The sequence below is a fragment of the Geotrypetes seraphini genome, chromosome 1 (genome assembly GCF_902459505.1).
Source record: "Geotrypetes seraphini chromosome 1, aGeoSer1.1, whole genome shotgun sequence".
Classification (NCBI taxonomy): domain Eukaryota; kingdom Metazoa; phylum Chordata; class Amphibia; order Gymnophiona; family Dermophiidae; genus Geotrypetes; species Geotrypetes seraphini.
Window position 1 is genome coordinate 91,244,620 of NC_047084.1, and position 72,089 is coordinate 91,316,708.

The window sequence follows — 72,089 nt, forward strand, 5'->3', positions numbered from 1 at the left end:
GGTATTACCCCTGTTTTCAGGGATAGGTTACAAATCTGCTGCAGTAACTCCGCTATTTTGTTTCTAAGTTCTCTTAGTATTCTTGGGTGAATTCCGTCCGGGCCCGGCGATTTGTCAGTTTTTAGCCTATCTATCTGTTTGAGTACGTCTTCGAGGCTTACCTCCATGCACGATAATTTTTCCTCTTGGTCCCCCTTGAAGAATTTTTCAGGTTCCGGAACATTGGATGTGTCCTCTTTTGTGAAGACCGACGAGAAGAACGTGTTTAATCTGTCCGCCACTTCCTTTTCCTCCTTTACCACTCCTTTCCTATCCCCCTCATCCAGGGGTCCCACCTCCTCCCTCGCCGGCTGTTTCCCTTTCACATATCGAAAGAAAGGTTTAAAGTTTCATGCCTCCTTTGCAAGTTTCTCTTCATATTCTCTCTTTGCTGTTCTGACTACGCAGTGGCATTCTTTTTGGTGCTTCCTGTGCTTTTTCCAATTTTCCTCAGTTTTATCCTTTTTCCATGTCCTGAAGGATTTTTTCTTATCTCCTACCACCTTCTTAACTTCTCTTGTTAACCATGCTGGGTCCTTTGCTTGATTCTTTCTGCCCCCTTTTCTAAATCTGGGTATATACCGGCTTTGCGCCTCGTTCACCGTGTCCTTAAAAAAGGTCCAGGCTTGGTCCACCGTCAGTGCCTTTCTGGTGCTGTTCTTGAGTTTTCTCTTTACTATGTGTATCATGGCATCATAGTTCCCTTTCTTGAAGTTGAACGTTGTTACAGTGGTTCTCCTCCCCTTTGGCATACTTAGTTCCACTTTGAATTGGATCGTGTTGTGGTCACTGTTCCCTAAAGGTCCTGCTACTTCCACTTCTTGGGCAGGTCCTCTCAGCCCATTGAGGATTAAATCCAGAATAGCTGCCCCTCTCGTTGGTTCTTTGACGAGCTGTTCCAAGTAACAGTCCCCTACAGCCTCTAGGAACTCCAATTCCTTTGAACAATTGGAAACTTCATGGCTCCAGTCTATCCCTGGGTAGTTGAAATCTCCCATAACTATGGTGTTTGCGTTTTTACATTCTCGCCTCAACTCAGCTCTCAGTTCTTCATCTATTGCTTCTGTTTGCCCGGGCGGGCGGTAGTACAGCCCCATCTTTATCTCGGTTCCCTTTCTTCCTGATATTTTAACCCATATTGATTCCAGTTGGCCATTAATTGTTGGTGTGTCCACTCCGATCGATTGAATTGTATCCGTTACATAAAGTGCTATTCCTCCTCCTTTCTGATGTGTCCTGTCTCTTCGGTAGAGCTTGTACCCTGGTAGTGCTGTGTCCCATTTGTTGTCCTCGTTCCACCATGTTTCCATGATTGCTATGATGTCTAGGTTCTCATCTTTGGCCCTGATTTCTAGTTCCCCCATTTTGTTCGTCAGGCTTCTTGCATTAGTGTACATACAGTTTAAGTCTCGATGGATTTGTTTTCTTGTTGGTTTCCCTTGCGATCCATTATCCTTTCCGTCCCCTTCTCGTTCTGCAGACTTTTGTTTATTGTCTCTCTTGTCTTCCTCCTGTGGGGCGTGGTGTGTTTCTTCATTACGTTCATTTTCTTCTTCTTGCCCCTTATTGACTTCCCCATGTAGTAGATTCCTCCTATCCCTTTCCTGATTTGTCTGGCTCCGCCGGTATTCCATTGCTTGTTTGACATTGTTGGTGTCTTCCCTGCACTTTCCCCACTCAGTAAAGGATTGTAGCTTTTACAGACCCTGAAGCAGGGGCTTTTTACTGATTTACTTGTTTGCTGTCTAATCTGCATCTTGTGGATTGGTTGCCTGTTGACGACTGACAAGTGTTACAGATATAGTTGATCAAACAATAAGTATTTTCACTGACTCCCCAGAATAACCACGAGCACAGTTTAACCTAATGATTTAAAAGAGAAGGGGATCTGAGAGAATTTGAAATGCTTGGGAGTTAATTAAGAAAAGAAAGTTAAAATTAATCATTAAGGGGACCTTTAACTAAGCTGTGACAAAAAAATAGGCCTTAGCGCATCCTTATTGATGACAAACAACAAGAACAGCAAAGCTCAGTATAAAAACTCACAGCAAGTGCAACAGAAGAGAACAGAATATATAACTGAGGTTCAGTCATCAACCAATTTTTAAAGAAGTATACGTCCTCCTCCATTTAAGAATCCCCCCATTCCCGCTACCTACCAACAATGGAATCCCCCCAAGGCTATCCCCCTACTCCCCCTCTTCCGGTAACCCCCCACCCCGTTCCCTAGACAACCAGACTATGTAGAGGCCCACAATAAGGAAGTATATCCTAACTAGAAAAGCAAACAACAGGCCTCTCAGAGCTGACAAAGTGGAGGAAGAAGCCTCCCTAATACCTAACCTCCCCCCCCCCATCTCTAAGACAAGAAGAAAATGCAGCATAGATACCCATCAGAAAGTTGTACTCTGATACTCTCCAACAGCCAGCGATCATCCTGCCCTCTCCCCCCCCAAGACACAGACAAAAAAGAAAATAAAAAATAGCCCCCCCATTCAACAGCCATTCACTTCCATACAAACCACAGCCATACACCCCCCCCCAACAAACATACCTGGGTGAGTACCACAAAGCCAAGAAGGAAGGAAAAGAAAACCCCCCCAAATTAGAAAGAATTCAAGACCAAACTCCGAGCCCTAAGAGACAAAAACTGTGGGCTCCTTTTACTAAGATGCGCTAGCGTTTTTAGCGCACGCAGGTAATTACCGTGCACTACACCGTGTGCTACGCTTCTAGAACTAACGCCAGCTCAATGCTGGCGTTAAGGTCTAGAAGCGCGCAGCAATGTAGCACGCGCTATTCCGCGCGTTAAAGCCCTAACGCGGCTTCGTAAAAGGAGCCCTGTACATAAGCATCCGAGATCTGCAGGAAAGCGCGTTTCCGCTTGAGCGCGATACGGGCGTGCCTTTGTTCCAGGGCCATTCAGCCCACGAAAACGATTGCGCCAGGCCCAGAAAGCAGGTGAGGTCGATTGCATCCAAACAGAGAGAATTATCTTCTTGCCAGCACTGCCACCCTCTGCATCAGCAGCCGATGTCCCCTGTTGGATATACGAAAGTACTAATCCACATTTAAAAAAAAAAAAAAAACAACCCACTAGCACAGTGTTTTTCAACCTTTTACACCTATGGACCGGCAGAAATAAAATAATTATTCTGTGGACCGGCATCGGTCCGTGGACCGGCGGTTGAAGAACACTGGGCTAAGTCGTGGGCCGGACCCGCCCATCTCTACCCAATCTCCACCCCAGACCCCGCCTCCTTAATAGTACTAATTGCACCTTGCACATCCCTCATCTGGAAACCTTCCCTCTGACGTTGCAACGTCAGAGAGAAGGCTTCCGGTTCAGGCGCAGGATGCCCGTAGGCGCCACTGCCCGTGGCTTTGTACATAAGTACATAAGTACATAAGTAGTCGCCTCCGCCGGGGCAGACCAGAGGTCCATCCTGCCCAGCGGTCCGCTCACGCAGCGGCCCATCAGGCATATTGCCTGAGCAGCAGTCCCTGACTAATTTTATGCCTACCTCTACACTTATCTCTAAACCTTCCACTGCTCTTATCTGTACCCCTCAATCCCTTTGTCCTCCAGGAACCTATCCAAGTCTTCCTTGAATCCCTGTACTGTGCTATTTCCTATCACGGCTTCAGGAAGGGTGTTCCATGTGTCCACCACCCTCTGTGTGAAAAGAATTTCCTTGCGTTTGTTCTAAACCTGTCCCCCTTCAATTTCATCGAGTGACCCCTTGTTCTTGTGGTTTCTTTCAAATTGAAAAATCTGTCCATGTCAACCTTTTCGATGCCCCTCAGGATCTTGAAGGTCTCTATCATATCTCCTCTGAGTCTCCGCTTTTCCAGGGAGAACAGCCCCAGCTTCTTCAGTCTGTCAGTGTATGTAAGGTTTTCCATACCCTTAATCAGTTTAGTTGCTCTTCTCTGGACTCCCTCAAGCATTGCCATGTCCTTTTTGAGGTACGGTGACCAGTACTGTACACAGTATTCCAGATGCGGGTGCACCATAGCCCGGTGCGGGCGCACCATAGCACTGAATTCAGTGCACTGAATCAGTTAGGAAGAGGGAGCTGGCTCGAAGATAACGCCGCATCGATCGCACCAAGAACCAGCGGTTGAAGAACACTGTTTTGGGCCTGATGCACGTGCTGGCCCTGTGGACCGGACAGGAAATTTCTGTGGACCCGACCGGTGGTTTGAACACTGCACTAGCGCATACATTTTCAACATGTGTTGTACATGCAGTGAATCAATAACCCTACGTTTTTTTTTATTTGTTATTATGTTTTTATTATGATGCTCCTCGACGATCATTTAGAATGAATTTTTGAATAGTTTTCTTAATTTGTTTCGTTCTCTGTTGTAGCACAGGCAGTGCAGCCCTCCAGGAATTGCCTGCAGTAGCACAATATTATCCGAGCGCGTCTCCTGGTTTTCTTACTGGATACTTATAATTTAAGCTTTATTGAGTTGTAAAATGAATAACAATTAAAGAACCGTTTATTGATCCAGGTGCAATACACAAATACATTTCAAACCTTCATTGCTCAATGACCTCACTCCCCGATAACGGGCTAAATAGGTCTGATTGTTGTCTTTATTTTCATCATGTGAATAACGCACAATATGAACATTTTATTATGAAACGTATTCACTGTACTCCCACTATCTTAGAGCAGCAGCGGATCAGTTGGTAAGCTGTCATTCCTAGCACAGTGTTTAATAATGTTTGGCTAATTTTTACGATAGGAATTTTTAACTAAATAACTCCCCCCCCCCTTTTACAAAACCGTAACGCCATTTTTAGCACAGGTTGTGGCAGTAACAGCTCCCGGTGCTCATAGAATTCCTATGAGCGTCGGCGCTGTTACTACTACTACTACTATTAAATGTATTTCTATAGCTCTACCAGACGCACGCAGCACTGCACAGAGTCTACAAAGAAGAAGAAAACAGTCCCTGATTGAAAGAGCTTACAATCTAAACAGGCAAGGACAGACGAACAGGATGCCATGGATACAGTTAAGGGGAACGGTTAATCTGCTGGCTGGGTTTGGAGGTCAGAGGGGAGTACAGGACAATCAAGCCATTGTGACATCACTGATGAGGTTGGCTCATATTGGTGGAATGAGGCATTATGACATCACAAGCTCAGCTCTGCTTTTCAAAGACAAACAGGATGTCATGGATACAGTTTAAGCTGGCTGGGTTGGAGGGCAGAGGAGTAGGGTTAAGGATTGAAAGCTATATCAAAAAGGTGGGTTTTTCAGTCTGCTTTTAAACACTGGAAGGGAAGGGGCTTGACGGACAAACATGGATAATTTATTCCAGGCATAGGGGGGCAGCTAGATGAAAGGAATGAAGTCTGGAATTGGCAGTGGAGGAGAGGGGTAACGCTAAGAGTGACTTAACTGAGGAACGGAGCTCTCTGGGAGGTGTATAAGGAGAGAGAAGTGAGGAGAGATATTGAGGGGTAGAAGAATGAACACACTTGTAGGTCAGCAATAAGATCTTGAACTGTATGCAATGGCAGATAGGGAGCCAGTGAAGTGACTTAAGGAGAGGGGTGACATGAGCGTAGCGAGGTTGGTAGAAGATGAGTCGCGCAGCAGAGATTTGCACAGATTGCAAGGGGGGAGAGGCGACACAGAGAGACCGCTGCACGTTGGCGCTAAAAACCGTGCTATGGTTTTGTAATAAGGGGGAGGGGGGAGAGTGTAAAAATAGGATGAAAAAGTGTAGTTAGTGTAGTTACTTACCTGTAACATAGGTTCTCCGTGGACAGCAGGATAGTCAGCCACATATGGGTGTTGTCCCAACAGCTCCCAATTTACGGATAAGCTCTCCAATAGCTCAGAGAGATTTTTTTTTTTTTTTTCTCTGAGCACGTGCAGTGCCCGGGCACCACTGGGCATGCCCGAGCCCTACCCATTTCCCCCTAATCCCCAGGATGTTCCTAGCTGTGGCCGGGTCGGCCATATGGGGAGGCGGGTGGGTTGTGTGGGCTGACTATCCTGCTGTCCACGGAGAACCTACGTTACAGGTAAGTAACTACACTTTCTCCTAGGACAAACAGGATGAGTCAGCCACATATGGGTGACCTCCCTTAGCCGAGGGATGTACCGAATGGACCTGCGATTTAGTCGCTCTGTGCATCCCTCGCCTGGCTGTGGAGGCCGAGCCGGGCAGGGGTAATCAGGCAAAGCAGGCTCAGTTGTGCAAACAGGTTTACTTAAATAAAGTGCTGTGTTAACTGGGCAATAATACTCGCCGAACAGTGCAACTGGTCAATAACCGTCAAGGGAACAGTGGAGAAAAAGTAACTGGTCAACAGTAACAAATTCGTAATAGCATGTAAACGGTAACAATTCAGTAATTGCGTGTAACAATTAGTACTTGCATATTGAACCTCTAGTCTAGACATGTAGTACTGGCTGGCACTTAATCAGTATCTGTGCCCCCCTACTTGATCAGTGCTTGTCAAGGCAGTGGTAGTGGTTGGTGTCCCTCCCGGGAGGGGAGGGCCGCTTGCAAGACTGTTTGGCCGAATGCATTCGGGGCGTGGAATGCTATGTCGAGGCAGTAGTGCTTGGTAAAGGTATGCAAGGAGGACCAAGTGGCTGCATTTCAGATGTCCTCTATTGGTGTATGGTGTAGATGAGCCAGAGTGGTGGCTACGGCTCTGAGCTGGTGGGCGTGGGCTCCCACTGGCGGTTCACACTGCGCTCTTCTATAGGTGAAAGAGATGCACTGGGATATCCAGCGCGAGAGCGTGCGTTTGGTGACCGGCCGTCCTGGCCTGTTATGGTCGTAGGAGAACGAACAGATTGTGAGGCTTGTCTGGTCTGTTGTGTCCTGTTAATGTAGGTGGTCAGGGTCCGCACACTAGTCCAAAGGGTGTCGCTGTAGTGGCTGCGAGCCCCCCTGTGGGTGAATGTAGAGTGCGGGGAGGATGATAGACATGGTTGATGTGGAACGCTTGACGCCACCATTCGGCAAGAACTGGGGGTGGGTTCTGAGCACCACCCTGTCCTCATGGAGCAGTGTGTAGGGGGGGTGATGGACCAGGGCCTGGATCTCGCTGATACGTCTGGCCGATGCAATGGCGGTCAAGAAGAGGGTTTTCCAAGCCAGGAATATGGGGTCTGCCTCCCCCAAGGGTTCGAAGGGATCGAGGGTGGAGCTGATGCAGCACCAAGTTCAGGTCCCATCCAGGCGGTGGTGGTCTGACCGGTGGGGTGCAGATTGGACAGTCCCCTTCATGAATCTTGCGAATACCGGGTGTCCCAACACCGGTGTGAGTTGTCCAAGCCAGCGTGGTACGCCGCGATACGCGCTTAGGTGGACCTTGATGGAAGTAGGTTTTAGGCCCATCTGAGATAGGCTCAGTAGGTACTGCAGGGATGTCCGGTATGGGGCAGTTGTAAGGGTCCTCGCTGTGTGTTCGTGCACCACAGTGGCGGAACCTTCTCCATTTCAATCCGTAGCATTTTCGGGTTGAAGGTCTTCTGGCTGCCATGAGAATGTGCTCCACTTCTTGTGGTAGGGTTCATCCTCTCAACATCCATGCGGTCAGGGCTAGGGAGCGCAGGTTGTGATGGAGGGTGGCGCTCCCGTGTTGTGTTATGAGATCTGCGCTGATCGGGAGGCGGAGAGGTGGGTGAACCGCTATCCATTGCAGGAACGGGAACCATGGTTGCCGGGGCCAGAACGGGGCAATCATGATCACCGTTGCTCTGTCCTGGAGGATCTTCTGCAGGACTTTGGGTATGAGAGGTGTTGGTGGATAGGCGTATAGAGTCCGTGGTTCCTAACTCAGGGACAGGCCGTCGGGACTGAGACGGCGCTGGGTCGGTCTCTTTGAGCAAAAGATCGTGAATTTTGTGTTCAGTTCTGTCGCAAACAGGTCGATGCTCGGTGTGCCCCAGGTGCTGAAGATCTTCTTCGTCACCGCTGGATTGAGAGATCACTCGTAGGGGTCCAGCTGGTGGCTGAGACTGTCGGCCAGGTCGTTCTGCTCCCCCGGGAGGTAGGTTGCCTGGATGGGGCACTGAATGGCGATGGCGAACTCCCAAATGTGGCAGGCTTCCTTGCAGAGCGAGGCTGACCCTGTGCCCCCCCTGCTTGTTTGATGTAGTACATGGCCACCTGGTTGTCTGTTTGGATGAGGACTGTCCTGCCTGTCACCCATTGATTGAAGTTCGAGGGCATTCCCTATGGCCCTGAGCTCCAGTAGGTTGATATGGAGTGAGGACACCTGGGCAGACATGTGTCTCCTGTGCGAAGATGGAGAAGTGTGCCCCCCATCCATGTTTGGAGGCATCCGTGGTGACCACCAGCTGTGGGGTGGTGGTCTGAATGGTTTCCCCTTCGCTAAATTTTCTCGGGACATCCAACCACTGCAGCGTCTTGTGTATGGGTCGGTCGAATGGGAATCTTGGTGGTCAGTGGTTGGTATGCTGGTTCCAGTGATGTCTGAGGTGCCATTGCAGGGGTCTCATGTGTAGTTTGGTGTGTTGGACAACAAAGACTGTGGCCGCCATGTGGCCCAGGAGACGCAGAAAGGAGCGTGCTGATGATGAGCTGCTGGCAGAGATGCGCTGGGCCAGGGATGTCAAGGTGTCAATCCAGCCGTCCGGTAGAAAGGCCTTGGTCTGTGTGGTATCGATGACTGCCCCGATGAATGATATCCTCTGGGTGGGTATCAGGTGGGATTTTTTGTAGTTGATGAGGAACCCCAGTTCTTGGAGGAGGGTTATGGTGGTTGTCAGGGCTGCATGGGCCTCCCCTGGTGAGCGGGCCTCTATCAGCCAGTCGTCGAGATAGGGAAGGACGCATATTCCCTGCAGGCGAAGATGTGCCGCTGCCACGGCCACGCACTTTGTGAACACTCTTGGGCTGTCGAGAGTCCAAAGGGTAGGGCTTTGTACTGGAAGTGTCTCTCTTTGATCTTGAAGCGAAGATACTTCCTGTGAGCTGGATGGATAGGCACATGAGTGTAGGCGTCCTGTAAGTCCAGCGAGGCTAGCCAATCGTTTGGGCTGTATCAGGGGCAGGGACTGTGCCCAGGGAGTGCATCCGGAAGCGTTCTTTGTGTATGCACTTGTTGAGATGACGGAGGTCCAGGATTGGGCGTTTTGCCCTTGTCCTTCTTTGGCACGAGAAAATAGCCTGGAGTAAAACCTATGTTGATCTCCTCTGGTGGGTCCGCCTTCTATTGCATCTGCCTGAAAGCAGGTCCTCTGCTAGTCGCAGGGAGAACAGGCTCGTCTGAAGTTGGGTGCCCCGCCCGCTGCGGTGGTTTTTCTGGAGGGCGGGAGTCGAACCGTATGCGGTATCCCCCGTTTGATGATGTTTGAGGACCCACTGGTCGGTGGTGATTCTGGACCAGGCACTCACAGAACAATCTGATTCCTGCCCCCCACTGGCCCCTGCTGGTTCGGGGGGTAGTCAAAGATTCTGCTTTTGCTTGGGGGGGCAGTCTGCCTTTGATTGCCCCTGTCCCTTGGGCGACGCTTGTCCACGTAGGAGTTTCTATATGGCTGGGAGCGTAGGTTCCCAGATTGCTGCCAGCGTGGTGCTGCGGAGTGGCGTCTGTTGGCAGTGAAGGGCTTGCGATTCCTTTGCTGTCTTCGTGGAGGGGGCCCAACGTTCTAGGCCATCAGAAGCGAGGGTTTTGAAGGGTGGTGCAGTCGTTTTTAATGCTGTCAACTGTCTCTTTGACCTTGTCGCCAAACAGGTGTTCTCCTGTGCATGGGGCATCCGCCAGGGGCTCGTGGAGGTCCTCGCGGAGCGCCGATGCACAGATCCAGGCCAAGCGCCGTGCTAGGATAGCCGTTCCCCCGAAGCGGCTGGATGTCTCGAAGATGTCAAAAACTGCCTTGAAGAGGTGCTTGTTGCATTCCCTTTGTCATGGAGGAGGGATGAGAGAGAGTCCTGTACTGGCTGGGAGGCGAGCTGTAGAGCCTGTTTATCTTTTTTTGTATGGCCATCCTGGTACAGCATCATCTGGAACTGGTGTGCGGCGATTCATGCGTTAAGCATCACGCCCTCGAAGGTCTTTTCTCCCCATGGAATCTAGGGTTTCAGGTCCTTCACAGGCCAGACCGTTAGAGGCTCTTGAGCGCTGAGGCTACCACGATTGGAGTTGTGTGGCAGCTGCGGTTTGTCAAATCCTGGGACCGGGAGGACCTGGTACTTCGCGCTCAGTTTCTTAGATGTGGGAGGCCCTGAGGAGGGGGTCCGCCAAATCTTGTCTCTGTAGTCAAGGAGGTTCGTATGAACTGGGATCGCTACTGGCTGTTTGGGATAGTCCAGTGATTGCAGGAAGCCGTCATCCTCTGGCGTGGGTTCTGGTGGTCACCCCACATGGATCCCAAGGAGGGCAGCGAGTTTCTGGATAAACTTGGGATAGGCTAGGTCCTCCGGTGCTTCTGCCGGGGGCTTCGCTGTCGTCTGTGTTTGCGATGGCGCAGGGGATCGGTCCAAGTTGTAGGCGCTCAAGAAGCTGTCGTCGGATTCGTCCCCCGTGTCGATGTCAGCGGCTCTGTTAACTTGTAGAGCTTGGGCGCTGCTCATCTGGATGCTGGGCTGCTGCGGTGTCTGGGGGGGTCCCCTGCTGAGTGAGAAGCTGGGTCAGAAGCTGGACCAGTTGTTGATGGTCAACCCCTTGGCCGGTCGTCTGACGCTCAACCCCCTGGCCGGTCGTCTGACGCTCCAGGTGGGGCATTCCCTCAGTGCAGTCCTTGCGTTCACTTGGTCGGTGGTGAGGATGCAGAAGGGCTGGAGGGAGATGGTGTGCTGTATGTTCGCCTGCTGCCTCTCCCTCTGGATCTGTGTCCTGCAGGGGAGTGGTGATTGTGCCTTCTGTCACCCCTGCTGCGGCTGTGCTGGTGGTGGTGGCGGCGATAGGACTCCCCCCGGGGAGATCGGGAAGCATCCCGATGCCGAGTGTGCTGGTGGGGGGGAGGTGCCGATTCCTCTCCCTGCAGCGTGCCTCGTTGTGCCCCGTTCTCAGGCTGCTTGTAGCTGAGCCGGCATCCTGAGTTGATCGGGAGGCGTGCCCCTGCAATCTCTCTGCCTGCTGATGTCAGGAGGGGTTCCCCGACGAGTTCTCTCTTCGGGGAGGCGGGTCTGGCTGCTGGTTGGCTGGTTGTGCAGGAGGGGCGGACCTGGGCGGCGATCTTCTGCTGCTTGGAGGCGTGGCCGAATCGGGGATTGGCTCCTCCGTTGCTAGTGGGCGTGTTAGGCCAGTAGCTGGCTGCTCCTCCATTGGTGGGAGGCGTGGCTGCCTGCAGGCTGGTTTCTCCCCGAGCTCCCTTTCCTTCTGCTGCTCCCTCGTATGCTGGGGGGCGTGGCTTCACGCTGGATCGGGCTGTGGAGGAGCAAGGAGATGGCTTCTCTTCCGGTCCACACGTGGGGGTAAGTGCGAGACCCGGGAGGCACCCCCAGCGATGTGCCCGCTTGGGCAGAGGCCGATGGTGCTCCCCGATGACTTCGGGAGGGGGGGGCCAGAGGGCAAACCCGATCGGCTTCCTGCAGGGGCTGGTGGCTAGCGACAGCATGCAGGACCTCCGGGAGAGATTTCTCGACCGGGGCAAGTTGCAGTCAGGTGGGGTTGACTGAGCCAGGACGTCCTGGAGGGCTCCTCACCGGATTCCTCTGTGGATCCCCCGCTGCTACGCTCCGATGAGGATGGCTGCTGGAGGAAGATTCTCGGGCCTCACTTCTCTTCAAGAAGTCTCTCAGTGCCCTCTTCCTTAGCTTGCGGGCCCGTGGAGACAGACGGACGCAGTGCATGCAACACTGTTCCTCGTGCGCTGTGCCCAAGCAGCGAACGCACAGGTCGTGAGGGTCCAGTGTGCTCATCCTTTTCCTGCATGCCCGGACCATTTCTTTGAATGTTTCTGGCATCTTCAAGATGGTAAGTAGAACAAGTTTTGATTGTAGAAAAATGGAGAGCTGTGGAAAAATCCGACCGACGGGAACGGGCGGAAACTAAAGACTGGGGATTAGGGGGGATGCAGGGGAGAATATGGGTAGGGCTTGGGCATGCCCAGTGGTGCCCCGGGCACTGCACTTGCTCAGAGAAAAAAAAAAAAAAAAAAAAATCATCTCTCTGAGCTATTGGAGAGCTTATCCGTAAATTGGGAGCTGTTGGGACAACACCCATATGTGGCTGACTCATCCTGCTTGTCCTAGGAGAATAAAAGCTACAGTTGAACTGTGGTTGCTTTCTCAGATCCTTCTCTAAGCTGTCTCTTATTATAATAAAGCAAGTCAGAGAGTGCTTAGTGAACCTTACATCACACAATGTTTAGCTTCCTCTCCAACAGCTAAAAGGTGTCCACATATCTTATGATAGGGTAGGTTCTATTTGGTTTTAATTTTTACAGGTTGTTTTATATTTTGTTTATAGGTCGCTTTAAATTTTGGAATGGAAAAGCGTGTAATCAAATATGAATAAATAAATATATTGATGTCATCAAGGTACAGGAAAAAAAAGAGGAAGGAGACAGCTGATACCAAAATGATTAAGGGGATTGAACGACTCGTGAGAAAAGGCTAGGGAGGCTGGGACTTTTCAGCTTGGAGAAGAGATGCCTGAGGGAAGAAATCATGGAGGTTATAAAATTTGGACTGGATTGGAACAGACAATGACCGTTTACTTTTTTTTTTTTGTAAAAAGTATAAGACTAGGGACTCACCTGAAACTTGTTGCTGGAGAATGTGGTAAAAGCAGATCACGTAGCAAGGTTTAAAAAGGTCTGGACAGATTCCTGGCAGAAAAGTCCATAAACTACCTAGAGAAAACCTCTGCGAATCTCTGGGAGCACATATCATGGAATGTTGCTACTTTTTGGGATTCTACCATAAGAACATAAAGAAGAGCCTTACTGGGTCAGACCAATGGTCCATCTAGCCCAGTATCCTGTTTTCGTGGTGGTCAATCCAAGACACAAGTACCTGGCCAAAAACCCAAATAGTAGCAGCATTCCATTCTACCGTCTCATATCTGTCTCAACAGCAGTCTATGGACTTTTCCTCCAGAAACTTGTCCAAACCTTTTTTAAAACGAGCTACATTAACCGCTCTTACCACATCCTCTGGCAATGCATTTCAGAGCTTAACTGTGGCTACACGGATGTGCAGGGAGATGGGATTTTGGATTCCTGAACCATGGAGAGGCACTGCAGGATTTCAGGGACCAGACGGACTCGATCTAACCAACAGGGGTAATGTAATGTAATTTATTTCTTATATACCGCTACATCCGTTAGGTTCTAAGCGGTTTACAGAAAATATACATTAAGATTAGAAATAAGAAAGGTAACTTGGAAAATTCCCTTACTGTCCCGAAGGCTCACGTCTTCGGACACCGACTGGCCCGCCTGCTTCGTAGGGCTTTTAAACTAGGTAAGTTAGAGGAGGGGTACTGGTGCAGTAGGTAACTATCCTGTGAAGAGAGTCGCAGCTCCACTTCTGAGTCTGAGTTAAGTACCCACATTGCTAACAATTCTCCAGGAGCCTCACTATCTCAGATGGGAAACTCCCCACAGGGTCCCAGCAAGGTATGGAGGGCTATATAATGATAATGCACACCGTTTAGGCAATAAAATTCTAGAACTGGAGACACGAAATAATGAATGCTTACTTAGATGTGGTGGCACTTTCAGAGACTTGGTTTCACGGACTCTCATGGGTGGGATATGGCTATACTGGATTACAACTTACTTCGTCTTGACCGAGAGGGCAAGTTAGGAGGAGGGGTAGCACTATACACTAAAGAAGACATCAAAACTACAAGAATTCACAGATTGTCAAGTACCACCGGGGAATCCCCTCTGGGTAAACCTAGAAAGAGGCAAAGAAAATTGTCTGTATCTCGGTGTAATATATAGACCTCCAAGACACTGGAAAACAAAGACATAGAATTAATCAAAGACATAGATGAATATCACCTTAAGGGGGACACTGTACTGCTAGGGGACGTCAACATGCCCAATGCAGATTGGAACACGCTCTCGGCAACAATCAGCGGCAGCAAAAGGCTAATATCCTCCATAAAGGGATACTGGACCTGGTACTCACCAACGGAGACAGGCATCTCGGAGGTCTCGGTAGCGATAAACTGGCCTCCAGCGACCACAAACATGGTATGGTTCAACCTCAGAAAAGGTTTCGCTAGAACAAGCACGACAAAAAAAATACTTAACTTTCGAGGCACTGACTTCAAACGCATGGGAGATTCGTCCATCAGGCACTGCAAAACCAAGCTGTGACCGACAATGTGGAGGCTATGTGGTCAACCTTGAAATCTACCCTACAGGTAGCAACAAACCGCTACATAAAATCGGTAAGCAAACGGCGAAGAAACAATAGACCCCAATGGCCCACCACAGAGATCTCAGACCTCGTTAAAGGTAAGAAATGAGCATTCATCTCCTACAATACATTCAGAGACAAGGGAGGCTAAAATAGAATACATGGCCAAATCTACAGCTGTCAAAGCGGCAGTCAGAGAGGCCAAGCACCGAGTTGAAGTAAACCTAGCACAAAACATCAAGAAGGGGGACAAATCATTCTTCAGGTACATTAGTGACAGAAAAAGAAACACTGATGGGATAATACGTCTAAGGAAACCAGACGGAATTACGCAGAATCTGATTCAGATAAAAGCCGAACTACTAAATAAATACTTCTGCTCGGTCTTCACCCGTGAGGCACTAGGGTCCGGCCCACAGTTACAGGCAAAGCAATGTTCAGAAGACCTGTTTTGAAATTTCAAGTTTGCACCTGGTGACGTCTACGAGAAACTATCAAGACTCGAGGTGAACAAAGCCATGTGACCAGACAATCTACACCCCAGAGTGCTCAGAGAGCTGTGTGATGTCCTAGCGGAACCGATAGCCGCACTCTTCAATCTGTTCCTGAGTGCGGGTAGAGTCCCCTTGGACTGGAAATCAGCTAATGTCGTTCCTCTGCACAAAAAGGATTGCAGAGCAGAAGCTGCAAATTATAGACCGGTGAGTCTCACATCGATAGTGAGTAAACTCATGAAAAAACTAATCAAACGAAAATTGGACACGATTCTGGACGAGGAGAATCTACGCGATCCCCACCAACACAGATTCACCAAGGGTAGGTCCTGCCAATCCAATCTTATCAGCTTCTTTGACTGAGTAACAAGAAAACTGGATTTGGGGAGAGTCCCTGGACATCGTGTACTTGGATTTCAGTAAAGCTTTTGATAGTGTCCCCCACCGCAGGTTATTGAATAAGATGAAATCGTTGGGATTAGGTGAAACACTAACAGCATGGGTCAGCGATTGGCTGAATGGTAGACCTCAGAGGGTGGTGGTTAATGGTACCCTCTCTAAAATGTCGGAGGTGACCAGTGGTGTGCCGCAGGGCTCAGTCATGGGCCCAATCCTTTTCAACATATTCATAGGAGATCTGACTCAAGGGCTTCAAGGAAAAATAATGTTATTCGCTGATGATGCCAAACTCTGTAACATTGTAAGCAACAGCAACAGCAAATTGTCCGATTGTATGACGCAGGACCTACTTTTATTGGAACATTGGTCCTCGATCTGGCAGCTAAGCTTCAAACGCTAAAAAAATGCAAGGTCATGCACCTTGGCAACAATAATCCAAGCAGAACGTACACATTAAATGGAGAAACCCTGCTAGGACTGCAGTGGAACGTGATTTAGGGGTGATCATTAGTGAAGACATGAAAACTGCCAATCAAGTGGAGAAGGTTTCACCAAAGGCTAGGCAAATGCTGGGTTGTATCCGCAGGAGCTTTGTAAGTCAGAAGCCCGACGTCCTAATGCTACTGTACAGAACCATGGTGAGGCCTCACCTGGAGTACTGTGTGCAATTCTGGAGACCACATTACCGTAAAGATGTACTGAGAGTTGAGTCGGTTCAGCGAATGGCCACCAGGATGGTCTCCGGGCTCAAGGATCTCTCGGATGGAGAAAGGCTTAATAAATTGCGATTATACTCTCTCAAAGAACGTAGGGAGAGGGGGGAGACATGATTGAGACATTTAAGTATATCACTGGTCGTATCGAGGTGGAAGAGGATATGTTCTCTCTATAGGGGGACCCTCGACCACAAGAGGGCATCCGCTATAAATCAGGGGCGGGAAGTTTCATGGTGACACCAGGAAGTATTTCTTCACCGAAAGAGTGGTTGACAATTGGAATGAGCTTCCAGTGCAGGTGATCGAGGCCAGCAGCGAGTCAGATTTAAAAACAGATGGGATGCCCAGGTCGGATCTCTAGGAGGGTAGAGTTAAGGGGATGGGTCATCAGAGCACGATATCTCAAAGGGTAGCTAGGAGGGAGGGTCAATAGAGTGGGCAGACTTGATGGGCCTTGGCCCTTTTCTGCTGTCACTTTTCTATGTTTCTATTCTCTGTGTGAAAAATATATTTCCTCCTATTGGTTTTAAAAGTATTACTCTGAAACTTCGAGTGTCCCCTAGTCTTGATGCAGTAAAAAAAAAAAAATTGATTCACTTGTACCCATTCTATACCACTCAAGATTGTGTAGACTTCAATCAAATCTCCTTTAGCCCTCTCTTTTCCAAGCTGAGAAGCCCTAACCTCTCTAGTCTTTCCTCATAGAAGAAGAGGAGTTCCATCCCCTTTATCATCTTGGTCGATCTTCTTTGAAACTTTTCTAGTGCCGCTATATCTTTTTTGAGATAAGGAGACCACAACTGAATGCAATACTCAAGGTGAGGTTGCAACATTGAGCGATACAGAGGCATTATCACATTCTTGGTCTTGTTAACCATCCCTTTTCAAATAATTCCTAGCATCCCCTTTGCCCTCTTGACTGCCGACGCCGCACATCAGGCGGAAGGCTTCAGTGTATTGTCTATGATGACATCCAGATTCTTTTCTTGGGCGCTAACCCCCAAGGTAGGCCCTATCATCCAGTAACTATAATTTGGATTATTCTTCCCAATGTGCATCGCTTTGCATTTGTCCACATTAAATTTCATCTACCATTTGGATGTCCAGTCTTCCAATTTCCTAATTTTTACCCAATACTTATGATCTGGATGGGTCACTGCTGGAAACAGGACTCCGGTCTGACATATTAGGGTTACCTCTTTCTCGTTCTTTCAGTATCTAGCAATCTTCTTATCTTGATACATCTGTCTAAGAATGTATTGCAGCCTATTGTTCTGCACTTCTAAGATCCTTAAAAGCTTGAGGCCTGGCCTTCTTCCCCTCAACTTAAAAGCTTACCCTCAATTTAAAAGCTTGGCCAGCTTCCCTCAACTTAGCATCCCTTGGTCCCTCACTTTCTTTCCACTTCCTTACTCTGCCTGTAGTCACTCTCTCTCGTCCTCCTTCATCCCCCCCCCCCCATCTTTCCCCCACCTCTTGCTTTTCCACCCCCTTCATTTTATTTTTTAAACCTCTGTGCTCTGCACAGTCACTAATGGAATTATGTCAAGCTCATGTAATAAGTAAATAAATATTATTTAGATGCAATGAGAAGCCTACTAATCTCAACCTTTATTATAAATAAAGGGGAAGAGAAAACATACAATTTAAAGCAGGGGTTCAGCACAGAAGCAACTAGGGAATTCCAGTTGATATGCAGTCATATCAAAATAGGTACCCTGCCAGTGCTGCTTCCCCTCCCCCCTTCCTTTTTACAAAATTGCAGAAGCGTTTATTAGTACAGGCCGGCACGCTGAATGCTCTGTGCTGCTCCAGATGCTCATAGGAACTCTATGAGCGTCAGGAGCAGCGCAGAGCATCCGGCGTGCCAGGCAGCGCTAGAAACTGCTTTCACAGTTTTGTAAAAGGGGGGGGGGAGGGGGAAGAAGGTCTGACTGCCAGTCTCCTGCTTGTAGAATCCTTAAACGTCCTTTGAGAGAGAGGTTGAGCAGCCTAGGTCACTACATCAAGAGACAACTGCAAAGGCCCTCTTTCGCCCCACAGGAAAAACCGTCACACCTGTTACACTGGGCAAAACCAAATCAGCAGCCTCTGCCAGCTCATCTTAAAAATAATGTTTTGCTGGGGATTTTTTTGTAAATCTTTATTAATTTTAAAATATAATTAATGCAATACAATGAATTTAAACATAAACAAATCAAGAAAACGCACTTTAAATATGCAAATAATTCAAAAAACACTCATTTCTCCCTCCCTCCCCCCTTATCTAATAAAAGTAGATGTACATTTATAATTTCCATACAATAAATAAAATAGGAATAACAAGCAATAATACATTTCCCACCACCCTCCCTCTCACCCTGGATGTGTAAGGAGGTCAGATATAAAAAGAAAAGGTACATGACATCTATTGTGACTCAATAAATGATGCCAATGGGCTCCACACCATGTTAATATAGTTTTACTATAAACCTAAAATTTCAGCGTTCATTCTTTCATATTTATAACTAGAACACAAGTTTGCCCACCGTAAAGCATAATTAAGTTGATCATAACATTTCCAATTGCGTGTTATCGTTTGAATGGCTACTCCTGTCATTATTAAGAAAAAATTGGCTTTTACAACGATCCAAAGAAGGTTTGACATGTAATAAAGTACCACAAATTATAGCTTCATAAGTTAGTGGTATCGATGACCCAAGTACAACATCGATTTGTCCCCACAGTTGCTGAGATAACAGACAGCAGTGGGGGTCTCTGTATGAGAACTGCTCAGTCTCCGAGATGGAAATGACCTGGCTATCTAAGGTTAACAAGGCTGGAGAAAATGAAGAGAGTACACGGTCAGGTGCTTCATTTGACTGACCAGAGCCAGCAGTCAGGAGGAGATGTGGCCCAAGTATACCTCCTGTGAGTGTTGATACAGTGTCTCTGGGCCCGAGACTGCAAAGCTAGCGGTCCAGTTACAACATTAGATACAGATGTGCAGCAGTTCGGATCTGGTTTTGTGCTGTGGTGTGGCATCTGAATTTCAAACATGGGCGGAAGGGGTTGTTTTTTAAAATTTTCTTTAGTTGTTTTTGTTTGGTTTCGTTTATTTTTTTCAAATTATTGCCACTACCTTGGCAAGAACATCTATCAAAAGCTGGGGTCAAAGGAAAAAAAGATGGTGGTAGAAAACAGGATATAGCATTGGCTACTCACCTAAATAAGGTGTGGAGGTGTATTTTTGATATAATGTCCAAATCCGAGTTTGGACGTTTTGCGTTACACACACCAAAAATCTCGTAGCGAACGTGACCATTTTTGAAAAATGAAAAATGTTTTATCTTTTTGGTTTAAAAAATGACCATTTCTCAGATACGCTTGTCCTCCCTGCGTCTATCTTTTTGAACCATTTTTGGAAAACCAACAACACGTCCGAAAGAAAAACGCACAAAGCAAGCCGTTGGGATGTAGGAGGGGGCCAGCATTTGTAGCAGACTGGCCACACAGACATCCCAGCAGAACAACAGGGCATCTCAGGGGGGCACTGCAATAAACTTTGCATAAAAAGTCCCAGATACATATCTCACCATAACCTCCCTTTACTGTACAGTGAGCCCTCTAAAACCCATCCAAAACCTACAGTAATCCTGGGCCCAATCTGTACAAATGAAGCTGAATGAGTCCAAAACAAAATTACTTTGGCTCGGCCCAATATTAGATCATGTACCCACCTCCATCCCACTATCTTCCGGCCCCACTCTTCAGCTTGAGTTCTCAAGCAAAGTCCTGGGCATCATCATAGACTCCTCTCTCTCCTTCAATGACCACCTCAACTCCTTGGTAAAAAAAATGCTTCTTTAGCCTTCATATGCTGAGGAAAGCGAGATCCTGCTTTCATCATTCTCACTTCGCCGTCCTTGTTCAATCCACCATCCTCTCTAGACTGGATTATTGCAACTCCATCTATATAAGCCTAAACTAAGAAAAATCTCCATAGACTCCAGTTAATTTAGAATGCTGCGGCTAAGCTTATTTTCCCAAAATGCAAGTTCGACCAACGTCTCCCCACTCCTGCCCAAGCTTCACTGGCTTCCAGTACACTCCAGAGTCCTCTTTAAATGTGCCTGCTTAGCCTTCAAGATCCTACATTGGCATCCTTCCTCCCGTTATCCTACTCTTTTGGAACTCCTCAAACCCTAACTCCACCAGACCCTCCCAAAAACTGAACCTATCATTCCCCTCTACAAAAGGTATATCCCGCGCAGGAAACCTAGGAACATCCCTCCCCTTTAGAATCACAGAACTCTGGAACAACCTCACATCCCCACTCAGAAATTCAAGCTCCCTCCAATCCTTCCGCAAACACCTGAAAACTTGGCTCTTTTCAAAAACCTAACACCTCCCGCTCTCTAGTACCCTTGTCCCTCTCTATCTTCTTAGTTCCTTTCCTATAACCCCTCATTGTAGTTCCTTTCTATTCTAACTCTGTAAACCGTGCCGAGCTCTACGTTCGCGGAGATGGCGCGGTATACAAACCTAAGGTTTAGTTTAGTTTAGTTACAGTACCCAACTATACACCACACAAATCATCCTTATGCCTGTAGGCATTACCTATATGTAGTTACAGTAGGATTTGGGTGAGTTTTGGAAGGCTCACATAGTCCACCAAAAGTGTAATAGTTAGAGTGGGATATGGCCTGAGTCCCCATCTCTTTAGTTGACTACACCGCCAACTAGGCTACTCCAGGAAGCTGTTTACTAGGACTGGCTATAACATCTGAAGCTATCATACAGGTAGATCTATAACTGCTTCATTCTTCATTCTATATTGCTTATGTTCTTATGTTCTTATTCACATCTTTGGGGGGTGGGAGGGAGTCAGTGATCACTGGGGGAGCCTGGGCGGGTCATGCCTTCATCCCTCCAGTGGTCATGTAGTCAGTTTGGGCCTTTTGGCACTTATTTTTTTTGTTAAGAAAGGTTAGCCCCAAACGTCCAAACTATGCACTGGGCATTTTCTAAAATGTTTGATTATTGCAAAATAACATCCAAATCATTAGCCTGCCATAGTCCTGCCCAAATCATGCCTCTAACCCCCCCCCCCCTTCAGATTCAGACACACTAAAGACAACCACCAAATAAATCTGCTAGATAACGAGTTTAGAAAATAGCAAATTGGAAGGATTTGGCAAAACAAAGTCCATCTGCCCTTTTCCCTTTTATGCCACTTTTGGTAGGTTTTCTTTTTCAAAAATGAGCCCCTTAATCATCCCAATCCATTACCTGAAGCTATTTATATCCCAGCGGTGGGCAGAACAAATTGAGATATTTTTGGACGATGGCCTTTTTACATCATGTTTTTAATAGATGCAGTGCGTTGAGTGTTTCATTTCATTGCTTGTCATTAAGGACCTTATTTTACAACCCCTACTCGTCTTTGAGACGTGCATAAGCCGCACTTTAAATATTTATCTGGCATAAACTTCTACCTCTCCGTTTTACAAAGCTGGGATAGGCATCTCTTAAACCTAAATGCATGCAAATGGCAAGAGGGCATAGTCTGGGTTTTTTTTGGAAGGGACAAGGTGTTTGGCAAGTTTATTCCTCGTTTCAGAAGGTTGACGGTCGACATTAGGAATTACATCTGCTATCAAGCATGTCTAAGGATTTGATAAGCAGCTGCTACTGAGCAACACTTCACTGAAGCGTCTGGGGTAGGTTGCCAAGTTCCTAGTTTATTCAGATCATAGGGATCCTTTTACAAAGGTGCGCTAGCGGTTTTAGCACGTGCTAAAATGCCGCGTGCGCTAGCTGCTACCGCCTCCTTTTAAGCAGGCGGTAGTTTTTTGGCTAGCGCGCTATAGCACACGCTAATCTTGTGCGTGCGCTAAAAACGCTAGCACACCTTCGTAAAAGGAGCCCTTACTATCCCGCTCCAAGGGTCTAGACCAGACATGGGCAACTCTGGTCCTCAAATGCCGGAATCCAGTCGGGTTTACAGGATTTCCCCAATGAATATACAAGAGATATGGGGAAATCCTGAAAACCCGATTGGATTCCAGCCCCTTGCCCATGGCTGGTCTAAACCTTTTGGGTGGCTTACAATCTAAGATCCTAACTAAAAATTAGTTACATAAAATCACTTATTACTTAAAATAAAATTAGAAAAATACAATTGTTAAAAATTTTAAAATTAGTATATACCTAAAATCAAGTCTTGTGTCCAACAAGAGTCTCTCAAGTGCCGAATTGTCACTATTTATTTTCATGGGTGTCGGAAAAAAAGAAATGTTTTTAATTCAGTTTTAAACTTATCAAGGGCTCCTTTTACAAAGGCGTGCTAGCGGTTTAACGCGTGTAATAGCGTGCGCTAAACCATGGGCCGCGCTAGCCGCTACTGCCTCCTTTTGAGCAGGTAGTAGTTTTCGGCCAGCGCGGGGGTTAGCGCGTGATTAAAAGGCGCGCGGGGCGCTAAAACCACTAGCGCGTCTTGGTAAAAAGAGCCCCAGGTGTTCCTGTTAATCAAAACACTAATGGTATAGAGTTCCAAAGTTTGGGGCCCTTTACAGGAAAAATAGCAGCCTTAGTACACTTATCCCTCGTTATTCGCGGGGGATAGGGGCAGAACTGGACCGCGAATGGCAAAAAAAACGCGAATATCCAGCTCTGACCCACCCTGCCTCCCTTCCGCCTTCCCCTGGCATCCTGGCCTTACCTGGTGGTCTAGCTGGTTTTTGGGGCAGGAGCGATCTTCCTACGCTCCTGCCCCATGCAGTTAGCCATTAAGAAATAGCTGTGGGGAGTTCCCGTAGTCTCTCAAGAGACTACGGGAACTCCCCACAGCCATTTCCTAATAGTTTTCTGCATGGGGCAGGAGCGTAGGAAGATCGCTCCGGCCCCAAAAAACAGCTAGATCACCAGGTAGGGCTGGGATGCCAGGGGAAGGTAGAAGGGAGGCGGGGTGGGTCAGAGCCGGATATTCGCGGTTTTTTGCCATTCGCGGTCCAGTTCTGCCCTTATCCCCCGCGAATAACGAGGGAGAAGTGTACTAAGATGCCGGGGGGAAGACAAAAATATGGGGGGGTTTCTCCCTCCTCTCCCCCCCCAAAGAAAATCACGATTATGTGAAATCGCAAGTAGGGAAACCGCGAATGGGGAGGGGGATGTGTATGCTTATGGACTAATTCTCAATAAGATGGAACTATATGACGTTTCTGATTTTCCGATCTGAGCGTTCTCGATGGTACATATAGATTTTTTTTTTTTTTTTTGGAAACATGCCAAATAAAGAGGGTCGTTTATTGTTCCCTTAATACCCAGGAGTTTTTCTTCTCCTCCTCCCATCCCCACGTGACAGGCTGGTAAGAGAAACTAGTCTCTGTGACAGTGTCAAGGATACTACACGTTTATTTTTCAAAAATGGCAAAGATAGTATATGCCGGCACAAATACATTTATGATCTCGTTTTCAGCTCTATGAAACGTTCAACCATTTTTTTTTTCTAAAATAGATATTTATACTGCCTGCACTTGGGGGTCCTAGTAAGGCACGCTAACCGAATTAGCGCATGCTAAATGCTAAGGCATCCATTATATTTTATGGGCATCTTAGCATTTAGCATGCGCTAAATCGGTTAGCGCACCTTAATAAAAGGACCCCTTGGTGCATAAACATCCACTTCTCCTGTATTTGAGATCAGCCACTAAGGGCCCCTTTACCAAAGCTGCAATAGCAAGTTTCGGTGCGGCAAATGCAACATAGTCCATAGGAATTGAATGGGCTGCGTTGCATTTGCTGTGTGGGAATTGCTACTGCGACTTTATTAGCAGATTATGTTCTAAAATACTAGTTAAAATTGAGACAGCCTGACTTGGATGTCTCGATTCTGACTTCTATGTCCTTTCTAAAATGGGGATGCCCATTTTGCACAGGAATTTGAGGGTGAATACATTTGAGGGTGGCATAAAGATAAGTAGACAGAGACAGGTCATCTGTTTGCTTGTTACAGGTTTCTCGCTGCGTCTTTGTCAGGTAGAAACCGACGTTTCAGCCACCATGCTGTGGCTTTCTCCAGGGTATGCTCTGAAGTCTGCAGGGTGACTTTGTAAATAATGGGCTCACTGCCCTGATTGGGAACAGGGCAGTCCACCAATTGGAATTTTGGCGGGAAAGTCAGTTGGTCAGAAATTTGAATTTTGTTGTGGAAGTCCATAAAATGGAAAAGTCTCTGGTAGGTTTAAAGCGTGGAGCTGGGTTAGATGTTCTCGCAGGGTTTCCTCAGCTGGCATTGTACTGGTTGCAGGTTTCTGGGTCTCGCTGCGTCATTGTCAGGTAGAAACCGATGTTTCAGTCACCATGCTCTGGCTTTCTTTAGGGTATGCTGGGAAATCTGCAGTGTGACTTTGTAAATAGTGGGTTCACTGACCTGATTTGGAACAGGGCACCCCACCAATTGGAATTTTAGCGGGAAAGTCAGTTGGTCAGAAATTTGAATTGTGTTGTGGAAGTCCATAGAATGGAAAAGTCTCTGGTAGGTTTAAAGATGTTCTCCCCATGGAGCTGGTTTAGATGTTCTCTCAGGGTTTCCGCAGCTGGCACTGTGCTTGTTGCAGGTTTCTGGGTCTCGCTGCGTCATTGTCAGGTAGAAACCGACGTTTCAGTCACCATGCTCTGGCTTTCTTTAGGGTATGCTGGGAAGTCTGCAGTGTGACTTTGTAAATAGTGGGTTCACTGACCTGATTGGGAACAGGGCACTCCACCAATTGGAATTTTAGCAGGAAAGTCAGTTGGTCAGAAATTTGAATTTTGTTGTGAAAGTCCATTGAATGGAAAAGTCTCTGGTGGGTTTAAAGATTTTCTCCCCGTGGAGCTGGGTTAGATGTTTATCTTTATGCAGGAGATTTTCTCTAATTTACATTTTTACAAAATTGTTCCCATTTATAATGAAAACCAATCTCCTTATAGCACTACTGGCAGAACAAGTTCACATTTTTTTCCCACTTGAAATGTTGGTAAGTAAAATCTCATCTTACGCATCCTTTATTTGTTTATATGGCAAAGAAATATCAGCACTTCATCCTCCCTAAAAAAAAAAAAAAAAAAAAAAAGTAATCAATATCAGTTCCTCCATTGTTTGTAATTAAGCTCTTCTTTGGTTTGGAAACTTGGAGAGCCTCTCTCAAGAGATAGAGAGCATTTTACCCAGCAGATGTGAGGTTTTCCCTCCTCCCCTCTCTCTCCGTCTCTCATTGTTCTAGTTGAGACAGTCAATTCAGCATTAATGTAAAGTTTATCTCAGCCAATGGTCGCTGGAATCAAACCACAGGCAGCATGCTTACATGAAGTAATAACCCCAGCTAGGAGTTTCATTTATTAATTTACAAGAATGCACTTACCACTATAACTAATTCAAGTTAACTTAAGCTGAGTGTTGTTTAAGCAAAATTCAGATGAAAACCTTGGCCCACCATAGCATGGGCAACATTCCAAGAAATGCATTTCAGCCAGAAATATGGACTGCTCAGGCTCCCTGGAGGACAAGTTCAAAAGAGCACGGCAGAGACAGTATGCCGAGATCAGAGCAGAGAAGATTGATTAACAGTGAGAATTTTTGATGTGCAAAAATATCATTGTGACAAGTAAAACATTTTGTTAAAGCAATCATAGTACAGTATCCCTGGCAGTTAGCTCTTACCTTCCTCCTTCATACATTAATGGAAGAATCTAGAATATACCATAGCATAGATGGATACATGCATACTTAAGCTTTATGCATATGTAATGAACACTGAGATCAATTCACGCATTTAGAGGCTAGTAAGAAGATCATGGTGAAAAAGGAATGGGTAAATATCTCAAATGTTTTTCTTAAGTTTTAAAAGAGAATCCCTGGGAGATTAAACGGACAAATACATTACATCACATCAGTGATTTCTATTCCGCCATTACCTTGCGGTTCAAGGTGGATTACATATGATATGTCAGGACATTAGAAGTACATACGGACATTAGATATACATAAGGAGTAGTTTGTACATTTTTTTAAGTTGCTAAGGATTAGAGAGTGTAGCGGGTGATGCTTGGGACAGTTCTGACTGTGTTAGATCGGTTTTATGTGTTTTTTTTTTAATAGAAGGGTTTTTATTTCTTTTTTGAAGGTTTTGTAGTTTGTGGTCGTGGTCAATAGATTGTAGCTCGAGTGGTCCAGTGTTGCAGCTCGAGTGGCTAGGAGGTTGTCGTATAGTTTTTTTCATTTGACATTTTTGGTTGGAGGGTGTGTGAATGGTGTGTGGGTTCTCCTGTGTCTGGTTGAGGTGGATTGAATTAGTCGATTGTTCTAATAGGCTGGGCTGTCTCCGTTTATGGCTTTAAATAGTAAGCAGTAGAATTTGAAGAGCACAGAAGACCAATTTTGGTTTTATTACACACTGCATGAATGCATTTTTTTTTAAATTATTATTACAGCGGGCAGGAAATACAGTATTCATAATTCAAATTCATTTGAGTTTAAATATGTAGTTACTATCATGACATTAGGTGCATTTGGACTTGGGCAACACAATTGCAGAGATTGGGCCCAAGCAGGGATCTCAGTGAGCAATTCGACAACTAAGAGCACCTCTGTTTTAGTGCCCAAAGGACACCTGGTGGGATCCTGTTCTCCAACAACACCTTGGTACCCAGATTCCATTACAGAATGCTAGCATAACTCACTATTGGCATGCTCAATATTTACATACTTTCAGTTACAGCAGCCATAAACCTGGTATAACTGTGACTGCGTATATGCCTCTGTATTGAAGAGGCCTGGTTTGGCGCACAGTACGCAGAAGCATTAGCAGGGCGTGACAGAGATCTCCCTAGTTCTGATCAGAGGGTCTTATATACATGCAAACACATTTAAAGCTTTGAGAAGGCAAGTTAATTAACAAAAGACCAGGAAATCGATGTGTAGCGTAGGAAAATGGGACATTTCATATTTATGTGAATTGTTCGGTGAAGCAAGACCATAAGAGAAATCAGAACACTTCTAGAGGTATTAAACTGCCTCCATGTTTCTTTCTCTCTGTCTTTGTTCGTTTCCCGCTTTGAGCCTCGTGGTTCTAATTGATAACAGATGTGCTTGAGCTGGTTAGGAGCATATTAGATTATGTATCCCAAAATGGGTCTTGTATTAAGTATGAATGCAATATATCATGTTGGATGTGTGAATGGGGCCCCGAATGAATGATGTATGAATGATGTGTGAAGGTACACTAAACATGAGTGGGTTTTGAAAATCATATTTTATATATTTTAAACCTAAAGAAACTTAAAGGGAGCCTAAGAGGCAACATCTGGAAATGGTTAGGTTAAAGCCAGGAACACTGTTACCATGGAAACCCTCTAAAGGCCTGGTCAGTGAGGTTGACCTCCAGCATAGGAAGGGATCTGGGTCTTCTGTGTGTGTGTGTGTGTCAGTGAAACTTGAAACTGTCAGTTTATGCAAAGCTCAGAGTAGAGGGAATAGCCCCTCCTCCTCCTTTTCTTTGCTGACAGGGACATAAACTTTTCAGCACTTTTCAACAAATGTAGGTTCTCTTGAAATACCTTTTTGAGAATGACAAAAAGGGTATTGGATATGTTATAATATGTTTATGCATATCCAAAAATTAAGGTAAACAAAAATATGACTTTAAAAACTATGTCTTTGAGTTTGAAAAAACTTGTAAAGGAATTTCCTTTGTCCAAAGCTAAGGACAGCCTCTGTTAGTGGATTGGCTGACAAGTAATGATGTCATGCAGGACAAAAGGTACATATTGAGGAGCAACAAATAAAGGGGTTGAGATCTTTGTCAGGAAGGCCAGCGTTTAGCATCTGTAAAGATCAACCGGTGACGTAATAATCTTTTGAGAATTAATATGAATAATTAATAAACAATAATGTTTTGGAACCTTTTATGTCATGTGCCATTTGTCATTCTTTTTACCCACCTATGAGCAAACCTGGCTGCTCAGTATTGCTCCATGGTGCAACCTTACCTTGAGTATTGTATTCAATTCTGGTCACCGTATTTAAAAAAAGACATAGGGAAATTAGAAGTGGATCCATTTTTCATTCCATCAAAAATTACAAGGACTAGGGCACACTCACTGAATTACAGGGAAATACTTTTAAAACCAATAGGAGGAAATGCATTGCCAGAGGCTGTGGTAAGAGTGGATAGGGTAGCTTGTTTTAAGAAAGGTTTGGACAATTTCCTGGAGGAAAAGTCCATAGTCTGTTATTAAGAAAGACATAGGGAAGCCACTGTTTGCTTGGGGCCCGTTTGCAGCTTTTATTGCATCTATATAATCGATATCTCTCTTTAATATAGATTGTTTTCCACGCACATCCAGGATGGGTGGGGGGTGGGGGGGTGGTATTTCATAGTACTATAAATAACTATGTTTACATCATTGATTAGTAAAAGGGATGGGTGGAAAATGGTGACTTTAATTTTTGTAAGTTAAAAGGTGCTTCTTTCTGTTTTTTTATTTATTCAGATATATATATATGTACTAGCTGAAGCCCCGGCGTTGCACGGGTATTTAATTATAGCAATAACACTGTAAATGGATTCAAATAAAGATACTTTATAGTGGTGAATGAAATTATTTTTTACAGCTTTATAAAAAGTACAATATTCAAATTATAATGTGAAATATTTGACAAAATGAATACAATACAACTAACACAAAACTTGATTATAAACAACATTTTTAGTTTCACCTCCAGGAGCAAGAACATATAAATTCTTGGGTGAAGAGACCCCCAGAACATATCACCCCAGTTAGTGAGGGATCTGCATACTAAGTTTCGTTCAAATCGGTCAAGCCGTTTTAGATTTACTGTGAGAATGGCAGCTGTTTACATTTTTTCCATTGACATGAATGGGTGAAATCTGATGTTCTGTTTGTAGCTCCGCCCACATGTGCAGGTGGGCCGCGAGACCCCCAGGACATATCACCCCAGGTATTTGGAATTACTGTGAGAATAGCAGCTTTTTGCATTTTTTCCATTGACATGAATGGGTGAAATCTGATTTTCTGTTTGTAGCTCCACCCACGTGTGCAGGTGGGCCGCGAGACCCCCAGAACATATCACCCCAGGTAGTGAGGGATCTGCATACCAAGTTTCGTTCAAATCGGGCAAGCCGTTTTTGCGTTGGCAGCTTTTTACATTTTTTCCATTGACATGAATGGGTGAAATCTGATTTTCTGTTTGTAGCTCCGCCCACGTGTGCAGGTGGGCCGCGAGACCCCCAGAACATATCATCCCAGGTAGTGAGGGATCTGCATACCAAGTTTCGTTCAAATCGGTCAAGCCGTTTTTGCGTGATCGCGGCACATACACACACACATACATACATACACACATACATACCTCCGATTTTATATATATAGATTGCACTGTTTGTACTTGAAAATTAATAAAGATTAAAAAAAAAAAAAGTAGCATGGAATATTGCTACTCCTTGGGTTCTGGCCAGGTACTAGTGACCTGGATTGACCACCATGAGAATGGGTTACTGGGCTTGATGGACCATTGGTCTGACCCAGTAAGGCTATTCTTATGTTCTTAGAATAGGTTCAAGGATGAGCAACCAAGATGATAAAGGTGATGGAACTCCTCTCATACAAGGAAAGCTAGAGGTTTGGGCTCTTCAACATGGAAAAGATAGCTGAGAGGGGGTACGATTGAGGTCTACAAAATCCAACGTGATGTAGAACAGGTACAACTGAATTGATTTTTTTGACTCTATCAAAATTTACAAAGACTAGGAGACACTCAATGAAGTTACATGGAAATACCTTTAAAACAACTAGGAGGGCATATTTTTTTTTTTTTTTTCATTCAATGATTAGTTTAGATCTGGAACTCATTGTCAGAGAAAGTGGTAATAGCAGTTAGCATAGCTAGGTTTAAAAAAAGGTTTTGACAAGTTTCTGAAGGAAAAGTACATAGTCTGCTTTTGAGACAGACATGGGAAGCCACTGCTTGCTCTGCATCGGTAGCATGGAATGTTGCTTCTATTCGGGTTTCTGCCAGGTACTTGTCACCTGGATTGGCCATTGTTGGAAACAAGAAACTGGGCTAGACCATCGGTCTATGGCTATTCTTACGTTCTTATATTCAAATCTATTTTATTAAGCAACAGTAAATACAACAGCAATGACAACCATGGTATACATTTTCATCAAACACCCGCGGAGGACTGGACTCTTATGTCCTCCCCGGACCCATCATACCCCCACCCCCCCGGCAATGAAGCCCCTACCCCCCACCCACCCCTCCCCATCCCCCCACATCTACAGAAAAACTCGTAAGCAGGGAACAGCAGAGACACCTAGAAGCACAGTTTCAGAGGTGGAGTCTATTCAAGATCCGGCTACGACTCTCAGGAGTCAAAATGTTCAAATATGGAGTCCAAGTGTGAACAAAGTCTCTGCTCCGGTGTCGAGAAGAATGAGCCAAACGGGCCTCCCATCCTCTTACGTTCTTAAATACAGCAGATTTCACACATAGCTTACAGTATTCTCTGTTACTCATACGAGAGCCTCACCCATGTTTTGCCCATTTATACACCCCTTTGTATTTACATTCTACATAAGTTAACAAATACTATTGTAGAAAAGCACTCCAGTGTCCCACTGACACTTTTACAAGTAACTGTGCACTTACACACGTATGCACTAGTATTCTAAATCATAAAAACACCAGTCCAACACAATGCTGGCCCCTCCCATGCCCAAAAGGTCTCGTTCTGGGCGTTTGGGACTTGGATGAATTTTTGGTTGAGAATGTGGTATAAATATAGACATAATGGCAGTCTGGATGGTCAAACATCTCGATGTACAAATAGACGATTTTCAGGAAAAAAAATAAAATTTTGGACATACTTTTCAAGAATGGACCTTTTGCCGCTGCCGACCTTGGGCGACTAGCACCCTATGTCCAAATCGGACTTAGACGTATCTTTTGATTATGCCCCTCCATGTGTTTAAAAAACTTTAACCATTTATTTTATTTAATTTTCTATAGCATTCTCCCCAGGGAGCTCAGAGCGCTTTACATGCATTTATTCAGGTTCTCAAGCAGTTTTCCCTCCCTGTCCCGGCGGGCTCACAATCTATCTAACGTACCTGGGGCAATGGGGGGATTAAGTGACTGGCCCAGGGTCACAAGGAGCAGCATGGGTTTGAACCCATAATCTCAGGTGCTGAGGCTGTAGCTTTAACCACTGCGCCACACTCTCCCATCATGAGTTAAATATCACTCAAAATGCTTTAAGTATTACCTTAGTTTCTAGAGTATGTTAATGACATTATGGTACTGTATATTTTACATTCTCAAGCTCAAAGCAGACTTGTTTTAGCCAAATAACAAAAATCTGTCAGTAAAATGTTTCAAGCTGAAGTGCTGTGCCAGATCACAAATATCTTTTCTTAACTCACTATGGTATCCTTCAGTTTTATAAATAGTTCTAGCAAAACACTCCTTGACCGATGTCCTTTATTTAAAAATAAATAAATAAAAAACAATTCATTCAGTTCTAAATGTCAATGAAACTTCAACAGGGACCCCTGAGGTGCACATGACATGTCATTTACAAAAATGATGTGATCCACTTGAAGGCTGCCAAACCACCCTTACAGCAAATCTGAGACATTAACTCTGACTTTGCCCACGCATCTCAGGCAGAATTAGATAGGTTTTGTGATATAAGGGAATTTTGTGGGGACCTTTTACTAAAATGAGGTAAAGTACTGCACTTAACAAGTAGTAATTTGACCACTTACCGTAGTGCAGTGGTCTCAAACTCGCAACCTGGGGGCCACATGCGGCCCGCCAGGTACTATTTTGAGGCCCTCAGTATGTTTATCATAATCACAAAAGTAAAATAAAACAGTTTCTTGATCATGTGTCTCTTTAGCTATAAATGACAATATTATTATTAAGACTTAGCCAAAAGGAAAGATTTATAAACTATAAAGAGTTTTAATTCATGCAAAATTGTCATTTCTTTAATAAGACATTAACTATTTTTTTCTGCAGCCCTCCAAGTACCGACAAATCCAAAATGTGGCCCTGCAAAGGGTTTGAGTTTGAGACCACTGGCCTATAAGAAGAGGAGATGCAAATGTTAAGAGCCTTAGCCAATAGGGAGAGGAGGAGGTAGTGGATGCTGTGGATGGGCCATTTGGCCTTTATCTGCCATCATGTTACTATGTTTCTATAATCAGAAAGTTCTATGACATTACATTACATTACATTACATTACTGATTTCTATTCCGCCATTATTTTGCGGTTCAAGGCGGATTACATAAGCATTGTCATATTGCTAAATAAATAAGGCAGATAACATATGAGTTGTCATAATATTTGGAAATACATAAGGAGTAGATTAAACTTTTTTTTTTTTTTTTTTTTGCTGAGATAATCTGGTTGTGTTATATAGGTTTTATGTATTTTTTGAAGAGTAGGGTTTTTGTTTCTTTTTTGAAGGTTTTGTAGTCTGTGGTCGATGACAGCAGATTGGTGAGTTGTCTGTCCAGTTTCGCTGCTCTGGTGGCCAGTAGGTTGTCATACAGTTTTCTTCGTTTGACATTTTTGGTTGGCGGGTGTGTGAATAGTGTGTGGGTTCTCCTGTGTTTGGTTGATGTGGATTGAGTTAGTTGGTTGTTCCAGTAGGTTGGGCTGTCTCCATTTATAGCTTTAAATAGAAGGCAATGGAATTTGAAGTGTATTCTTGCTTGTATTGGGAGCCAGTGTGAGTCGTGGTATGCTTCTGTGATGTGGTCGTATTTTTTTCAACGAGTAGATGAGTCTTAGGGCTGTGTTTTGTATTGTTTATAGTTGTTTTATCGTGGTTGCTGGGCAGGGGAGATATAGTATGTTGCAGTAGTCTATTAGGCCTAGGATTGGAGATTGTACCAAAAGTTGGAATTGTTTTCTGTCGAAGAATTTTTGAACTTGTCTTAGGTTTGTCATAGTTGTGAATGATGTTTTTATTATTTTGTTGATTTGTGGTTGTATGGTGCAGCCTCTGTCAATCAGTACTCCTAGGAGTTTTAGCGGGAGTTGTATGGGGTATGAGATCAAGTTTATTACTAGGCTTGTTAAGGTTGGGGTTATGCTGTTTTCTAGGAGGATAAAGTTTGTTTTGTCCGGGTTAAGTTTTAGTTTGTAACATAGTAACATAGTAGATGACGGCAGATAAAGACCCGAATGGTCCATCCAGTCTGCCCAACCTGATTCAATTTAAATTTTTTTTTTCTTCTTAGCTATTTCTGGGCGAGAATCCAAAACTTTACCCGGTACTGTGCTTGGGTTCCAACTGCTGAAATCTCTGTTAAGACTTACTCCAGCCCATCTACACCCTCCCAGCCATTGAAGCCCTCCCCTGCCCATCCTCCACCAAACGGCCATACACAGACACGGACCGTGCAAGTCTGCCCAGTACTGGCCTTAGTTCAATCTTTAATATTATTTTCTGATTCTAAATCTTCTGTGTTCATCCCACGCTTCTTTGAACTCAGTCACAGTTTTACTCTCCACCACCTCTCTCGGGAGCGCATTCCAGGCATCCACCACCCTCTCCGTAAAGTAGAATTTCCTAACATTGCCCCTGAATCTACCACCCCTCAACCTTAAATTATGTCCTCTGGTTTTACCATTTTCCTTTCTCTGGAAAAGGTTTTGTTCTACGTTAATACCCTTTAAGTATTTGAACGTCTGAATCATATCTCCCCTGTCTCTCCTTTCCTCTAGGGTATACATATTCAGGGCTTCCAGTCTCTCCTCATACGTCTTCTGGCGCAAGCCTCCTATCATTTTCGTCGCCCTCCTCTGGACCGCCTCAAGTCTTCTTACGGCTTTCGCCAGATATGGTCTCCAAAACTGAACACAATACTCCAAGTGGGGCCTCACCAATGACCTGTACAGGGGCATCAACACCTTCTTCCTTCTACTGACTACGCCTCTCTTTATACAGCCCAGAATCCTTCTGGCAGCAGCCACTGCCTTGTCACACTGTTTTTTCGCCTTTAGATCTTCGGACACTATCACCCCAGAGGTCCCTCTCCCCGTCCATTTTGCTACTGTTTCAAGCATTCTATTTATTGTGCCTATTATGGTGGGCACTGGTTGGTCGAATGGGAGGAAAATGGTGATGTCATCTGTGTAGCTATAGGAAGTTAGGCCTTGTTTGTCTAGGCAGAAGCCGAGGGAAGCAATGTACAGGTTGAAGAGTACGGACGACAGAGGTGATCCTTGGGGCACTCCGCAGAGGTTGGACCATGGTTCTGATTTTTCTTTGTTTGTTTTAACTCTGTAAGTTCTGACATCACGATGCAGGTGTAAAGAGCCTTAGCCTATAGCAGTGGTCTCAAACTCGCGGCCCGCCAGGTCCTATTTTGAGGCCCTCGGTATGTTTATCATAATCACAAAAGTAAAATATAAGTTTCTTGATCATATGTCTCTTTAGCTATAAATGACAATATTATTATTTAGACTTAGCCAAAAGGAAAGATTTATAAACTATTTCTTTAATAAGACATTCACTATTTTTTCTGAGGCCCTCCAAGTACCGACAAATCCAAAATGTGGCCCTGCAAAGGGGTTGAATTGGAGATCACTGGTCTATAGGAAGAGGAAATGCAAATGTTAAGAGTCTTGGCCAATAGGGAGAGGAGGAGATAATGGATGCTGTGGATGGCCATCCTGTTACTATGTTTCCATAACCATAAAGTTCTATGACATCACAATGCAGGTGTAAAGAGCCTTAGCCTATAGCAGTGGTCTCAAACTCACGGCCCACCAGGTCCTATTTTGAGGCCCTCGGTATGTTTATCATAATCACAAAAGTAAAATAAAACAGTTTCTTGATCAACTGTCTCTTTAGCTATAAATGACAATATTATTATTAAGACTTAGGCAAAAGGAAAGATTTATAAACTATAAAGAGTTATAATTCATGCAAAATTGTCATTTCTTTAATAAGACATTCACTATTTTTTTTCTGCGGCCCTCCCAAGTACCGACAAATCCAAAATGTGGCCCTGCAAAGGGTTTGAGTTGGAGACCACTGCCGTAGTGTAATTATAAAATGGTAAGATTTCCATATAGTTACCACAAAGCCACAAAGAAAAACTCTAACATGCAGCAAGGATACTGACAGTGCAGATCTACTGTACCTACAAGCAGAGCCCGACCAAAACCAGAATCTTTGGATTCTACAGAAACTGAATCTGCGACCAAAACTGGCTGCTCAATTTTGGAAGAAACTGAAAGCAAAACTGAAACTTCCTTCTAATAGCACCCTGACAGTAGCCTCTTTACTGAGTCACCATCCTGAGGGTAGCCTCCCACCTAAATCAGGGGCGGGAAACTGCACGGGGACACGAGGAAATTCTTTTTCACTGAAAGGGTGGTTGATCACTGGAATAGTCTTCCATTTTAGGTGATTGAGGCCAGCAGCGTGCCTGATTTTAAGGCCAAATGGGATAGACACATGGGATCTATTCACAGAGAAAGGTAGGGGAGGGTCATTGGGGTGGGCAGACTAGATGGGCCATGGCCCTTATCTGCCGTCTATTTCTATGTTTCTATACACACACACACCTTGTCATTGGTGGGTAGCGGGCACTGGAGTATCCTGCACATGGCTGGTTCCAGGTCAAAATGGCTTGTGAAACTTCCAAGGGCAGTGTTGAATCTGAAACTGAAACCTAAATTCAATCAGCTTCCACAATAGGAACCAGATTTTGAAAATGATTGGGGGTGCTCAACTCATAACTCATAGGCGTTGGAATGGGGGGGACAACAGGGCAAAAAAAATATATAACCCTTTGGATAATAGCCAATACTATCCAAGAAATAATAATGATGAAATCCAATTCAACAATTGGCTAAACACTCTTAATCCCTTGGATGGGAAGTCTGAACAGGGAAAAAAAAATAAATAAAATAGAAAAAGTTCTTTAAATAATGGACATCAGTATGAGCCCTTGATGGATGAACAGGAAGTTATGGCTCGGGCTGTGTCTCAGCACCAGACCACAGTCCTAAATGAGAACTGCCCCATACATCATTTAGCCCATTATAAAGTTGTCACTCCCAGAAAAATTTTTTTGGGTGTATCTAATATAATAAAACGCTAAGCCGCGCATGCGCACTCCCACCTGCGTGCGTCCGTTTTCTGTGAGATGTAGGGCACCTGAGGTAGGAGTACGCATGCGCGCGAATCTCTCTCTCTATCCGGTCGTCGACGTCGTCTTCGTTCCTCTCCCCGGCACACCCAAACCCCTGTTCAGCCTCCCATCCGACCCTACCTTCGGCTCCCTTAGTTCCTTGCCGCCGCTCCTCTTCTCTTCCCACCCCGCGGTCCCAACAAACGTCCTTACTCCAGCAGGGGCCGCAGCACTCTAAACACGCTGCTTCGCGGCCTGCTACTGCCCTGATTTGCTCTGCCCGTGTCGGGCAACACCTTCCCGTGTCGGGCAGAGCAAATCAGGGCAGTAGCAGGCCGCGAAGCAGCGTGTTTAGAGTGCTGCGGCCCCTGCTGGAGTAAGGACGTTTGTTGGGACCGCTGGAAGGGGGCGGCAAGGGACTAAGTTGGCCGGTAGTGCTGTTTTTCCGTGATGGAGGAACACGCGAAAAGAAAACAAAAGAAAATAAAGAAAATGTTGGCCCCCGCCGAAGAAGCGGAAGGTGGAGGAGGGGCGTGAGGAGCTGTATGTAAGTGTGTGTGTGCGTGTGTATAGCCGAGGAGGAAGTGCAGCAGGAGCAAGGAGGTGGGGAGAGTGGATTTCCCCTACTTGGATGTCAGGCATCAAGAGGATTGGAGTAAAAGCTTTGGTCCTGTGATCCTCACTCTTTTCCTGGGGCTATTGCTGGACAGGGGGGGGGTAGCAGGACGTAAAGGAGAAGAGCTACTGCTGGACAGGGGGAGGAGGGAATGGGAGGGGTGCTGCTGGACAGGGGGAGATAAAAGGAGAAGGGCTACTGCTATATGGGGGGAGCAGGGAAAGGGGGGGGAGGTGTTGCTGGACAGGGAGGAGGTAAAAATAAGGGAGAAGGGCTGCTAGCACCCGTTAATGTAACGGGCTAAACAACTAGTATATGTATATTTTTTTGTGTACATATGTATATCAGACTTATAAACCAAGGGAAAAAGGTGGGAAAGGCATAATAAATACTTACACTCCCTAGAAACCAACCCAATAATAATATAAAGTGCAAAGTGATGAATAACAATATAATAAAATCTAAATCTAATATACAGTTCAAAATAATAAATTGAAATGTACTATAAAGTGTAAAGTGCAAGTGCTCACTAGCAATTCAAGTTATTCTGAGAGGAGGGACTGACTTAATAAAGACCCACTAACTAACAGTGAGATAATACAATTAATAAATAAGCTCAACCCTAATTCATAAAGTAGGCCAGGAAAGATTGCTAATTCTGTGAACAAACCATACATTCTAACAATAGTTCATGAAGACACTTAAGAGTTCTATATAGAATACAATATCCAGACAGTAATTCATAAAATTACTTAGAAAGGAAAAAAAAAACATTTAAGGAAGCATTAAAAAAAATCTAAAAATGATCTTTTTGTTGCTTATTCTCATTTTATTTCTTCCTAGACTCGCCCTTCCTGCCACTTCCATCCCTTTCTTCAGCCCTTAGGCCTAGATTCACCACCCTGGCTGAGTCAGTCCGCTCCATGTCCGATCCGATCCAGGCCGACTGATTCAAACGGAGGTGATCGGAGAAATGCCCCCTCCCCCCCCCACCAATCTCATGGATCGCTCTCCATCATAACTATTTGAGGCTTGTGCGGATGGGATCAGATGGTTTGCGGGGCCGAGCTCAGGGGACAGGGCGGAGATGGGTTTTTTTTATTTCAGTCTTAGTAGTTTGCCAGACCACAAAATAATTATTTTATTTTCGCCGGTCCATAAGTGTAAAAAGGTTGAAGAACACTGCTCTAGCCCCCACAGAGCTGGCACCTATGGCTTCCACTTACCAAGCTACCTGCAACGGTGACAGCGAATAGGAAGTGACCGTGTGCTAACTATAACACAGTGTCCGTATCCATTCCTTATCCATAATCCACCTATTTCTAGGGTTACCATATTTGTGAAGACAAAAAAAGAGGACACATGGCCTGGCCCCACCCCTCTCCCAGGTGGCTGCCAGCTGTATGCCGTCAGAGCCCTAGCAAGCTTTAATTGCGCCCTGTGCGACTTGCCCTCCATGGCATCCCCATCCTTACGCTGTCTAGCCATCTAATTTTTCTGGTGACGGGTCAAAAGCGCGCGAGGACAAAGGCGCGCCAACAACCCAGCACAGACAACTGAGCGCAGGGCTTGATCGCACCGAAGAAAACCCGTATTTTAAAAGGGTTCTGATGGGAAGGGATGTGGGGGGGGAACCCCCCACTCTACTTAATAGGGATCGCGCTGCCTCACGCTGCCATGTTGGGGGAGTGTGGGGGGGTTTAACCCCCCACATTATACTGAAAACTTAACTTTTTCCCTAAAAAACAGGGAAAAAGTTAAGTTTCCAGTATAATGAGGGGGTTACAACCCCCCAAACCACCCACAACGCCAGCGCGATCTCTATTAAGTAAAGTGGGGGGGGGGGGGTTTCCCCACCAATACCCCCCGTCGGACCCCTTTAAAATACGGTTTTTCTTCGGCGTGATTAAGTCCTGCGCTCAGTTGTCTGCGCGCGCTTTTGACTATGAACCAATTTTTCTAATCATGTTGACCCCAATCTCTGCTTTCCTCTGTCTTCTCAGCTCTCGTGCCAGGTTTTTGTTTTTATTTGTTATTTTTCTCTCGCCTTCTGTCTTCTTCACCGCCTCCTCTCCTATTTCCATCTTCCATTCTTCTGTCCCCCCACAAACCTCATCTCCTTCCCTGAGTCTAGGCCACCACTGGAGGGCCTCCAAGCATGCGCAGATGCAACATAATGATGTGACGATGTCACACGCATGCGTATGACATTATCATGGCACATCCGTACAGGATCGGTGGCTCTCCGGATGCGGCCTTCAAAAACCCGGACAAACAGCCAAATTTTGGAAATCTGGCCTGGCACCTGGACAATCCTCTAAAAAGAGGACATGTCTAGGTTTTCCTGGACATCTGGTATCCCTATGTATATACAGCTCTTCCCCCATATTCGTGGGGGTTAGGGGTGCCACCCCCTCATGAATGCCATAAATTTGTGAATGGAACAAACAAACAAAAACTGCAGATGTGTACAACGAAGTGGGCAAAATTTATTGTGACAACCAAAATATATTTAAACCTTTTTTACCAAACAAGGGACCCAACACGGTCCGTGTTTCGGACAACCTTCATCAGGGGTCCATGGTAGAAAAAGGAAAAAACATGTGTCACAAAAAATGTTAAAAATAATAGAACCAAACAAATGATTTGTATTTTTAACATTTTTTGTGACACATGTTTTTTCCTTTTTCTACCATGGACCCCTGATGAAGGTTGTCCGAAACACGGACCGTGTTGGGTCCCTTGTTTGGTAAAAAAGTTTTAATATATTTTGGTTGTCACAATAAATTTTGCCTACTTCGTTGTACACATCTGCCGTTTTTGTTTGTTTGATCCCGATTGGTTTTCTCACTGCAGACAAGGTTGGACCCCTCTTCCTTTTGGTTCTGTTGCTATAAATTTGTGAATAACAGAAGGGTACCGAGCAGATTGATGTTTATTATTTCAGAGAGGTGAGGCGAGTGGTAAACGCATTCAATGCAGCTCCAGTTAGGATTGTCAGATGTCCCTGCGTTTTTCGTCCTGGCCCCCAGCAGCGTTGGCACCAATGATTAAAATCACCTCCTGTTGCTGATGTTATTAGAGTGCACAAATTTTGTCTGTTGCAGCTTCTCTGTCCTACCTTTTGTAGCTCTCTTTGGGGCTTACATTACCGTGACCACTTCACCTAGGGCAGGGGTCTCAAAGTCCCTCCTAGAGGGCCGCAATCCAGTCGGGTTTTCAGGATTTCTCCAATGAATATGCATGAGATCTATGTGCATGCACTGCTTTCAATGCATATTCACTGGGGAAATCCTGAAAACCCAACTGGATTGCGGCCCTCAAGGAGGGACTTTGAGATCCCTGACCTAGGGTTACTGTATGGCTCCTGAAAAAGGAGGATATATTGAGACATCTAGGTCAGTGGTTCCCAAACCTGTCCTGGAGAACCACTAGGTCAGTCGGGTTTTCAGGATAGCTCTAATGAATATGCATGGAGCAGATTTGCATGCCTGACACCTCCATTATATACAGATCTCTCTCATGCATATTTCATTAGGGCAGGGGTAGGGAACTCCGGTCCCTGAGAGCCGTATTCCAGTCGGGTTTTCAGGATTTCCCCAATGACTATGCATGAGATCTATTTGCATGCACTGCTTTCAATGCATAGTCATTGGGGAAATCCTGAAAACCCGACTGGAATACGGCTCTCGAGGACCGGAATTCCCTACCTCTGCATTAGGGCTATCCTGAAAACCCGACTGGCCTAGTGGTCCTCCAGGACAGGGTTTGAACCACTGATCTAGGTTTTACTTCCATTGAAAGCAATGAAAGTAAAACCCGGATGTCTCTCAATCCGTCCTCTTTTTTTCTGGAGGCATATGGTAACCCTAATTTCACCTTGATCGCAACTTCTCTGTTCTCAGGGGTGTTCCTCTTAAAAGTGCCCCCCTCCCCCAGCACCTTAGTAGGGAACTAATTGTTCTTGTTTCAGGTTGCAGTGTGCTATATTCCGCAGTGGCACTAGCTCTCAGTAGCAGCTTAACAGAGCAGCCTGTCTGTCATTGGCAGCGCAGAAAAAAAAAAAACACACCAGAAAGTCTGCCGAGGTTTGCTTTAACTACTGTACTTTGACGGAACACTCGCAAATAACCAAAGTCACAAAAGCCAAACCCACGAATAGGAAGAGAGGCCTGTAATGTGTAAGCTGCTTTGACTGGAACCACAGAAAAGTGGTGCTTCTATCAATTTTTATAGACTGGTAATTTTCTGGCCAACTCCATATCTTTTTTTGAAAGTGTGCCCATTTCTTTTAGAGTTTTGGCCACAAATGCATTCCTATGGATGCTGAAAGTTCCTCTGCTGCAGACTGGGTTCCCAGTTTGGCTCTTGCGGTGGAGGCAGCAATAGCAGAGACAGGGAGGAAAGGAGAAAGATGCTGCGTATTTTTTTTGAGGCAGTGTGGAGTGGAATGGATAGATTTGAATGGCCGGTTTGCTCTTTCCAAAATTACCAAGACTAGGGGGGGCATGCAATGACCATAGAAAATATTTCTTCACTCAGGGGCTGATTCTAAAAAAGGGCACCTAACTTACCCTCCTTTTTACTAAACCGCGATAGCAATTATTAGCGCTGGGAGCCGCGTTGCATGCTCCACGCGGCTTCCGACACCCATGGAGTTCCTATGAGTGTTGGGAGCAGCGCGGAGCATTCAGCGCGGCTCCTTGCACTCATAACCGCTATCGCAGTTTAGTAAAAGGGGTTATTAACTGGCAAAATACCCTTAATAGCCTCAATAATTGGTACAACAACAAAAATTAATTGGGCGATAGACGCCTAGCGCATGGTGCTTAGCGGTACCTAACGCCTAAGTGGCCATTTCTATAGGCGCAGCGTGACTTAGGTGCAGCTAAGCGTCATTCTCCAAAAACTTAGGCACCTGAAATGTAGGCCTTTAAAACATTTCAGGCTGTGAAGGAATGGCCTAGTGGTTAGGGCTGCAGACTCAGCGCCCTGAGGTTGCAGGATGACGCCCAGCGCTGCTCCTTGTGACCCTGGGCAAGTCACTCCATTGCCCCAGGCACATTAGTCAGATTATGAGCCCACTGGAAGAGATAGGGAGAAATACTTAAGTACCTAAATGTAAACCACTTAGGTTATAAGCAGTATATAAATACATAGAAACTGCTAGCCGTGATTCTGTAAATGGTGCCTAAGTGTGATTGACACACAGCTGGTGCCATTTTTCAAGACGCTGTTTATAGAATGAGCTCCTCAATGTATAATTAAACTCATTGTCGGAGAATGTGGTGAAAGCAGTTAGCTTAGCAGGGTTTACAAAAGGTTTGGATAATTTCCTAAAAGAAAAGTCCATCAACTATTACTAAGGTGGAGTTGAGAAAATCCACTGTTTATATTTCTGCTATAAGCAGCATAAATTCTCTTTTACTCTTGGGATCTTGCCACTGTTGGAAACAGGATTCTGGGCTTGATGGACCTTCGGTCTATCCCAGTATGGCAGCTCTTATGTTCTTATCAATATGAACAGCCTTACTGGATCAGACCAATGGTCCACCTAGCCCAGTATCCTGTCTTCATGGAGACCATTCCAAGTCACAAGTCCTTGGCAAAAACCCAAATAGTAGTATTCCATGCCACCAATCCAGGGCAAGCAGTGGCTTCTCCCATGTGTCAATAGCAGATGATGGACTTTTCCTCCAGGAATTTGTCCAAACCTTTTTTAAAACTAGCTACATGAACTGCTCTTATCACATCCTCTGGCAATGCGTTCCAGAGCTTAACTATTCTTTGAGTGAAAAAAATATTTCTTCCTATTGGTTTTAAAAGTATTACTCTGTAACTTTGAGTGTCCCCTAGTCTTTGTAAATCCTGATGCAGTAAAAAATTGATCCACTTGTACCCGTTCTATACAACTCAGGATTTTGTAGACTTCAATCATATCTCCCCTCAGCCGTCTCTTTTCCAAGCTGAAGAGCCCTAACCTCTTTAATCTTTCCTCATACGAGAAGAGTTCCATCCCCATTATCATCTTAGCTAGTTTCCATAGAGTTAAAGCCTGCTATACCTAGCTAAGTCCCATTTCTTCAGGGCAAGGTTGATTTAGCCCTGCTTTTACCCTACTGCGTGCCAATGAGTGCAGGCCTGCTTAAGGAAATGATTAGAGAAAATACAACTACGAGTACAGGCCTATGCATGCAGTGGGGTAAAACCAGGACTGGATCAACTGAAGTCATTTGGCATCGCCAAGTCCATAGTTCCCTCCTTCGAATCCACTGAAGAGGCTGCACCTGCCAGTTGCCAATACTAATCCCGCCATCCTCAAAGTACCGTCGTCTGCACGGTCTGCTCATGCCATTCCGCCGTGCCAGCTCCCATATACTGCATGGTGAGAAGAATCTAGCTTCAGTGCTCAAGCAGGCCCAGGAGAGAATAAACAGTACAAAGAGAACACCCTGCACACTGGAGATGACATAAAAGAAACACAAAATATTATGTTTGAGGTTCTAAATGCATTGATAGCACATTAACAAATAACAGAGAGTATTATCTGGATCAAGCCCAAGAATGTTAAGTGGAGACCTGAGAGCAAGGAATCCTTTCTCCCTCTCTCTCTGTCTAATCCGATCAACTCTTTACAGCCATAAGTAGGGAAGCATTACTGCATCACAAGCTTTGCAAAGATTCTCAACAATGATTTTGTAGGGCTGGCGTGTTGACTAAAGAATAAAAAAAAACACAAAAAAAACCCTTTGGGGGCAAATCAATAAAATATGACTTTCTACTGGATTTTCCGACCTGCAAAGTGAAATAGAGCAAAACACCCACAATGGTCAGTAAACCTTCTGTTCAGCCTGGGAGTTTTGCACTTACAGACATCCACTTCAGCACCATGCCTTCCCCCTCGGTGCCAGCAGAGAATTCCGAACTAATGGATTATCGTGCATTATCTCCTTCATTACTGCTTAAATATTTATCAGACCATTATGTATTTAGTGAGTGGGGGAAAGACAATCCTGTATTTCACCATGCAGAAGGGTTAATTACATCTTGGATAAATCTCTCCGATTTTCACAAAATTGATAAAAGGTAGATCTGGAGATTGAGGGGAACGTGTTATTTGCAGTATATCCGAAGAGGCATGAAACAGCAGGAGCTCCCCCACTGTCCTTCGTCCTCCAAGGACTCGTGCTACCAAATGATTGCATTCACTCTCAGATGGCATTAGGAGCACAACAGCCAGATGTGAAAATTGTTACCCCCCCTTCAAAATCTTCCTTAACATCAGCCGATGGAGTTTGTCCCATACAAAAAATATATATATATTGCGTGTTGTGACTTCGGAAACTCTGTCAATATTTGTTTTGCAAAATAAGTTCTCAAGGTAACTCTCTCATGCTCGACACTGTGAAATATTGTTCATTATGACAGAGCAGCTGGGATAATGTTGTCTTCTAATTTGCCTTTCTCAGTCAGAAATTAGATAAAAAGCCTCATCTAAATTACAATACGGCAGTGAATGCAGACGAAGGCTCCATGCAGTGAGCTTATGATATATCCTTACCACATTTTGCATCCATTAGAAAGATTTTTTTTTTTTTTCACTCAAAGGCCATTTCAATTTGTTCTGAACTCTCACTGTGCTTTATTTGTAGCTATTAAAAGTGCCGCTGCACATAATAAGTTAAAATTAAGTTACATATTTAAAATGAGTTGAAAAGGGCACATTTACACTGTGACACAATGGTGCATTCCCCCCCCCCCCCCCATTCTCAAACTAAGAACATGCTTATGTGGGGGACTCAGCTGAAAGAGCCATGATATACCGTGTTTCCCCGATGGTAAGACACTGTCTTATTTTTTTTGGAAGGCCAAAATATGCTCTAGGGCTTATTTTCGGGGGGATGCCTTATTTACCCATGAAGAAGACTACAGTACACAGTTATTGTTGAAAAAAAACCAGAATTTTATTACCTGTATTGGATGTTCTGGCCGTGAACAAACTCCTGCAGTCTCCGTTAGGGAGGGATGAGGGAAGCTGCCTGTGTTTCCTTGCGCGGAGTCACGTGCGCGCGCTGCAGTCCTGTCACTTCCTCCTCTTCACTTCATGACGAGGCGCGGCACGCAGCCATGGAGGCAAATACGGTAGACGGAGGGACCACACGGAGTCATCTACCGTACCACCCGATTCGGGTAAGCGCAGGTATCGGTGGGTGGCTTATTTGCGGGGGGGTGCCTTATTTTACATTTTTTTCTAAAAAGGGGGGGCTGTCTTATTTGATGGCCCTGCCTTATCATCGGGGAAACACGGTAGTATGGCTCAGGGTGGCAGGGGATTTGTGAATGGATATTTGGGCGGGTGATCACAGCATGGATGGTGACTGACGGAGCAGGTGACGTGCGTATGTGTGTGGGTGAATCAAAGGTATGACATCTATTTCCACAGGGGGAGATTATTATTATTATTATTATTTTATTTCTTATATACCACCAAAGCCGTAGTAGTTCGAGGCGAGATTAGGGCCCTCTTTTACTAAGGTGCGCTAATCGATTTAGTGCTCGCTAAATGCTAATGCGTGCATGTTAGTCTATGGATGCGTTATCGTTTAGCGTGCGCTAATCGCATAGCGCACCTTAGTAAAAGAGGGGGTAGGTGTTTATAAGTGGGGGATGTGAAAGTAAAACACCAGAGGGCGGAGATGAGTCTATGTATATGTCTGTGAATGTGTGCGTTGGGTGGTGTATGCATTTGTAGTGTGTATCTGTTTGGTGGTGGCTGCGTTGGCAGCGTGTGACTGTGGACATGTAGGATTCTCATTTCCTCTGTCCTGCACTCACTCCCTGTCATCCCCACCCTTTTGCACTGCTCCCCTCCCTACCCTTCAAATCTGCTTTCTTTCCTTCCACCTATCCATGCACTCGCTCTCCTTTCATTGCACTCTTTGGCCCTCTTTTACAAAGGCGCACTAAGGGTTTTAGTGCGGATTTAGCGCGCGCTAAATCAACGCTTGCGCTAACCGCTAATGCGTCCATAGGATAACATGCACGCGTTAACGTTTAGCGCGCACTAAAAAGCTTAGTGCACCTTTGTAAAAGAGGTGCTTTGTCTTTTCCCCGCCATCCCTTTTTTAGTTCCACCACCCCCCCTTGCATTTTCCCGCCCATCCCTTTTTCACTTCTACCCCCTTCCTTGCATTCTATCCCTCTTCTCATTTCCTTTCCAAGCCTGCCCTTTCCTTTGTGCTCCATCCCTTGACCCACTTCTTCCATTCTCAGAAGCTGGTTCGGTCTTCACTGGTGGAAAAGGAAGTTCTGTCAGAGGAGGCGGGGCCAGGGCAGGATTAATTCATCGAGGGCCCCTAGGCACCCAAGTACACTGGGCCCCCCTGCCCCGCCCCACCATGTGCCCAGGCGGAAACAGGAAGCTGCGTCAGAGGGAAGCTTTGGGCAAGCAGCACCGCTTGCACAATTACAGTTCCCGTTGCCTTTCTTACCCGCGTTGCTTGCTTGTCTTAATTTCCATCGATGGAGGGGGGCCCGCTTTGCCGACCGATGCTAAAGGGGCCCATCGCTGTTAGGAAAAAACAATGTTGATGCCCTCCTTCATCGGGGCCCCCTGACCATTTCGGGCCCTAGGCACGTGCCTACTTGGCCTATTGGTTAATCCTGCCCTAGGCGGGGCCCTACAGAGAGGGGCTTCGGGTGGTGAGAAGCACTAAAGGCAAGTTTGGAGGTCCGAGATGGGCTGGTAGACAGAGCTGAGAGTGAGAGGATATGGACCACGGGGGGGGGTGTGGACCATTTGAGGGCTGCACTGGAGGACTACTGGGGCCACATGCAGCGTGTGCATTTAGTATTGCAGCTTCTGCAGATGGCAGTACTGAATATAGGCGAACAATATAAGTGCCATGGGCAGTTTTTAAAACAAACTTGAACCACATCATTTATTTATTTATTTAGAAATTCTTATATCCCACACTATTTCCAAATCTAGGCGGATTAGCGAAACAACGGTGCCTGCACAGTATATGGTACTGCCGGTGCTGGTCAGATATACATGGTCTGCGTCCCGTATATGGCGATTCAGTGTAGGATGGGCTAGGAAGGGATGGGATGGGAACTCCAGTAACTTGGAACATGAGGACATTGTTGGGAGCACTTTACATTATGTATCCCACAAATGACGAGATAGTTGGAAACGCTGGAGTGAGTTTCGAAGGCAACTCCAGTAGTTGGAACCTAAGGACTTCTACTGTCTATGGCCCAGAAATATCAAAGAAACCCCCCCCCCCCCCCAATTTAATTCAGCCTATTGAATTCATTTTTCAATTTGATTTGATTTTCCTGCCCTCTCCTACCCACACTGGCGCTGTGGTATAAACAAACAAAAAAGACTTTTCCTCTCTCTGTTAGGTCCTAGCTCACATCATCTCTGGCAGGATCACATTTCAAATCTGACATAGTGTAATTAGAAAACAGAAAATAAAATTATTTTTTCTACCTTTTGTAGTCTGGTCATTATTCAAATCATGTTGGTCTCAGGCTCTGGTTTCTGTTAGTCTTCTGTTAACTCGCTTGCCCGGGTCTCCTGTCCATTTGAAGTTTTCTTCTTTCTCCGTGCTCACCATCCATCTTCCATCTCTGACCTCCCCTTCCGTTTCCCTTCCCTCCCTCGGAGCTCTGGCACCTCTCCTTTTTTTTGGCTCCATCCCCATAGTCCAGCATTTCTCTAATGACCACTACCCCATCCAGTATTTCTATCCCCTCTCTCTTCACACCTTTCCTTGGGTTCAACTTCTCTCCTTTTCCCTCTCTCCTTCCATTTCATTGTCCACCATCTCTCTCCCTCTCCTCTGTTTTAAGATCCATTATTTATTCACCTTCCCCCCCACCCTCAGTCTGACATATGCTCCTCTCTTTGGACCCTCTCCCTCCATGTAATTGTAATAGCTGCACCAGGCCTCCCCCCAAAGGTCGGCATGTTACCCCTTCTCTCCACTGTCGTCCAGCTTCTTCCTGGCCTCCCGGTCTCTTTCAAAACTAATTACAGCCCGCAGAGGATCGATGGTGAAGTAGCAATTCTATCAGGCTGCTGTCGGCCTCCGCTGCACATTCCCTCTGCTGTGGTCCTGTCCCTCCTCTGATGTCACTTCCTGTTTTGGTCTGGGATAGACCATGTGGATTGGTGAATCAATTTGAATTGGCGAATCAGGCAGCACTATAACCTACTTTTCTAAGCAGTGTACCACAGAGCATGCTGTTTTGGCAAAATTATGTTATAGACCAGGTGAAGTTGATTAGTACATATGCTCCAGGAGTAGCATTACATAGTAACATAGTAGATGATGGCAGATAAAGACCCAAATGGTCCATCCAGTCTGCCCAACCTGATTCAATTTAAATTTTTAAATTTTTTCTTCTTAGCTATTTCTGGGCAAGAATCCAAAGCTTTACCCGGTACTGTGCTTGGGTTCCAACTGCCGAAATCTCTGTTAAGACTTACTCCAGCCCATCTACACCCTCCCAGCCATTGAAGCCCTCCCCAGCCCATCCTCCACCAAACGGGGTGATCGTCAGTGAGAGGGGTGATCATCAGTGAGAAGGGGTGATCGTCAGTGAGAACATGAAGACTGCCAATCAAGTGGAGCAAGCTTCATCCAAGGCAAGGCAAATCATAGGTTGCATACGCAGGAGTTTCGTCAGCCGTAAGCCTGAAGTCATTATGCCATTGTATAGATCCATGGTGAGGCCCCACTTGGAATACTGTGTGCAATTCTGGAGGCCGCATTACCATAAGGATGTGCTGAGACTGGAGTCGGTCCAGAGAATGGCCACCTGGATGGTCTCGGGACTCAAGGATCTCCCGTATGAGGAACGCCTGGATAAGTTGCAGTTGTACTCACTCGAGGAACGCAGAGAGAGGGGTGACATGATCGAGACATTCAAGTATCTCACGGGCCGCATCGAGGTGGAAGAAGATATCTTCTTTTTCAAGGGTCCCGCGGCAACAAGGGGGCATCCGTGGAAAATCAGGGGCGGGAAACTGCACGGGGACACCAGGAAATTCTTTTTCACTGAAAGGGTGATTGATCGCTGGAATAGTCTTCCACTTCAGGTGATTGAGGCCAGCATGGGATCTATTCACAGGGCAAAGGTTAGGGGGAGGGACAGTAGGGGGGGCAGACTTGATGGGCCATGGCCCTTATCTGCCGTCTATTTCTATGTTTCTATGGCAGTAAGTATATCACTTACCACAAAATAAAAATCAATGAACTAAAATATGTTTAAAAGAGACTGCGAATTTCTAAAGCATGCCCTGATATTGTTTGAAAGAACATTTAGAAGGCATGGACCTCATCATATTGATGTGTGTCTATACTCTGCCCTGCTATTTGATAAGGATTAAGAAAAAAAAAAATACAGACAGCATTACCGTAAGCCATGCTTGTGACATTTTATTGAAACAATCTTACCCCTGGGCATTGCAAGGACTTTCTCTTCCCCAGATGTAAGATTATGTAATGCTATAAAGCATGTGGAGCTCTGCATTTGTTATTAGGAATGTCACTCAGTTTTATCTGTAATTATATGATGTAATTTTACCCAGAGCCGGTTATTGAGTTCCCCTTAGAACCCATTCCTCACCTCCCCCCTCACTGAGGCAATTCTTTTGAAATCTCTCAGATGTGAATCTCACAAACAAGAAAAAAGCCAACACATGATGTCGGGTATCATTCCTGTTAGTTTTTCAGGTTGTTACAATGGATCATTAACTAAGAACATAAGAATAGCCATATTGGGTCAAACCCGTATCCTGTTTCCACAGTGGTCAATCCAGGTCACAAGAACCTGGTGTAAATCGAAGTAACAGAAACTGATCCCAGGGCAAAGTATTGACTTCTCACATGCCTGTCTCAATAGCATGCCTCTAAAGGTCAAAAGGTTTGCAGTTTTAGGAATGAATGGTTTAGTAAAGGGGACGGATACTTGAAAAAGCCCATAGGCAAAACATGTCGGAAGATAATATCAAACACCTTACCAAAAAAAATGTTCTTAAAGCCCACATCAAGGGGAATATTCTACAATTTAGGAGATGTAACAAAACATATAGAAAATAAGAATTGCCACTGCGGGTGAGATCGGTTGGTCCATCGTGCCCAGCGTTCCGCTCCCGCTGCGGCCCTTAGGTCAAAGAATTGCAGGTGTTTATCGATCCTAGAACTTTTTTTTCCTAAGTCCAAAACAGCTTCATAAAACAATTCAGACGTAACCAACTCTACGTTCCCTACATTATAATAGGTTTGTCTAATAAGAAAGTTTCTGAGTAGGATCTAATAAAAACCCATAGAGGGGCATAATCGAAAGGGACGTCTAAGTCCATTTACGTCCAACTCGCAAGTCGTCCAAAGTAAAAAAAAAAACAGCTTAAGACACATTTTCGAAAAATACGTCCAAATTTTTTTTCGTTTCGAAAATCGTCTAACTATACGTCCTGCCGATCTGATCGTCCATGCCGCTAAATCATCCATCTTTATACCACATTTTCGTCCAACTTTTCATCCAAGTCAAAAACGCCTAGAACAAGCCCTGTTGGACGTGAGAGGGGTCTGCAAAGTGATGGACTGCACACCCAGACATACCACCTAAATAGTGGGGTACCTTACAAGGCACTGCTGTGAACTTCACAAAAAGGATGCCATGTCTTCTCCTCACTACAGCTCCCTTATAGGTCACAGTGAGTCCCCCAAACCATCTCCAGAATCCCCTAGACCCACTTATCTACCACCCCAATAGCCCTTATGGCTGCAGGAGCCACATATATGCCAGTAAAAAAGGGTTTTGGGGGTGTATAGGCGAGTGCACATGTTTCATTATCATTGCAGTGATTACAAGGGCTTTAAGGGCATGGGTCCCTCCTCTCCATGAGTCTCTAACCCACCCCCAAGATGACTTAAGCTGCCTCTGTGCTGGACAACTAGGCTTTTCCTATGCCAGGCGACCAGGTGATGATGGTCTGGAGGCTGAATTTTAAAGGTGTGATTAAGATTTTATGGGGGCGGGGGGGGTTGAATGATCACTGGGGTAGTGTGTGGGGGTCTGTTTTATGTGTTTGCAGTGCTTATCTGGTGACTTTAGGTGGGTTTTTGTGACTTAGACCATGTTTTACAAGGAGAGAGGCTGATTTTATAATACCCAAAGCGCTCAGTATCATCAGCTATACTAGCCTTCTGTACTCTAGCAGTGCCTGCAACAAGACCGGCACCTCCACAATTCTCAATTACTCTCTGAATGTGTACAATTCTATAACACCGTGTGCAATTTTTTGGAACACCCCTGCCCCATCCTTAGTCCATAGCCCCTTTTCCGTTGCACATTAGGGGATTTTGGTTCAATGGTCTTATGGAATAGCACTAAAATGCAAAATGTAGAAGACAGAAGGTGAGGCTGTCTGGAAAACACTCCACAATATGGAACGACCTCGCCAATCAGGGGTTAAAACCACCAATCTGTAAAATTGCTTTCTTTTCTAAAATTCAAGAGTCCCTGAAGACATCAAACAAATGTTGAAATTTTTTTACTTATCCTTTATTTTTGCATCATTTGCTTGCCCCAACAATTGTAGGCCCGACGGATCCGTTTCGCCCAAACAGGCTTTTTCAAGGGTTCCACAGGGAGCACTTATTTAGCATCCTCTCATGTATGAGTGCTCCCTGTTGGAACCCTTAAAAAAGCCTGTTTGGGCGAAACGGGTCCCGTGGGGCCTACAATTGTTGGGGCAAGCAAATGATGCAAAAATAAAGGATAAGTTAAAAAATTTTCAACATTTGTTGATGTCTTCATGGACTCTTGAATTTTAGAAAAGAAAGCAATTTTACAGATTGGTGGTTTAACCCTGATTGGCGAGGTCGTTCCATCTAATGGAATAATGTTCCAGGAAGATACGTTCCCTTTTATGTTGGCATTGATTTGGAATGATTTACCTGTGGAAATTTGTGGCTTGCAATCTTATTTTTTTATTTCATCTATACCTTTAAGACCTTATATTTCTCTAAATGTTTGAATTAATGTTTATCTTTCAAAATTTTCCTTTAAAAAATTCTGAATCATTTTGGGTCTTCAGAACCGAAGACAAAGGTGGTATATAAATCTGACAAATAGAATAATGCTAATTAACTACAATAATTGTTGTGAACATCATTTTATTATAATTATCTGGCTCATAAGTTAATTAATTTGCATGCACATCTTTGAGCTGCCTAAATTTGGGCACCATAAAATAGAATCCGGGGTATGACATTTACATGTGCCCTTGTAGAACAGCACAAGAAGAAGCATTTTCAATATGACATCTAATTTGTTAATTTGATGTGGAAAGCTTATGTGGATAGCTGGGATCCTCTCATGAAGTCTGGAAGTGAGCCAGGGGTCACGCAAGGGGGCTTGGGCTCCCAGGATGCATCAGTCATTAGCAGCAGCTGACCAGGACCCTGTGGACCTTTCTGACAGGAACTCGCAGGGTGAGGGATCTTGCTGTCGCAGAGCGAGTCTTCCCTGCTGGGAGATATAGGGTCACAAATAGGAGCAAGTACTCAGGAAGCAGTGGTGGTCCTCAACCAAGGGGAGGATCCTACAGCGCATTGGCTGTTCAAGCCTCCAGTAAAATTAGAGCTCATTACTGACTCCCTGTGGGAGTTAGTTACACTCCCAGCAAGCCCCTTCCACTCAGTGTTCTATCCTGAGCGGAGTGAGAGCACAGCCCACACCTTTTCCCTAGCACCTGGTTATGAGTGTTTTAGTCACGGAGCACTGGGATGCTCCTGGGGGTCTCTTTAAAGGTAGTCAAAACATTGTCTAGGCTGTATTCAACAGCACAGGAGTGTCAACAGATGTTTGCTCAGTCTAAAGTGGATTCCTTGGTTGCTCAGGTAACCAAGTGCATGTCCTTGCCAAGTGAGGGAGGCGTAGTATTTAATGATACAAAGTATTGCAGAGTGAATGTAGTCCTAAAGAGGCAGTTCAAAGCTGTGGCCTTAGGGATCAAAGCAACTGCAGCAGCCTCTTTTGTGGCACGCATTTGTCATACCAAGATGCGTGGGCCCACTCTGGCACAGGACGAGCCTTTGCCCATGCTTATGCTAGCAGGGGTAAATTATGTAGCTGATGCTCTCTACAATATCATCAGAGACATGAGCAAAGACTCAGCTTATTCCATTTCAGCCCACAGAATGTTCTGGATCAGGCAATGGGCGGGTGATTCCATCTTCATTGCTAATCTCAGCAGACTCCTTTTCAAGGGACAGATGTTCAGAAACGCTCTGGATGATCTGATGGCCAGTGTGGCAGATTGCTGGCCAAAATCTCTATCGGACAGCAGGGCATGAACCTCTAGAAGTTTTAGGCAGTCTATTTTTCATAATTCCAGGCGCTTTTGACAGTACTCAGGAGAGTCTCAGCTCAGCGATCCTATTCAGGGGTCAAGACAAAGAGATTCACAGGACCTGGGCGAGGCAAAGCCAGTTCTCATCCCTCTTCAGCCTCCAAGAAGGCACAGTGATGCCAGGGCCGAAGTATTCCCCCTGAGGATAGGAGGAAGGCTTTTGGCATTTACGGATGTGTGGGAGCAGATCTTGTAAGATCAATGTGTGCTGGGAGTTCGCCCATCCCCTAATAGACTGATAGCATCCCCAGTGAGGTCCCTAGAAGAGTCATGTAAAGTCTTAGCAGTAGTACAGAGACCTGTAGAAATTCAAGCCATAGACCCAGTGCCGCCAGAACATAAGAATAGCCTTACTGGGTCAGACCAATGGTCCATCAAGCCCAGTAGCCCGTTCACAAGGTGGCCAATCCAGGTCACTAGTACCTGGCCAAAACCCAAGGTATAGCAATATTCCATGCTACCAATACTGGGCAAGCAGTGGCTTCCCCATGTCTTTCTCAATAACAGACTATGAACTTTTCCTCAGGAACTTGTCAGGCTCTGGCAGATACTCCATATACTTCATAGTGCCCAAGAAAACCTCAGAGGACTGGAGACCCATTCTGGATCTTACACATGTCAATGAGGTCCTGAAGGTTCCACACTTTCACATGGAAACTGTGTGGTCAGTCATCACAGCAGTAGTTCAGGGGGAATTTCTAGCTTCCCTAGACTTGACAGAAGCCTACCTGCACATTCCCATATTTTTGGAACACAGGAAATTCCTGAGATTCCATATGCTGGAGAGACATTATCAGTTCTCTATGTTCTCCCTTTGGGTTGGTAACAGTGCCCTGTACGTTCACTAAGTTAATGGTGGTGGTGGCAGTGCATCTCTGCAGGGCAGGATTGCAAGTACATCCATATTTGAATGACTGGCTGATCAGAGCTCTGTCATTATCGGAAGTGGAACAAGCAGTGGCTCAATTGGTCCACATCTTGCAGAGCCAGGGGTGGATAGTTAATTTATGAATGAGCAAACTGGTTCCATCCCAATCTCTGGAATACCTGGGAGCAGTAGTGTACCAAGGGTGGGGGGTGGACCATCCCAGGTGCACACCCTGGGGGGTGCACAGCCGACTGGTTCAGGAACCTCCCCACCCTACTATACAATGGAAACCTGCACCTCAGTGCAGATGCCGGTCCACCCCTTCTGACATACTTATTTCTGAGCAGAGTCAGTAGCCACACTGAAGTACAGAAGATACCGCAATGACTATGTCTGCCAGCTCTGCTCCAGAAGAAGTAAGTGACATCGGAGGGAGAGGACCGGCAGCCGTAGTCATCGCAAGACCTTGCCGCAACACCCTGCCTCTACTGGTCCACCCCCTTCCGATGTCACTTACTTCTTCTGGAGCAGAGCCGGCAGCTGCAGTCATAAGAACATAAGCAATGCCTCTGCTGGGTCAGACCTGAGGTCCATCGTGCCCAGCAGCCCGCTCACGCGGCGGCCCCAACAGGTCCAGGACCTGTGCAGTGATCCTCTATTTATACCCTTCTATCCCCCTTTCCAGCAGGAAATTGTCCAATCCTTTCTTAAACCCCAATACCGTACTCTGCCCTATTACATCCTCTGGAAGCGCATTCCAGGTGTCCACCACACGCTGGGTAAAGAAGAACTTCCTAGCATTTGTTTTGAATCTGTCCCCTTTCAGTTTTTCCGAATGCCCTCTTGTTCTTATATTTTTTGAAAGTTTGAAGAATCTGTCCCTCTCTACTCTCTCTATGCCCCTCATGATCTTATAAGTCATCGTGGGAACTTGCATAGCAAGCATTGGTTTGGAGGGAGAGAGAAATGAGCATGGAAGGGTGGTGGAGGGAGAGAAAGGGGGCAGGGTGGTAAGGAAGGGTGGTGGAGGGAAAAAAATGGGGCAGATGCTGATGGAAGTGGAGGGAAGGGAAAAGAAAAAAATAAAATGCCAGACCATGGGAGTGTGGGAGAGGGAAGGGAAGGAGAGAAGACAGATGCCAGACCATTGGAGGAGGGAAGGGAAGAAGATGAATGTCAGACCAATGGGTGTGAAGGGAGAGATGGAAGGGGGAGGCATAAAGTTTCTGTAAGGGGCATAGAAGGAGAGAAGATGCCATATAGAAGGGGCAGAGAGAGGGTAGACAGTGGATGAAAGGAAGAGAGTAACAAGACGAGGAGAAATCAGAGAAGGGAAAGAAGGTTAAAAAATTAATTTCTATTTATTTATTTATTTGCTTTAGGGGACATGCGTCACTGTTTCTGTGGTGTTGCATTGTATGCAGAGTCCAGCTTCTTGGTGGTTGTTTAACCTTTGTCTACATACCCCCTTGTACAAAACTGTAGTGTTTTTTAGGGCTGGCAATGGTGGTAACAGCTCTGATGTTCAGAATTCTATGAGCATCTGAGCTGTTACCACCGAAGCTAGAAACCACACTACAGTTAGTTTGTGATTACATATTCCATACTAGGCGAAGGTGTTTTCTGTGTTCTGTGTGTTCAAAAGACATGGTTTTCTGTTAGGATTGATTGTGCAGGATTGATGAGTCTGGCTTGTTTAGTTTTACAATGGGTGTATTGATGTTGTACTGCTCACTGCAGTATGTAAGATGCTGCCTTTTCCTAGGTACACTCTTGTGTGACATTTGGATTTTTACTAAAAATCATGTTTTTCATACAGATGGGGGTAGGTGGGGTGAGTATCAAAAAATTATGGGCCCCAGGTATCACATATGCCTGGGAGTCCTATTCAATACGGTGGAAGGTCAGGTCTATCTTCCAGAGGTATGCAGACAGAAACTCTGCACTCAGATAATGGACATGATGGTCAAACCTGCTCAGTTTGCTTGGCACTATCTTCAAGTATTAGGCTCCATGGCAGCCACTATAGATGCAGTCCCTTATGCAATGGCTCACATGCATCCTCTCCAGAATGCACTACTATCTCAGTGGTCCCTACAAAAGTACTCCTTTCAAATGACTCTCCTGTGGACTCTGGAATTCTGCTGCAATATGAGTTGGTGGGTTTGTCCACAGTTGTTATCATGGGGCATGCCCCTCGTGGGTGATCTTCATAATGGATGCCAGCCTGTTCGGCTGGAGATGCCATTGCAACAGATGCCCAGCCAGGGGTGGTGATCAGTCTCCCAGAGAAAATGGTCCATTAACAGACTGGAACTTCGGGCCATTTGATTGGTGTTACAAAAGCTGGAAAAGAGGCTAGAGGCGCAAGCAATCTGAGTCTTTTTGGACAATGCTACAGCAGTAGTTTATTTCAGTTGCCAAGGAGGCCCCACGAGTGCACTGCTGAGCCTAGAAGCCCACTTATTGTTTCCAGTGGGCAGAGCTACAACCTACATGTAATCTCCACAGTGCGTTTAGCAAGAGTGGACAGTGTTCAGATCGATTACCTCAGCAGGCAGACTTTAGACCCGGGAGAATAGATGTGATCTGCAGCAGCAATCCTGTACATCATTCTTTGATGGGGTTGGCCAACTTTCGATTTGATGGCTACAGTGAAGAACAACGTGGACCAATCTCCTCACCCATACTCCAGCACAGTCTAGAATCTTTTCTTCCCCTCTTGGACCCTCTTGGCTGCTCTTCCCCCCCCCCCCCCCCCCCACCACCACCCACACACACACATTTAAATCATAGTCTTTGGCCCTATAGGCCAGCAGCAACCAAACAGAAAGGCTGCCTGTGGCCCTTGCTGGACCTTTCCATTTGACCTGGCCCACCTCTTCTGAAAATAGGAACATGTGTAAGAAGGCGCTGGCCAGGTCAGAGGGAAGGGCCTGGCATAGACTGTAGGCAGTCTCTCTATATGGCTGCTGCTGCTGCTAGCCTGCAGGGCTGAAGACTGAGTTTAAAGGTACACTGGCTATGAGCTTTGGGTTGCGTGGGGGTGGAGGAGGGGGAGAGAGCAACTGCACTGGGTCCAGGAGAGTAGGGAGAAATGCCAGACTATGTGGGTGTGGGAGGAGGGAATTAAGATAACCAGGGCAGGGCCAACAAGAAGAAGATGGAGAGAGAGTTGGGTGCCCCTGAGGGAGGGAAGGTGAAAGTTGGACCAAATCTAAAATAGTTCCCCTTCTTGTCGGTTACTGGACTAGTTGCTCCAAGAAGCAATCATTTATGACGTCTAGGAATTTTACCTCCCTAACACTCCCTGATGTAACATTTATCCAGTCAATGTTGGGGTAGTTGATATCACTATCTAATCCATTAGAGACCCAAGTGTGTTCCAATTACTCACTCAATTAGCTATACACACTTAGTTATTTTAAAGGTAATTAGTTATTTTAAAGGTAATTAGTTCCTGAGATTCTAAGAGTTAGCCAGCAATATTCCCAAAGCTATAGGCTACAAAGTTCAGGCTACAAAAAAAAAAAAAAAAAGCACATAGCCCTACTGCCTACTGGTACCCACGAGGCACCATCAACAATTTAAGTTCAGGGCTAAAACTGGAGAAATTTGGGAGGAGATTACATTTACATTTATTTTTCTTGAGCAGTGGTCACATCCAGTACCTTTGGATCTGGTATTAGCTACTTTTAAAGCAGTGGTTTTAAAGGAAGTGAAGCAATCAGAACATGCTACAAGGAGACATATTCCCCCAAAATAAGACACTGTTTTAATTAATTTTGGGCCCAAAAAAGGCACTAGGTCTTATTTTTGGGGATGTCTTATTTTTTTCATGTACAATGATCATTTCTCCCTTCCTCTCCTCCACCCCAATTCTTCCTATTTCCTTTCTCTCCCCCACATGTGCAGCATCTTTCCATCCCCTTGTGCAGTATCTTTCTATCCCTCCCTCCCATCCCTTGTGCAGCAGAACCCTTGTGGCTTGTATCCCTCCCATCCCTTGCAGCTTCTACCCCCCCTTCCTCCCATCCCCTGTGTAGCATCTTTCTATCCTCCCCCCCCGCCACCGCCCACACACTCCCGCCCCTCCCCCCACCGACTCATCTCTCCCTCCAACTGTGAAACAGAAGGTACATTTCTTTCTGTCTCGCGGTCGGAGGGAGAGATAGGTCGTGGGGGGGGGGGGGGCGGGAGAGGGAGCGCTGCTGCTGCCGGCGACTAAGGCTTATTTTTGGGGGTAGGGCTTATATTAAGACCTACCCCAAAAATCATGCTAGGGCTTATTTTCGAGGTAGGTCTTGTTTTTAGAGAAACATGGTAGATATAAACATAATTTAAGCAAGAGAGCGTTTGAGGCTGTACAAAAATTAAAAAGAGAGAAATCCATCATTATCAGAAGGGTAGATAAAGGAGATGCCTTAGTGTTGTGGAACAAGGAGAAATATATGAAACAACTGTTAAATATAGAAAACTATTTAGCATTACCTGGGGATCCATTGGATCATCTATGTAGCCAGATCCAGCATTTAGTAAATGAAGGCAGGACCTGTGGATATCTCATGGAGAATGAATGTAGGTTTTTTAATGTATACATTTTTTTAAAGTTCCATTTTTCTACTTGCTCCCCATAATTAAATAAATCACCCTTAGTGGCCCCAGTGGATATGGTCAGGAAATATATGAGTGAAGTATTGCAAATACCACAGGAGGCCAGTCCACCTATGGTGTGTGCTTAGTATCTTACAATATCTAATCAGACTGCTCTGGATCATCCCGATGCGTCCACTACAAAGCTAACAGAGTTCTTGGGATTGTCTTTGGACGTGTGCTATTGTTTTAACATTTTTAAAGTAGATGATTACTTTTTTAGTGGAAGCAAAGGCACAGCACCAAAAAATTGTCCAAGAGTTTATTAAGGAAAATAAAGTAAAAAAAAAAAAAAAAAATCTTTATGCCAAATTATTAAGGAGTTGTTGGTACTCTTATATTCAAATATTTTTATTAATTTCGACAACAAAACATGTCAACAATCAGAAAATCAGCAAAGTCATCCAATACACAAAAATTCCCTCCCCAACCCCCCACCCATCCCCTACCCCGAGGAGTCCAGTGCCATGTCGAAAAACAGAAGGTTATTCTCACAGATTCAATAATCTACTACGGGCATGAGGTGTAAGGTCCAACCAAAAGCATTCCCAGATCCAAGAAAATCGGCGGCCCGGACCGCTGTCCAGGTCTCCCACCAATCTTCGCTCCAACGTTGCGTGAATAATCATCAAAGATCTCCATTGAGCATAGGAAGGGGGAGTCCCGGGACAACCAGTGAGTAAGAATTGCTTTTTTTCCCCAGCAATAGCACTCTGGTCACGAAGGCTGACATCTCCTTCGGTTTTGGAGCGGCTATATTAAAATAACCAAATAGAGCTCTCGGGTGAGGAAGCCAGCGCCTGCCCCAAAGTAATGTAGTATAGTGTCCCAGTCGTTTCCAAAACTGAAGAATTGTGGGACAATTCCAAAGCATATGCCCCAAGGAGGCATGGGCCTGAGCACATTTCGGGCAAGAATGGTGTAAAGTAATTCCCATCCAGGATGCACACTCCGGTGAAATAGACAGTCTCAGAACAATCTTCAATTGTAATTCCCAATGGGTAATATTAGGAGATATCTTCTGAATGTGTTTCAACAGCCGCTGCAGCGGTTGTCCCGTTAAAGCGCATTGTAAGTCCTCTGCCCAGGAGGCAGCCAAGATGTCCAAATTCGGACCTGGTTGACAGTCCCGGACACCCACTTTTTTTATTTTATTTTTATTTTTCCTCTAACTCTACTTTTCACTTCTCTATTACCCTCCAGGTACTTTAGTTAGATTGTGAGCCTTCGGGACAGTAAGGGAATTTTTCAAGTACCTTTCTTATTTCTAATCTTAATGTATATTTTCTGTAAACCGCTTAGAACCTAACGGATGTAGCGGTATATAAGAAATAAATTACATTACATTACATTACATTACACTATACGGAAACGAAGTGGAATCCTCTGTTGTGCAGAAAGACTAAAAAGTTCCGAAAGAGCTTCCCGATTGTCCTCGGTCAGGTATTCTGCCGGTAAAGAATGAACCTAGTGACGTATCTGATAATATGCAAAGAGATCCGTGTCCAATAAATCAAATGTCTGACGTAATTCCGAAAAAGTTGCTAGTCGTCCCTCCTCCAAGTACAGATGAAAAAGATATTGTAATCCATGCGCCCCCCCCCCCCCATCTTTGAAAGGATGTATTTTGTATACCTGGCTGAAAGGAACAATTGCCCTGGATGGGCAAATACAAAGAGACTCCAGAGGGCAATTTAGCAGCTTTACATACCCACTGCCAAGTTCGCCGTGCAGGAGCAAATGTAGGGTATGCGGACATCAATGGGCGCAACTGCGGATCCGCCACATGGAGAGCATAGCTGTTGTTTGTACTCTTAAAAGAGATCAAGCCTTTAGAATTTGTTGATCACTTTTAAACGTATCGGTTGCATGCTTCATTTGATTATAGAAGATTTTCAGTATTTTGGCATCTTGCATATCGGGGCCATTCAATTTTTTTTAATTTTTTTTAATTTATTCAATTTTCTATACCGTTCTCCCCGGGGAGCTCAGAGCGCTTTACATGAATTTATTCAGGTACTCAAGCATTTTCCCCTGTCTGTCCTGGTGGGCTCACAACCTGCCTAATGTACCTGGGGCAATGGGGGGATTAAGTGAATTGCCCGGGGTCACAAGGAGCAGCGTGGGTTTGAACCCCCAACCTCAGGGTGCTGAGGCTGTAGCTTTAACCACTGCGCCACTCTAGAAATCAAAATATAGCAGCAGTGAGCCAAGTATAAGACAATGAAGCCATTGTGACATCACTGATGAGGTTGGCTCTTAGGCATTGGTGGAATGAGGCATTGTGATGTCACAACACCAGCTCTGCTTATCAGGGGCTGAAACTTTTCACACAATCTATTTATTCTACACTGCTCTCCCAGGGGAGCACAGAATGGTTAACACGAATTTATTCAGGTACTCAAGCATTTTTCCCTGTCTGTCCCGGCGGGCTAACACTCTACCTAATGTAGCAATTGAAAGTGATTATACTTATGCTAATATTTTTCAGATATGAACAATAATTTGTTTTCATGGGATGTTCCTACAGCTAGACACAGTATTTATGAATATTAAAAATTAATAAATGTAAAGCAGCAACTTGGAACATAGATCAAATACACTAGAAATTCACTATTTAGAAAAACACACAGCATTTTTATTCATGATTTGGTGAAGCATGACAATGTGAACCACTTCCTGTCTTATTAGTGAAGATTTGGGTGAGCACGTTATGATATTATTAATGTCTTCTTAGTGTGCAAAGGATTTGTTGCTAAACATCATTACAAAGGTACGTATAGAAATTGAAGTTTATGTAATATAGGGCTCCTTTGACAAAGCTGCGCTAGGGCCTTAATGCGTGGAATAGCGCGCACTAAATTGCCCCACCCGCTAGCCGCTACCGCCTCCTTTTGAGCAGGCGGTAGATTTTCGGCTAGCGCGCGCTATAGCACGCGCTAATCTGTTGCGTGCGCTAAAACCGCTAGCGCACCTTCGTAAAAGGAGCCCATGGTGTTTTTTTAATGCACCCAAAAATATTAAACTCCAGATATCTAATGCTGAGTGTATTACCAAATAGTTCTGCCTGAACACAAAATGATTTTACCTTCACGCAATATTGTTTTTTAAAAGGAAGGAAAAGGCCTCAGAAGCGACAGCGAGTATAGCTACTCCGAGGCTATGGAGGAAGAAGATGTTCAAACGTGCTGGCTCCCCTACAACCCTCTATCATTGGCCAGAAAAAACCTCCTTACTATAAAAAAAAAAAAGAGCTAGAACATGCAAAACCATGCTGCTGAGCAAAAAATGAAGGTAAACATTCGCTTATCTGAATGTTATGCTACCAGGTTGCGTCCTCACTCACTGTCACCATGAATAAAGGACTCGCAATGAGTTCAGCTGTAGCTCAAATCAGACATTGCTCATGCCGAATCGGGCGTTGCACTAGCCGACAGTGGGCATCGTTTTGCGATATAGATCGCTGCTTCAAGACTTTGAAAGAGGCATTAGCGCAATCCACCTTCATGTGAGGTAATACACTCCGCATTAGATACAGTATCTGGAGTTCAATTTAGTTTGTGCCTTGTATGGTTTACTCCAGTTCCTCTATTGCAGGGGTAGGGAACTCCAGTCCTCGAGAGCCGTATTCCAGTCGGGTTTTCAGGATTTCACCAATGAATATGCATGAAATCTATTTGCATGCACTGCTTTCAATGTATATTCATTGGGGAAATCCTGAAAACCCGACTGGAATACGGCTCTCGAGGACTGGAGTTCCCTATCCCTGCTCTATTGTATATAGGCCCTGATTGGCTCAGGTGCTTAAGGCCCCTCCTTTAGGAGGGGCCTTAGGCACCTAGGTCAACCGGAATCTTAGGCCCGATTCGCTTTGCCTAAGGAATCTGACCAATCAGAATCTTAGGCCATTCCTAATGCATCCCAGAATGCACTGAGAATTGGGCCTAAGATTCCAGCGGGGGGATGCCCACTATGTTCGGTAAGGTTGGGAGGGTTCCGGCAGGAGGGATGGGGTACTCAGTTTATTTATTAGATGTCTATGTGGAATACTGTCAAAGGCTTTGCTAAAATCTAAATACCCATTCCCACATGTATTTTATAAAAAGCTCTACATCAGCATATCATTTTTTTAAAAAAAATACTACTGGAATTACACATGTCCTAGTGTGAAAGTCTCAAAGCTGATTTATACATTCTCTCTTAAAATCTGCCTTAAAATGTATTTACAAGGTAAGAAAAAGGTCTAATCATGCTGTAAAAGCCCAGAAGGCATCCTTTAAATAACAGAAAACATGTCCTAATCAGGAAAATTGGAAAGAGCGCAAACACTGGGAAATTAGTATAAAACATTAAGAAGGCAGACCAGGAGGGAATTTGAGGGGAAACACTGCCAAAGATGCAAAAACTAATCATAAAAGCTTTTACAAGTGTATCAAAAGCAAGAAGTCTGCAAGGTAGTGAGCATTTTACACAGGCCACATAACCGTGCCATTGACTGTATACACAGGTAAATAGGCTGTTGTAAAAGTTCCCACCATATATGTAGGTAAAAAATTAGACATCTTATTCCACAATGTATGCGTTTTATCCTCATTTTGGTAGAGGTGGTCCTTCGTATCTATATGATCGATCTCCGCCTAATACATTGCTTGCCTTATAACTCCTATATATAACTTATATACATCAGATCACATATGTTACTTGATTTATAACTTCTGTGTACTCCTAATCACATTGTACTTCTCTTGAATTGTAAGTCATCTTGAGCTAGAGAATGACACGGGGACAAATTTTTCTCCGTCCCCGCGGGAGTTCTTTTCCTGTCTCTGCCCCATTCCTGCAAGTGTTCGTGGCTTGTGCGGTTAAGGCACAGCTTACAGGAATGGGACAGGGACAGTGACATAACTCACAGGGACGAGGAAATAAGTTCCTGCGGGAAAAGGGACAAATTTGTCCCCGTGTCATTCTCTACACTGCACCACTCTAGAAATCAAAATGTAGTAAAAGTGAGCCAAGTATAGGACAATCAAGCCATTGCGACATCACTGATGAGGTTGACTCTTGGCCATTGGTGGAATGAGGCATTGTGATGTCACAATACCAGCTCCGGTCTGGTTATCAGAGGCTGAAAATTTTCACACTATTTATTTATTAAATTTTCTATGCTGTTCTCCCAAGTAGAGAATGACATAGGGACAAATTTTTTCCCGTCCCCCACGGGAACTCATTTTCCCATCCCGGCGAGTTCTTTTCCTGTTCCTGCCCCATTCCTGCAAGCTCTGTCCTCATCTGCACAAGTCTCAAACACTTTAAAATCATAAGTGTTCGAAGCTTGTGCGCTTAAGGCAGAGTTTACAGGAATGGAACAGGGACAGCAACAAAACTTACGGGGGCAGGGCAGGGAAATTGAGTTCCTGCGGGGAAGGGAAAAGTTTGTCCCCGTGTCATTCTCTACCTTAAACCTCCTTAGGCACAGAGCAACTCAGAAATCGCAGATTAGATTAGATTAGATGAGGCGGGGTTAGGTTGGGAGAGGCAGCAATGTAATTTGAGACTAGGGGGGGAGGGGGAAATCATGAAGGTGTGTTAAATTTCAAGCTTTTCCTGCAACCTGTAGTTTCTCTGTGCTCAGGTTGCTGACTCCTAAGGTAGAGTCAGCCTGTGAAACATCTCACACACAGTGTTAGTCTGTCGGCTCAGGAGCATTAGGGCTGCCAAGCCCTAGCCCTGTGTTCCAGAGCTGCATCTAGCAAGGCCCACAGTGCTTCCCCTGCCACAACTAATGATCACCCTGCCTCCTAATCATGATCCCCCAACCCTCAAATACAAGTCCCCTCCCCTCTTCAGGAGCAATCTCAGGCTGCCTCTGCTGTTGCTGGCATTTTCTCTCAGACTAGCTTCACCTAGTGGTAGCCTTACAGTAGTACCACAAGGGACATATTTCCTACATATGAGAGATTGCCTAGTGGGTCCTTGGATATGGCTGAAGAGACCTTTGGGGATTTGGGGTCTGATAGGGGGACTTATATGTAGGGGATTGATGGGGGAGACTAAGGTGCAGCTGGGATCTTATGTGAGGGGGACTGATGTGCAGCAGGGGCTGGAGTTTATGGAAGGTTGGGGATCACAATTGAATGGATTGATCATCATGGTCATGACCCTGGAGAATTGGGCCATGCTTCCAGAAATGTAAAATAAACACATCATCAACGACAATTTATTATTTCTATAGCACTACCAGGCACACACAGTGCTGTACATTGTACATGCAAGAGACAGTGCCTGCTCAGAAGAGCTTACAGTCTAATTATGGCAGACACACAGAGGGGGCTATAAGGTGGTAGGGGACTATTAAGGGAATGACAGACAGATATATTGGTTGGGTCAGTGTTTAAATGCAGCTTTTAGTCTGGCTTTGAATACCGCCAGAGACGGAGCCTGACGTAGCGAGCCAGGCAGGTTGTTCCAAGCATGTGGTGCAGCAAGGTAGAAGGGCCGGAGACGAGAGTTGGTGGTAGAGAAGAAGAGTACAGAGAGGAGGGATTTCTCTAACGAGCAGAGTTCCCGGAGGGGAGAATAGGGGATAACAAGAGAGGGGTAACATCTTTCAGCTGGAGTTATTTTACTGTTATTTTAGGCTTATAACTTGACACCACAGGTCGAGTTATAGCATTTATTTAGCAGTGAGCTGCTTTACCTGTATTTGCATCTCATTACCTGCAACAGGGCAAAAAACAAAGCCAGCATCGGAGTTCTTTAAGATGCATTAAGAGATTAATAACATGGATTATTGCCTTAACACAGCTTGATAACTTCTCCCCTTATGTGTTCCTTTGGCCAGAAAACATCCCCACAGATAAAGAGGTGAAAACTCTACAAATACTTGAACAGACTTCAAAATGAAAAATATGTGCAGACTGTGACAACCTAGGCAAACTTCAGAGGTAAAAGTACCATGGATTTTATTTCCACTTGTATAGTTTTTGAAAATTGCCCTCTGATTGACCAGAGGGTTAAAAAGGGGCTCAGAAAAACTAGACTTTTTTAAAAAAAACTTCTGTTTTCACTGCAGAAGATGCATCACCAGAACTGGACTTTGTAAATGATAAACCAGAGAAACTGAACCAAATCCCTGCAAAGCTGGAAGAGGTACCCCATGTTCCAGGGAGTTTTGTCAAAGGCTCAGAATGGGAGAAATTCTTTTAAATTATGAGCTTAAAGTGTCTATATGCAGACTGCTTTCCCTTTGACAGTCCTCATTCCTAGTTTATGGTCTATAGTATTCCATATCATTTTCAAAGAGGCATCCATACAAAATCATTTACCGCCCCCCACCCCCCCTTAGTATAACAGTCATCTTCCTTGCAATATGCATGAGAATAGCTGCCATGAAAAGACTGCACCAGTTAATTTCGTATTGAAATGTGCCTTTAAATCCCATTGCCTGCCCCAAATTACCTGCAACTATGCATCCAAGAAGGCTAGATGGTAATGTACTTAAATAATGTTTTGCTGGCTGCAACAGAAACTTTGTAATGGCAATAAAACAATGAAAGGACTATAGTGATCATAATTCCTACCAATCACTCCTGGGGGAGGGTGATTGGAGGAACTCAGCTGTTCACCATCACTCGTTATACCACAGGGGTGTAATTACCTCATGATTACAGTCATATGTTATATCCCAAATATTGCTTTACAGGAAAAAAAAAAAAATGATCAATTAGAATACAGTGTTTTGTAATTTTTTCTAAATGAACCTGTTTAAATCAATGTGATTTCTCCAAAGCAGGTTATTTTTAGTTGAAGAAAAGGCTACAGAAGATTTTTAAAAAGTTAGCCACATCCGTAGAGTGAGCTGCAGATGACACTGAAGTGTTTCTCAACTGTGTTTCTTCCTATACAAAAGCAAAACTGACCCTGAAATTATTAGGGAATGAAGCCGGGCCTCGGTTCAATACTCCTGATGTCACTAGCAAGAGATATTAGTGTGAATTCAAGAGTCCATACAGACGTGTCTTTATAAAATATTAGCACAAGTCCTGCAGAAATGATTGGCAAAACAAAGCCACATATTCGAGAGTAGATGAAAATGTACACGTACAATATGCACGATCATGTGTATTTTATTTAAAAATGTGCTTAATCGCAACCCATGCTCTACCCCAGAACATGCGTACTCAATTTCTTTGCTGATGACATTGAGATTGACTTTTTCACAGACCATACTCATCCTGTTTGATGTCCATTTAAAATTTGTGCTTCGACCTACGGATTAAACTTGAACACAACTAAATCTAAGGCAGTGTGGGTAATCGGACCTTCTCATGCAGCCAACCATATATCTTTAAATAGCCGGTCCCTTTATTTGACTAGATCGCTGTCTTTGGTGAGGTATTCTTTAAATTAAAAGACTTGTGAATCCTAGCGCCAGGTTAATCTTAAACTGTATTGATAAGTGTAATTCTGTACTATTTGGATTAAACCAAATGGCCTAGAATGCCACTGCTAGTTTCATCTTAAAGTGATTTAATTGGGCAGAAGAGGTTCTTGTCTGATTAAATCACTAGTGCAGGGCTTACCACCAAACTCCTGTCTTTGTCTAGTTTATCTTATGTGGTTAAATGCTGAATACCATACGTAACCAGATAAGGGATATCTGGCCGAACACAGCCTGTCATCGGCCTCCAAGCTCATCTAATGGCATCATCAGATCTCAATGCACAAAAGGTTTTCAAATATATATATTTTTTAAATGTCAGAATCCAGTTTCAGCATTAAACTCAGACAAGCATTCTGACAAGTAGAAAAAAATGGGCAAAAATCCATTGGCAGAAAAAGGGAAAGAAGCAACAGAATTTGCAAAGGAAGAGAAAGCAAAACTCTTCAAGAAATCGGATCAGCAGGGGAGAAACAAGTGGTAAATGCATAAGTATGACAAAAAGGCAAAAACGGTCAAGGGTTCCAAGAGTGGTAGCGGAATAGCGCACACCCCAACAGTAAACTCAACAACAAATAAAGATTACACTGAGCAACACTATAAGAAATTTTGAGAGATTTAGGAACCCTCAGTGTGAGGGGTCAGCGACGGGAGCTCAGCTCCAATGCTTCACACTGCAAGGTGGCGCCTATAAGACCATCACCTACACACCATCATAGGGAACCTAAGTGTGTTTTTAAATCAAAATAACACTATCACCAAAAAAATAATGTGAAATACACACAGGTGAGAACGATTAGAGCTACCACTCTGGGAACTCCCCAGCCAACTCCCAAAAAGTGAAAAAAGCAAAATTTAGCTTAAATAAATCTTCATCCGATGTCCAGGGGAAGCAGGACCAGGCAAATGGAACGCCACAGAACCAGGAACTTTTTTCACTTTTTGGGAGTTGGCTGGGGGGTTCCCAGAGTGGTAGCACACAGGATCGATCCCTGCGGTACTCCACTAAACACCTCCGACGTTTTGGAGGGAGTATCATTTACCACTACCCTTTAACCCGTGCAGTTAATCTTACTCCTAGTCCCAGCGAGCTCATCTTGTTCAATAATCTACGGTGTGGGACACTATCAAAAGCCTTACTGAAGTCCAGATACACTACATCCAGGGACTCTCCCTTATCTAGTTTTTTCGTTACCCAGTCAAAGAAGCTGATTAGATTGGATTGGCAGGACCTTTCCTTTGTAAATTCATGCTGATGGGGGTCCCTCAGCCTCTCATCGTCCAGAACCGTATCTAATTTGTGTTTAATCAACGTTTCCATAAGTTTACACACTATTGATGTAAGACTTACCGGCCTGTAATTTGCAGTCTCTGACCTGCATCCCTTTTTGTGAAGCGGAATGACGTTAGCTGTTTTCCAGTCTAATGGGACTTTTCCCGTGCTCAGGGAAAGATTGAAGAGCTTGGCTAACGGTTCTGCTAGGACATCTCTCAATTCCCTAAGCACTCTGGGGTGCAACTTATCCGGTCCCATGGCTTTATTCACTTTGAGCCTTGACAATTCTTGGTAGATGCTGCTGGTGGAAAATTCAAAATTCCTGAACGGGTCTTCGGAGCTCTCCCTTGTTTGCAGCTGTGGACCGGATCCCGGATCTCACAGGTAAATACTGAGCAGAAGTATTTGTTCAGTAGTTCGGCTTTATCGGAGTCCGATTCTGCAAAGTTGCCGTCGGGTTTCCTCAGGCGCACTATCCCATCAGTATTCCTCTTTCTATCACTAACATACCTGAAAAATGATTTATCCCCTTTTTTAATATTCCTAGCTAAATTTTCTTCCATCCGGAGTTTGGCGTTTCTGACCTCTGTTTTAACGATTCTAGATTTCTCTAGATAAGCTTCTTTGGCTTCTGGTCATTGCGATTGTTTGTAGGATACAAATGCTCTTTTCTTCTGTTTTACAAGTTCCGAGATCTCCGCAAAGAACCGTTGGGGTTTGTTATTTCTCTGCCGTTTACTCACGGTTTAGAGACTTGTGAACAACAAAGAGGTTAAGATCACCTGGGACAACCCCATCCCAACTGATTAAAAACTGAATGCCAGAAACCCAGATATACTGTAGCAGTGAAAGAGAAAAACACCTGAACAGCATCGATCATAGATGTGTTTAGCTATGCGGATGATTTTACAATCATCATCCCATTTGCTAAATCGCTCTCAGAAATAATTCCAGTGGCAACAGAAGCACTAGGAGTAATGGAACAGTGGATGATTGAATTTAAGTTAAAGCTTAATTCAGGAAAAACTAACCCCCTCTTTTACGAAACTGCGATAGCAGTTTCTAGCATGGGGAGCCACGCTGAATGGCCCGCGCTGCTCCCCTCGCTCATTGAGCTCCTATGAGCGTCAGGAGCAGCGCGGGCCAAGTTTTTTGGGGCTGCTTCATGCCTAAATGATACTGATACATCTTTGATATTAAATAATCACAGCTACCCTGTTCAAACAACCATTAAGATCTTGAGTGTAATGCTAGATCAGGGTTTGACTATGAAGAGCCAGGTGAATGCTTTGGTTAGGAAGGGTTTTACCTAGAGAGTTGCATGGGGACAGAAATCCCACCCATCCCTGCCCGTCCCCGCCTGGATCCTCTCCGTCCCCACCCATCCTCGCCAGGATCCTCTCCGTCCCCACCCGTCCCTGTCAGGATCCTCTCCATCCTCACCCGTCCCCGCAAGGATTTACCTCCATCCCCGCCCGTCCCTGAGAGGATCATCAATTCCACAGTTTCTTTTGTGTTTGCGCTGCTGTTTTCCTTTTGGAATCTCTTTGGTGGAACCCTTTTTTATTTTCTGTTCAGGTAATTAACTTATAAACTCCCTTTTTTACTAAGACTGACCTGTCCATTATATTATATGGATGAACCCTGCTTCCAAAGTCTTCCATCCCCGTGGGAGTCCCGTTGGCTAAAGGGGGGTCCCCGTGGGATTCCCATGGTCCAGATGGGGGTCCCCGTGGGAGTCCTGTGGGTTAAGAGGGGATTCCCATGGGACCCCTGCGGGACTCGCAGGATTCACGAGATCCCCGTTCCCGTGCAGACCTCTAGTTTTACCACCCTCTGGAAGCTGCGATCCATTAGGGCATATTTTGACGTATTGACATTTAGAATTTTGGTACAATCTCTAATGATTAGTCAGCTTGATTACTGTAATATTGCCTATCTAGGAATATCTCAGAGAAATATGCAGCGACCAGAATATGCAGCGTTCAGAATGCGGCAGCCAGGTTAATTTTGGGGCTAAAGAAATATGGCCATATAACACCGTCTTTATTGGAAACTACATTGGTTGCCAATGGAAGCCCGTGTGAGGTTTAAATTTGGTTGCTTTTGTTGTAAGGTTCCGTTTGGTCTTACTCTGAAATATCTAGTTGACCTTTTTTTCTTTGCGACTAATAAACACAGGAGAAGTTGGAATTTGAATTTCATTTTTCCGCCTGTTAAAGATTGTAAACTTTAAAAAATACCATCGATACCTTTGGTCATATCAGGCGGTCCTGATTTTTTTTGTTCTGAAAACACTGCCGTCCAAAACATCTTCCGATGTTATTAAGTCTTTACTATCATTCTGTTATTAAGTCTCTATCCTCAAACTGTATTCTCTATTGTCATGTACCATCCTGGAAATGTCCAGTTCTCTTCTTATGTAATCCGCTTTGAACCGCAAGGTACAAGCGGAATAAAAATCACTAATGTAATGTAATGTAATGTAATGATCTTTGCAGTGATTATTGAGAAACCTAGTTTCCTTTAATTATTTTTTCAGTATAATTCATTATTTTTCACTCAGTAGCCTTGTCTTAGTGAAAGTTTTTTTGACTGTGATGTATGGGTGGCAGAGTCTGGAATCACGTCTCCGGTTATCTGAGGGGACTGTGAGGATTTACAAAGGGACGAGAAGGCAGATGAAGTTTAATTAGAGAAATGTAAAGTCTTGCATGTAGGAAACAGAAACCCGAAGTACAGTTATACGATGGGAGGGCTAGTAATGGGTGAAAGTATCCTAGAAAAGGACTTGGGGGTAATAGTGGGCAAGACATTGAGGCCGTCGGCACAGTATGCAGTGGCCTCTAAGAAGGCGAATAGAATGCTAGGTATTATCAAGAAAGGTATTACAACCAGAACGAAAGAAGTTATCCTGCCATTGTATCGGGCGATGGTGCGCCCGCATCTGGAATACTGCATCCAATATTGGTTGCCATACCTTAAAAAGGATATGGCGATACTCGAGATGGTTCAGAAAAGAGCAATACAATTGATAAAAGGTATGGAAAATCTTTCATATGCTGAAGATTAGAGAAACTGGGGCTCTTTTCCATGGAAAAGCGGAGGCTTAGAGGGGACATGATAGAGACTTACAAGATCATGAAGGGCATAGAGAAAGTGGAGAGTGACAGATTCTTCAAACTTTTGAAAACTACAAGAACGAGAGGGCATTCAGAAAAATTAAGAGGGGACAGATTCAGAACCAATGCTAGGAAGCTCTTCTTCACCCAAAGGGTGGTGGACACCTGGAATGCGCTTCCAGAGGGTGTGATAGGATAGAGTACGGTATTGGGGTTCAAGAAGGGATTAGATGATTTCCTGAAAGAAAAGGGGATAGAAGGGTATGGATAGAGGATTACTATACAGATCCTGGACCTGTATGGGCCGCCGCGTGAGCGGACTGCTGGGCATGATGGACCTCTGGTTTGACCCAGCAGAGGCACTGCTTATGTTCTTGAAAGACTTGACTGGCACAGTTGTTTTGGTGTATCTTTAACGGAGAGATTTTTGCTTTTTGGTTTGACATTTTTCCTCCGTTCCGTATCCTTTTGAATTTTGTTAAAAACCTTAGACT